The sequence below is a fragment of the Panicum hallii genome, chromosome 4, assembly GCF_002211085.1.
Source record: "Panicum hallii strain FIL2 chromosome 4, PHallii_v3.1, whole genome shotgun sequence".
Lineage (NCBI taxonomy): Eukaryota > Viridiplantae > Streptophyta > Magnoliopsida > Poales > Poaceae > Panicum > Panicum hallii.
The window spans coordinates 46,045,213-46,116,742 of NC_038045.1; the positions used below are offsets into that span (position 1 = coordinate 46,045,213).

A 71,530-nucleotide genomic window follows, 5' to 3' on the forward strand; every position below is an offset into this window, starting at 1 on the left:
TGAGTGTTTGAACCTATTCTTAACTTGCCTAAATGACTGAGGACCACCACACATCCACAAAAACATGGCTAATGCTTCCTTCGTACACATTTTTTGACTTGATTTCAACCCAGAATTCTGTACCAATGTGTCATGGAGATGTAGAAAAACTGACCTTGACATTCTGAACATATTATAGCACTCAACTGGATCCGCTAGAGTTAGCTCAACCCATTGGATCCCAGTCATAACAGGAATATTATCAAGAATTGGTGCCTTCCTACCAGTTGATCTAGAACCCATGCACTCCAAAGCCAAATACGCCACCAGGAAATCATCATCTGAGTCACTCATCTATTACAAAAAAAGTAAATACATGAATCATATACCACACATACAACATATAATATTATTATGTCAACCATACAAAGGGAAATTATTGTCTCTCAAGCATACAACACAGGCAAGTTATTATGTCTCAAGCAAACAACAAATAGGAATAAAATGTCTCAAGCAAACAGCAAATAGAAATCAAATGTATCAAACAAACACACTGGTGCTTCTTACTATCTTCCCATGCCCTCCTTAGCCAATTTAACCTCCCATTTGATGTCTTTAAAGTAATGAACACATCACGGTACTCTTTCTTTATAAGAAGTTGTGTGGCGTAGTAATTTTCATCACTGCCTTCTTCAACCCCATCCTTGATCACTTGATCCAACATATTACCAATTTCCTCCCTAACACTGTCAACAACATTTGAGGTGGCTGAATTATTGCTACTTTCAGCTTTCTTCTCATATACATCCACTAAACGCTTCATACACAGATCCTTAAAGGTCTTCTTCTTCTTTCCCTTGGGGGATAATGGAGCTGGCCTCTTGCCTAAAGTTGGAGTGACATTTGGGGGAGTAGGGACCTGCCCTTCCCTCTCTAACTCACTGTTATTCTGACCACCATCATCTTCTTGGCCACCACCTTCTCCATTCAAAGGAACAAACGATGTTTCATTTGTAACACTAACAGCTTCAAACATAATCTGCATTTGCTCCTCATGCTCAAGTGGTGCATCCCTAAAGCATATACAACCGGGCATAGCTTGAAAAGGAAAGGTAATAACCTTGTAAATTCAAATAGGTAACTTTTTTTATTTCAAAAACTGAAAATCTGCAATGTATATTCACTCATTTTGATCTTTCCACCATTTTTCATCCGCCACGATACACTCTGTCATAGGATCCCTACCCAAGCTGGTAGCTCTCGTGTTCAATGTGTTCCATTGGGTATACCTTCTTTTAAGTGCATCCCACCTATTCTTCATTTGCCCTTCATTGTAAGGTCTCTTGGTACGTTCAAAAAACTTACGTACAAGATTCGCATATCCAGTGCTGTTCAAACAATGTTGGGGCCTATTGTAGGCGAGAACTTCTTCCACATAAATATCATTAAAAGTTTTGGCAGCAAATGAATCCCATTTCGCCACAACCTTCGCTCCTTTCTCCATCTACTCAAAATATAGGGTTAACATTATCACAATTTCTTGATTGTAGGACTAAATTTTTGACAGACATGTATACATTATCGACCCCAAGATCTACATGCAGAGCATTCAAATCTTAATGATGAGCAGCGATTCTGAAACATTGCTATCACCTATTGTGAACGGTTGCTTATCATCCGGGGTGAAAATTGTGTACACGGTGTACATTCACAGACCAAAATCAAATCAAATGTGTGCACTCATATATGAGGAGGAAGAAAAATCACCTTTAAGCACCTGCAGCAAGTTCAATCCGGCTGGATTTGAGGAGGAACACCTTTGAGGACGAATCTCGCGACTGGGGACGAGGTCTCAATGGTGTGCCCCTATTCGGCGGCGACCCTAGGGAGGAGGGGCGACGACCAGGCGATGGGGAGGGGCGGCGGCCGGTGCAGAGAAGGCCGCTGGCCTGGTGTCGAGCTAGGGGAAGAGAGGCGCCACGCCTGGAGATGGTGAGGGGCGGCGGCCGGTGCAGAGAGGGCGCTGGCCGGCGTCGAGCCAGGGGAAGAGGGGCGACACGCCTGGAGATGGGGAGGGGTAGCGGGTGATGGGGAGGGGCGGCGGCCGGTGCAAAGAAGGCCGCTGGCCGGGCGTCGAGCAAAGGGAAGAGAGGCGCCGCACCTGGAGATGGGAAGGGGCGCCGGCCGGTGCAGAGAGGGGCGCTGGCCGGGCGTCGAGCTAGGGGAAGAGGGGCGACGCGCCTGGAGATGGGGAGGAGCGCAGAGGGGGCGGCAGCCGGTGCAGAGGGGCCGACGGTAGGGAGAGGCACTGGCCGGGCCTCGGCCTGGAGGAACGACCGCCGGCGTCAGCGCAAGAGGTGGGAGGAGAGCGAGGGGTCGGGAGGACCGAGGGAGAGGTTGAGGCGCACGGGGTGGGGAGGTGAGGGAGGGGTATGCGGAGGAAAATGCGTTCGCTTTCCTGGGAATCGAGGGAAAGGATCCTGACCAGAAAAAGCGCTCCCCTAGTGTATTTCGGGATTTCCAGAGAAGCAACGGTGGAAAAAATCGCTTTTTTCCACCGAGAATCCGATTTTATTCGGAACCAAACAGGGCCCTTGTGTAACTATCCTTACCTTATTTCTTTGTGACGACACCATGCTCATCTTGTTTGTTTCAAAATACCCACTTGGTGCAAATCACATTTTGCTTGAGTCTTTCAACCAACTCTCATACTTTATTTCTTGAGAAGTTGTTCAACTCCTCTCGCATGGCAATTACCCAATCCAGATCATCAAGTGCTTCATCTACCTTGAGAGGTTCCAAAGAGAAAACAAACGAGTAATGTCCACAAAAAGTTGCTAAACGTGAACTAGTAGTTACCCCTCTTTGAATACTTCAAAGGACATTGTCAACGGGGTGATCGCGTTGAATGCTTTGATGAACTCTTGGATGAGGCACTTGTGATTGAGGTTGAATGGTCCATCATCATCATCCTCAAGTTGTGGAGCATCTCCTTGAGCTTCCCCACCTTGTTCTCCCCCTTGATCAATGCCATGAACTTGATCGTCACCATGAACTTGACTTTGATCTTGAGGTTATTGAAATCTTGGTGGTTCAACTCTTGTGGATGATGATGGGTCATTGTTTCTTTCTCCAGCCGGAGCTTGAGTTTCAAATTCATGAGGCCGGACTTCACCCAAGCCCATCCTCATGATTGATAGACTTGGGGGTTCCTCCTCATCTAAAGGTTTTTATCAACGCTCTACTTGAGAGCCGTTGGATTCATCAAAAGTTAAGTCTATCTTGACCTCAACACAACCGGTGGTTTTGTTGAAAACACAATAGGCGTGTTCGTTAGTGCCATAACCAAGTAGAAAGCCTTCATAAACCTCTGGTGCAAACTTTGAGCTTTTGGTTTTCTTGTTTAAGTATGAAACACTTACTCCCAAAAACCCTAAAGTAGTGCACTTTGAGTTTGTTACCGGTGATTATCTCGGAGGGTGTCTTTCCCAAGTATTTGTGGAGGTAGAGGCCGTTGATTGCATGGCAAGCTGTGTTGATTGCTTCGGCTCAAAAGATATCTGGAGCCTTGTACTCATCAAGCATGGTTCTTGGGGCTTCAATCAACATCCTGTTCTTTCTCTCCACAATGCCATTTTGTTGAGTAGTGTATGGTACGGAGAATTCATGCTTGATTCCTTCTTCATCAAGAAATTCTTCAACATTGGTGTTTTGGAATTCCGAGCCTTTGTCACTCCTTACATTCTTGATCTTCAATTCATTTTCATTTTGAGCTTTTCTAATAAATTTCTTGACTATTCCTTGAGCTTCACTCTTATCTTACAAAAAGAATACCCAAGTGAAATGAGAAAAATCATCGATAACGACAAGACCATATTTATTACCGCCAATGCTCATGTAAGCAATGGGTCCAAACAAATCCATGTGTAGAAGCTTCAAAGGTCTTGTTGACGTCATGATGTTCTTGGCTGGATGTGGAACACGAACTTGTTTACTGGCTTGGCATGCGCTACACAATCTATCTTTCTCAAAAATAACATTGGTTAGTCCAAGGATGTGCTTGCCTTTTTTATGTTTGGCCAAGTTCATCATCCCAACATGGGCTAGTCGGCGATGCCAAAACCAACCCAAGTGGAATTTTGCCACTAACCAAGTCTCGGGCTCAACCTTCTCTTTTGAGAAATCAACAAGGTAGAGTTTTCCCTTCAAACAACCCGTAAAAGCTATAGAGGAATCCTCCTTTAAAAGACGGTCAAACCCTCATTAGAAAAGAAACAATTGAAGCCTTTCTCACAAAGTTGTGAGACCGATAACAAATTGTACCCCAAAGATTCAACCAAATAAACATTTGTAATTGAAGTGTCATGAGAGATAGCAACTTTAGCCAAACCAATCATATCCCCTTTGCTATTGTCTCCAAAGACAATAGTTTCTTTAGGTACACCATGAAGCTCTAGAGATGTGAACAAGTACCTCTCCCCGGTCATATGATTTGAGCATCCACTATCAAGCAACCATACGGTGTCACCGAAGGAGTAGGCCTACAAAACAAGTTAAGCTTGGAATTTAGGTACCCAAAAAGATCTGGGTCCTTGAGGGTTAGATGGATACACTTTTGGAACCCACACACTTCTAAGAATGACCTTCTTGGTATAAGCTCCAACATACTTGACCACTATTTTACCATTATGGTCTATTGTCACCATGTAATCGGTAGTGTAGCTCGTGGATGGCTCATGCTTCGCAACCTTATCCTTGATGGGAGCCTTAACACTTTTCTTGACAGGATGGAATTATGGTGGCCACACCATGAGCAATGTTAATCAAGTCCTCAATATTTGCTCCTTTTGTGAACATGACACATTCCTTACCTTTGACCACCTTCCTGTCATTTACCTTTTTTTCCTTATAATGTCCAAGCCATCCTTTTTGTTAGGATATCTTCAATTGATGTAGTTAACCTTAGGCTTGGGCTTGACATCACCTTCATATCCATGCTTCACTAGCATGTTCAACCTCTCAAGTTGAGCATCCTTGTCTTTGATTAACTTCTCTTGTTTAGCCAAGTTAGTGATACAAGCTTGTACATCAATTTTAGATCATCTCAATCAACCTTCACATGTGGAGGCTTTGGAGTCAAGAGTTACTTTAGAATCGGTTTTGGTGCTTTTCCAAAGAGCACTATAGTTAACTTCAAAGTCTTTGTATTTGATCGTCAAGTGTGAGAGGCTTTCTTGAAGTTCACTATGAGTGTTCTTTAGAGAAGCTAGAGATTCATTTATCAAGGATTTCTCCTTTGACATCCTCACACTTGAATCATTAGCTAGACATAGATCAATAGCTAACTTTTCAACCTTTGCCTTTTCTTCGGCAACAACTTTCTCTAAGGCAAGGTTTCTCTACTTCTTAAGGATGAGCAAGTCTTTTTGCCTATCGAGACACTCTTTCTTTTTCTCCAATTTCTTCATAAGATTTTTAATTTCTTTGAAACCTTTCTTATCGAATTCTTTTACCATGTAAATTCTATGTCGTTCTTTCTCATCTTCCAAATCATTTTGTGCATTATTAGATGTGGAGGAAGGATGAGAAGAAGAAGTTAATGATTCTTGTACCTTAGCCTCTCTTGCCATGAGAAAAAAAGGAGCGTCATCTTCATCATCGAAAATGTTGTTGAAGAGCTTCCTTGAAGACTTGGGTATGGCTAGAATTGCCATACCTTCATGATCGGAGTCTTCATTTCTAGACTTCTATTCTTGACCAACATGAGCATTACCTTGATATTTCTTCTTGTAGTCCTTACTCTTCTCCTTGTACCTCTTCTCTTCCTTTTCTTTGTTCTTCAATTGTGGGCAATCGGCAATGTAATGGCCACTTTATTTGCACTCATAGTACCTTCTTTGTGATGGCTTTTTCTTGTCATCACCATCTTTCTTATAATACTTCTTCTTCATGAACTTTTTAAAGTTTCTTAAGACCAAGACCATTTCTTCATCGGTGGAACCTTCATCACTTAAATCTTCCTTATTTGACTTGAGTGCCTTGAGACTTGATTCAACCTCATCACTTGAGCTAGCATTAAGTGCAACATTCTTGTTAATCTTGTGGCTAAGTGACTTGGATACATCTCTCTCAACCAACTCTTGATGGAGAATTTCACCAAAAAGTTGATTGAGTGTCTTGGTCTTCAATTTTGGATCTCTTCTAATCTTTGTTGCACGAGTAGGTTTCCTTAGTGTGAAAGCTCTAAGCAACTTCTTTGTCATTTTGTGATCATCCCATTCCGTGCTTCCAAGAGATCTAATATCCGATACAAGGATTATTAGTCTATCATACATTTGCCTCACGGTTCCTTCATCATGCATGAAAAAGTGCTCTAATGCTCCTTGAAACAAGTCCATCTTGCCCTCTCTAACTTCATCGGTTCCTTCATGAGCATCTCTCAACATGTCCCAAATTTGCTTGGCTATTTCAACATTGCGGATCTTGTTGAATTTTTGGGCACAAAGAGAGCTTGTGATGACCCTCACGGCTTGCGCATTGCGGAATTAGTCTTGAGCTTGTTCGGCCGTGGGTACACCATTTGTTGGAGGAGTCACACCTGCAACAACAACGTCCCAAATAGAGGGGTGAAGCCCGTAGCGGTGTATTTTCATGTCACAAGACCACTTGGGATAATCCATCCCATCAAAGAAAGAAGGTTTTCCCAAGTGAACCGATTGAAATTGAGAAGAAGGATATTGAGATGATGCATAGTTATCAGGTGCTTAATGTAACCCGAAGAAAGGATGCTTGTCGCTTTTTTTCCCTTGATGCTTTTCCTCATCAACTTCTTGGCCTTCTTCTCAATTTGGGCCTTCATCTTCTCTTTTCTCCTTCTTCTTGCTTCTGAGGTCTCACCATCACTTTCTTCACTTGAGCTTGAGTCATTATCATGAATGGAGGGTGGACGGCTTGTATGATCAACGGGTTTTTCGGAACCTCCTTCAAGTCCAAAGCCCACTGGCTTGAGCGGAACGATCTTCAGGTGGAGTGGTGCCATCCCCGTCTTGAGACATTGTGATATCCCTTAGCGATAAAGCCTTAATCAAGAGATTAGGCTATGATACCAATTGAAAGGATCTTGGTGATGCCTAGAGAGGGGGGTGAATAGGCGTATCTAAAAAAATCTGAAAAATTCTTCACAATAATTAAATCTGTCGAAACTTCCGACACTATGTAGAAAGTTCTGATGGACCAGAACTTCCGACACCGGATCGGAACTTCTGAAGAAATGAAGTTCTTTTTGCAAAATTGAAAATTAACTCGAAATTGCAGAACCAAGCTGAATCAAAGTCACGTAGTGATGCTAGGAGCCTTCTGCAGGTGATTGTTGCAAGCACCACAACTCGAGTACATAGATCAGCATAAAACAAACTCTAGGTCAACAAGAACCAAATAAATGCAATAAGCACAAGACACAAGAGATTTATTCATCGAAGTTCACTACCACAAAGAATCGGATCTTCCACTAACCCTTTACCTCACTCAATCGAGCACAAAGAGCATTGAGTCACTTGCTATGAAATCCACAAAGGATGGGCAATACAATCATCCCAGGGTGCACACACAAACGAGAGGATGCTCAACCGGGCAACGCCGAACCATCTAGAAGCAAGCTTCAAGAGTAACAAAGGTGAATCGATTGATGAAGATACTTTAAGTACTCTTGAGATGAACTTGGCTGCCTTCTCACTCAAATGTTCAAGTCTCACACCTCAATCTTGCTCTCACCCAAGCCCTAGCTCAAATCAACTCAAGGATTTGCTCAAAGGAAGGATTGGGAAGTGGAGTAGAAGCTTGTGGAGGTGTTTTTCTCGGGGAAGAACAACATCAAGTGAGGAGGGGGTGGAGGGGTATAAATATCCGACGCCAAAAACTAGTTGTTAGTCTGTTGGTTAAGTGATTGTCGGAACTTCCAACCCGGGTCGAAACTTCTGAACTTATTAAAAATAGCCAGCTGAAGACACCTTACCGGAACTATCAAGCAACTTCTGGCACGAGTCGGAACTTCAGACGCACACCGAGTTAGTGAGAAAACTAAGTGCACCGGTGTGTGATTTTATGTCTCCCTTAGATAGTTTGCATCTCAATTAAGCACTTTGACATCTTCAAGCTATCCATCTGCATCCCTCTTAACATGAGCTCCTTAATTATGCATGTCATCAACACTAAACCCTACTCAAATTCAAAATAGAAAAATAAATAAAGATCTTCTTTTGAGCTCCATCACCATCTATCAAGTAGATTGGCATCTTCTCACGCAAATATTTCATATCATTGAACTTTAACCTACCCATAGCTCGATAAACATGAGCTCCTTAATTATGCATGTCATCAACACTAAACCCTACTTAGAGGGCCAAAAGCACTTTCAGTGTATGAGCCGCAAAGCCTGATGAGGACAAGGCCCGATCTTTCGAGAGGTAGGACAAGTTTGATTGGTGGAGGACTCGACATTGATGATCCGGCTTCAAATCAGCAAGATTCGAACTCTGCAACCGCTACACCACTGCTCCATTGGTTATCAACCAAGCACAACTTGATTGATCTCGCCGAGAAGGTTTTTCCTGCAAGCGAATCGAAGGACACAAGCAAGAAGGTATAAACACGCAATCTGACAATTGCAAATATAGTTGGAGAAAATCACATGAGGGGTTCAAGCACTCGGTTCGAAAGGACTAATCGCCATAGTCGAGGAGAACAAGAACAGGGGCCCTGGATCACAATAAAAGGACTTGTCGCCATAGTTACAATGATCAATCTTAGTTTCTTGATAGAAAACTAGAACTAAACAAAACCCAACCCTAAACGGCAGCGGCTACTGAGTTCTTATGCAAACAGGGTCATCCTAGGGTTGGGGCGACCAGGGGGCGCCCAAAACTTGGGCTTAAGACCCGACACGATACAAGGCCTGAAAAGGCCAAAACTGGTGATGCATTTATCCTGGTCACACAGAATGATCCACGAGGTTTCTGCAGCTAGGACCAGAACCAAAAGAAGCGTCTCATCATCAGCTTTCCAAGGCATCTAAGAACACCTTATTTGGACGACGTATGAGGGAGATATCGCCATTTTGGTGCAGCGTGGTCAGCTGAATCCGAACCGAACTCGCAGTCCAAGTTGGCGACGACTTGTAGCTTGATGATGAGGCCAGCTCGTGCATGTCCGGCGTGGTGATGTCCTCATCAAAGCCTAAGTACACAAGTGATAAAAATTAACTATGAGCCTGCTGCAAGCTAGCTGAAAGGCAACTGAATCTCGGAGCCTTAAGGATCAAATTAGGTGTTTTATTTTCAATCCCTAATCTCCTAATTGTTCAATCGACCTTCTTCGCCGCAGTAGTAGGCATCATCTTCATATATTCATCTCTAAATATATTACCAGATACAATTGTTATAAACAACATCACCGCCATTCCAAGAACAATAATCTATTATCAAATATAAGAACATTAGGTGCTATGAGTATACTTTAAAAGATCTAGTTGTCCCTTCCTCTTAATTTTTTTTTTTTTGACATTGTCTATGATAGGACCCATTTGGCATTGTTTTTCCCAGCTCTATCTCCACCTTCCAATGCACACCGTAGAGCTACTAAAGCATGAAGCCGTTCCTTTTTCTACCCAATAAATGAAACGAACTGGATTCCAAATCGAGAATCCGACCACCTGTATCATTATGATAGTCCCTGGATCGAGCGCTATCACATACAGAACTAATTTGAGGCATAATATCATAGACATACTTTGCATAAGGTCAAATAAGGGTTTAATTATTACATAAATCCATAGGATTTGCAATACGAGGTCCATTACAAGCCCCTTGGGCTAAAGCGAACACACAAAAAACGGAAAACGGTAGCTAGGCTTCTGGCCCATCCTTCATCTTCTGGAATTTCCTCCATAGGCAAACTCGATCATAACACGGGCTTCAATCGTACCAACTGTCATCGTTGGGGTCGAACTCCAGATCCGATCCTTCATCGAACCAGGCTATCCCCAAGGAATGGGATAGGTCCACATCACTATCCGTATGCAAGCTTTAAAGTGAACTATACTAAGGTATAACAAAAGTTCACGGATATAAGCTGGGGTTTCCTATGCATGCATAAGAACAAGCATGTCATCTTCCAAACTCCGAACTCGGGCCATTCCGGCATCCCGGACTCCCGGTCCAACACATACCTTCCAAAACCACCAAGTCGGTGCGAGGACTCCCGCTCCTCGCATCTCAACTGCCCCAGGCAGGAAGTCATCACTAGAGGGAGGTAGAAAATATGAGTAATACTACCTAATAAGAGCAATAGAAGAGTAGGGTTGTCCATGACCGAGGATGCGGCTATACGTATAGTTTTCATCCTGCAGGGGTTGTACACCTACACCCACTCGAATTGAAGCCAGTCGGGGATCAGCCAACTGGACGATGAGACACCGGTCTACTGAAACAAAACATAGTAGCCTCGGTACCATCCGACTTTCCCGGATCTTGGGCGCATCCTACCACAAGAGGTAGCCCCGGGACTGTGAAGCCTCCCTTGCGTCTCGGGAGACATAAGGTCAGTACCTCCTCCCCCTGCACCGATACCCAATCCTCCTACCGGCTTGGTACCGTACTTGCTAGCCCCGAACCGGGCCCAACCTCATAATAGGTAAGTGGTGTGCAAGCTTAATATAGTCCCACAAAGCATAGTTACCCTCAACTGGTCCTCAATTTTCGAAGTGAGCATCTTCGTCACATGCATCTCCATCGTAATGGTCCGCAACTGCATCCATTACAGGTGCCCCCAACTACTCAACCAAGTAACCACAAGGTTGTACCCACCACAGGTACTCCGTAGGGTGTGCCAAGATACACACCCTAAACCCTCGATAAAAGATCGAGTTAAGTTCGCTCGCTCCCGGCTAAAAAGCCCTATGCACCAACTCCTCAGAGGTGTAACTCCACTCATGCCAAGACTATTCATCCATTCTCACACATACACATGCAAAGCATATCAAGGCATTTCATAAATATATCAAATGTATGGGATAGCAAGGAATTCAGGAAAATAAATAGGCTATGCAAGTTCATTTCATCGCCACACATCAGGGAGCAATAGCATATCTAGAGAGCAATGCCTAATACGTATTTAAATCAGAGATGGGCGTGAACCTGGCAGCACTTCATAGCCCTCCAGGGCCTCCGGGCGGTCCTGGCCGTCGGTCCGCTCCTCGTAGTCGGATCCTATTCGTAAATACAAGTAAGGGCAATGATATAAGTGCAAAAGTGCACAAAAGTTTCCAAATAAGATCCAAATCACAACAAGACCTACTCTAACGGATAGTTCATGATTCTAGAAGAATTATGAAAATAGTTTCATAATTTTTGGAGATCCGGTTGATTTATTATGAATTTTCTAAGGAAAAACCTATTTTTGAAATTAATAAAAGTATTTTGGAAAAGAAAAACACTCCGTAGTGACACATGGCGGCACCAGGGCGTGCCACGTGGCATGCTAATGTTAGCATAACATCACTAGGGTCGGTCCTAGCTGACGTCAGCAGTGGACCCTGCTGACGTCAGCGTTGACCGGTCAACACTGACCGGTCAATGGTCAACGGAGTCAGCGGGTCCGCGTGTCAGTGGGACCCACTGGTCAGCCTCACCCTGAGGCTGATAGGTGGGGCCCTCGGTCAGGCCGGGTAACAGAAAAGAAAAGAGAAAGGATCACGGCTCGGTTTTTGGCTCGGTTCGTGTTGGATCGGCTCAGCCGGCCTAACCTGACTCGGCTCGGCTCAGGGGCTAGCTTGGCAGGCTGGCTTCGGCTTCGGCTCTACAGGCCGGCTCCTTGGCTCGTCTCATTTTTGGCTCTCCCTCTACCTCCCTTCTCTCTCTGTCATGGCTGGCCCACAGGTCAGCGCCTCCCGCTGCCCCCTAGCAAGCAGGGCCTACAGGTCAGCCATTGCACCGGATCTGGTGTGGCATCGCCGGATCCAGTGTGATGAATGCGTGTGCATGCGTGTGTTGGTTAGGAGGGGGGTGCTCGGCTGAGGGCGCACTACAAGTGTTCGACGGAAGGCCGCAAAGGCTTGGGCGCGTTGCGTACGACGTCGCGACACCCGGGTAGGTGGTGATCGCGCACGGCGAGGCCATGGTGCGGCAGGCTTGGCTCGACCAGGGGAAAAAAGGCAAGGCCTTTCGGCCTAGGTTTAGCGCGTGCGCATGCGCTCGTGGCGGTCTGGAGTTCCAGGGCTGCGGCATGGCACCGGCGAGGTCTAGGCGGTGCTGGTGGAGGTCCCTGCACAAGAACATGGCTGTGACGCCCTGAAAATCCACCAAATTAAGTCACGCACTAGAGTGCTTTGTTTAAAAGCCGTTCGACGTCGAAACCCTAACCCTAACCCTTTCTGACCGACACCGAAGCTGACCGCTGTCCCATCCCGCACCGCTCGGCGGCCGACGACCACGCGCGACCGCTTTTCCGCGATCGGCGCCGGCGCGATTCTTTTCATCTCGCGCAGCGCGCGGGTGACGCACGCGCGTGGCCGACCGACCGCGGTCGCCGCCGCGATCGGCGCCGACGCGACCCCCCCTTCCCTTTCTTTTCTCTCTTTCTCTCTCCTTTTTCCTTTCCCTTTTTCTCTCTCCCATTTCTTCTCCCTTCTTTCTTTCCTTTTTCCTCTCTCTCTTTTTCTCCTCTCTTCTCCTCCCTTCCCTTCTCCCCTCCTCTGCTCCTGAGCGCCGCTCAGCCCGCGCCACCCCCCCTCTGCTTGGCTCCCGCACGCACGCCGCCTGGCCGCGCCTCGCCGCGACAGGCACCGGCCGCCTTCCCCCCCCCCTCGCACGCACCGCGCCCCCGCGCTCGGCCACGCCCACGCGCACGCCCCGCGCCTGCACCACGCGCCGCACCGCCCGCCGTGCCACCCGCGCACGACCGGGCCGCGACGCCGCGCCGTCTGCCGCTGGCGCCCGGCCCAGCCACTGCTCCCACGTGCGCGCGCCGCGGTGTGCGCCGTCCCGCCCCCTGGCCCGCGCCTCACCGTGACGTGCGCGCACGCGCGCGTGGCCGTGCCGCCGCCACTGCCGCACCCTCCCTCGCCGCTCGCGCCATCACCTGTGCTTGCACAGCCCCCTTCCCCACGTGCTTGACGACGCCTCGATGACCCCGCCGCCCGCACGCCGCTCCGCGACGGCCGCAAGCGGCCGAAGCGCCATTAATGGCGCTCCGCACCGGCCACCGTCGCGGCCGCCTCCCCACCGCCTCATTCGCCTATAAATAGGCCCCCACCCCGCCTTCCCTTTCCCCACGGCCTCCACCGCCACCCCCAGCTTGCCCTCGAGCCCGCAGCGCCGCCGCCGCCCGCAGCTCCACCGCCGCCCGCTGCCCACCGTGGGCGCGCCTCCTCGCTCCGCCCCGGCCCGAGGTGAGGCCGGGAACCGGTTCCCCTCGCGCTCCCCTCCCTTTTCCCCCACCCTCGGGGCCGCCGGGGACGGCCGGCGCCGGAGCTCCCCTCCCCTCTCCTCTGTTTTCCGTGAGGGGAGGAGGAAGAAGGTGGCCCTTTGACGCAAAATCCCTTGGCCTTCCCCTTTTTCCCAAAAGAATCCCCTCCCTTGTGCCACTTTTAGCTGCAGGAACCCCTGCTCTTAGTTAATTAGAAAAATAACCCCCGCCGTGTAAACCTAATATCAAATAAACCCCTACACCTTCCTAACATACCCCAAAAATAGTTCGGGAAATTATAATCAAGTCCTTTCTATAGCACAACTGTTTACGAACGAGTCCCTGAACCCTGTTTAACCCCTGAAACCCCCTTCACCTCGTCATTTTATGCGCCAAACGACCTCCGATCGACCCGAAACTTTACCACGCCCTTTCTAGTACAGTTCCAACCATGCCATTACGAAACCACCCGAAAATATTAACCCTATCTCCGTAACTAAAGTATTTCCGATACAAGCTCAACGATAAAAGCTTTTAGTTCTTCCGATTGATTGTGTGCTTGCTTGTTTGCGCCGTAGGACCCGGAGTAAACGAGGAAGGTCCCGACTGTGACCAAGCGAGCGAGGACCAGCTCTGCGACCCCGAACCCGAGGGACGGTGCTTCGATCAGGACCTCCCGCAAGGCTTTGATGATGGCAAGTTTAATCCCGCCCTTTGATGCATGTTTTTGTCCTAGTTTTTATAAACACAACCCAGTGGCCTGTTTTATAAAATTGCATGGTTTTGCTTGCTGAAAACATGGTAGGATAGCCACCCTTGTTTGTGATAACCATACCTTGACCACCTGGTTTTATAAAGAAATGTGTACGTGTGGGAAGGGATAAAACGTGGTTTTGAAAGACGAGTTAGACGGGATGGATGGCATTTCTATGTGAATTGCCATTGGTGTGCTCGTATCTGTGTGGTTGAGCGAGGAAGGGAGATATCCATCTTGTCACCCCTAAGGACCGAGTTGATGTGTCGTCTCATCTAGCTTCCTGTCGTGCAAACCACTTGACCGTTGTATGGGCAACGGCTTAGCCTAACCCCACTAGTTAATCTGATAGCCATCAGGAGAGCTGGGAGCAACGGGTGATCAAGGAGACGGGATAAGCTCTGTGTGACTTATGCTCCGGTTAAACCTCGGTGGTAGGTCGAATGACCCCTTGATAGATCCCGCTGTGGCTAGCCAGGTCTAGCTAAGGTGGGTAAGGGCTTTGATGGGATCTGCACCGGCACTAAGGTGTTCGTGCTGTGGTACCCCACCTGTGGGTAAAGTTGCACACCTCTGCAGAGTTAAAATGTATTCGAATAGCCGTGCCCACGGTATTGGGCAAGTTACGGTGTGGTCACATAACTAGTGTTTCTCTCTGGGAATGGTTGGACTGGTGTGGGTTGTTTGGGAAGTGTCCGGCAGTTGTGCCGTGTGCTATGGCGGACGGGGAGTCCGGTAGCAGTTTAAAACCTGGATCCTGTGTGGATCAACACCATGTGCTCCTTGATGCTTAACAACTTATTTTGAGAATGTTTTAAACGAACCTTTGCATAAAATCGAGTTTTTCCACAAATAAAACCATAACCTTATCCTTGGAATAACTTGTGCATTTATTTCTGTTATACCCCCCTCCCCGCCCCCCCCCCCCCCCCCCCGCGGGTGTGATTGGACTTGCTGAGTACGTTCGTACTCACCCCATTCTTACTTTTACAGTGGAAGATCCAGACTACATCCCCGAAGACGTCGAGTAGGGTTCCGTCCTGCACCCAGTCTTGCCTGTGGTTGAGGCCACCGTTGGAATCCCGCATGGCGCAAGACTCTGATGATCCTCTTTTCGTGGCTAGCGTAGTAGTGTGGGTTTTAGTTGTAATCCTCGCGATAGTGGCGCTTCACTGCCCATTACCGTGAAGAGTTGTACGGTGATGTACCATCTGATGTAATAAAAGTGTTATCAGCCTCCTGGGACTGATAAAGTAACACTTTTAAGTCTTCCCTGATGGGGGGACGCTTCAATGGCATAGGGTGGTCCTAGGCTTGCTAGAAGAGGGCTCATCAGCAGCGTGAAGCTCACGCCGGCAGCAGAGAGAGTGACGGGGAGCGGGCGGCGACACTCACCGGTTGGGATCGGGGAAGACGGAGCTCGGGGCGGTGGTGAGCCCTGACTATAATGAGGCAGAGCAGTGCCATGTAGCGCTGCAATGGCAACGTAGACGATCGGGGTGCAGGCTCGTGAAGAGGCTCCGATGGCGACGGCGGCGGAGTGCTCTCAGCAGCGGTCCTCCTCGTGCTCCTCATCCCTGACTTCTCCTCTTCTTCCTCCCTTTTCTAATAGTGTCGGCGGGCGAGGGGAAATCATAGAAGGCTGCTAGGGTTGAGGTGCGGTCGATTGAGGGGTCTTATAGGTGGCGGCCGGGCTCGATCGGGGCACGGACGCCGAGGATTGGCCGGTGGGGCTCGGCGGCCCGCGGGGTGTACGTGGCGGCCATCCAGTGACTGCGCGCGAGGGTCTAGGGTTTCGAGGTGCGGGGGCGGTCATGGATAAGGTTAGTAGGGCGTGGGCGCGGCCATTTTGCTAACCTGTCGTGACGCGGGCGGGGGCGGAGGCGAGGTAGAGAGCGGCGAGGGAGCAGCGCTGGTGCGGGAGCAGGTGGGAGGTTGGGGGTAAAGCTAATGTGTGGGGTCCACTCGTTAGTGGCTCGCATGAGGGAGAGGGGGTGCGGGGGTGAGGTGGCGCTGGGTTGGGCTGCATCTGCTGGGCCGGTTCGCGGGCCGTGCGGTGAGGTGTGGTGGTGTGGCTCTTGGACTGGTGTTGTGTGTGGGTTTAGCAGGACGGGTTGGCCAGCTGGTGTTGGTACGGGCTGGGCTGAGGTAGGGCCGGTTTTGGGTAGGGTAGGTTAGGGCTATGAGCTAGGCTAGGTCAAGGTGGTTAACAGGCTGAGTTAAGGTTGGTTAGTATTTAAATTTAAATTGGAAGGGCACACTTCGAATTGAATTCCACTTAATTTCACTTGAACAAATAAATCCAATAAAACAAATTCAAATAAGACTCCAATTAACTCCGATTATTTCACACTAACAAATAGTCTCCTTATTTTAACTAGGTTATTTGCATTGCTAGGAGTTTTTGAGGGAGATTAGAGGTTAACCTTAGGTGATTCTATCCTATTAGCACCGGCACACAAAATGTTTTTAAAATTCATGATTTTTCAACTTATAACATTCCGGAAAAAGAGCTGAACTAGAAGAAGCCATCCCAAACACGTGTGTAGACCTATTTGTGGAGTAGTTTTGTTGGCTATGCTATATTGGAATCATACATAATTCTAATATTCTAAAATTATCCTTATGAGATCTTTCGTACTCAACGCCTTGGCCCCTTCTACAGTTAAATTCTGGCTCCACCCCTACTACTAAAGGAGTGTTTGGTTCGAGAAGTGAGATGATCCATCATCTTCTTATTTGTTACTTTTTTATTTGGTATCGGTCGTTTACCTTTCCTCTTATTAGAAAAAGTTCGGGACTGTGGAAAGTTGATGGCACGAACTTATCAGACATCATAGCACTCTGGTGAAGTAAATCAATACTTTAGCCTCTCTCTCCGTTTTAGATGTACCTGTTCCATTTGCTTCTGAATTAATATGTCGTCAGCGCTATCCCTCTTCCACTAATCGTCCACTTGTCAGCCGAAGAACAAGACCAGCCGCAAAATTTGACAAATCGCGGCCACGTATGTCGCGAGATCACAAAACAATATCCTTCATCTTGAAGCGCAAGAAGCTAGCTTAGCTACTACTAATAGATGACTAATTAAGCAGAAGACGCCTCACAGTCACATACCATACCATCACACAGCAGCTCACAGCACAGCACTAATGGCGGCCGCGGCCATGGAGCCCAGGGAGGTGAAGCTGTACGGCGCCTGGGGCAGCGCCCACGCCGCCATGGCCCGGAACGCGCTGGCGCTCAAGGGCGTGCGGTACGAGTACGTGGAGGAGGACCTGGACAACAAGAGCGAGACTCTGCTGCGCCTGAACCCCGTCCACGGCAAGGTGCCCGTCCTCGTCGTCGACGGCCGGCCGCTCGCGGAGTCGCTCGTCATCATCGAATACGCCGACGAGGCGTGGCCCGAGGGCCGCGGGTACCCGCCGGCGCTGCTCCCGGGTGCCCCGCGCGCGCGCGCCGCGGCCAGGTTCTGGGCGCGGTTCTTCCACGACGAGGTGTCGCCGCTGTCGCGCGCGGTGGTGCTCGCGGACGCGAGGGCGGAGCGGGAGGAGCTGGCGAGGGAGGTGAAGGAGCGGATGGCCGTGATGGAGGCCGGAATAGCGGAGGACTTCCCGTGCGGCCGCGAGGAGGGCCCGTTCGTGCACGGGCGGAGCCCCGGGCTGCTCGACGTCATACTGGGCTCCTGCAGCTCGGGGACCCGGGTGCTGTCCGCCGTCTCCGGGGTCGATATCGTGGAGCCCGGCGCGACGCCGCGCGTGCACGCCAGCGTGGCCGCGTTCGACGAGCTCGCCGCCGGGTTCGGTACCACCGTCCCGCACGAGCTCCTCCTCGCGCGGCTCCTCGAGAGGAAGGCCAGGTCTCGCGCCGCGGCCGCGTGACGCGTGCATGCTCGATCTCTGCCCGTGCCCGTAACTGTTCTTCGGTGGACCTCGGGGCTTGTTTGGTGCGTGCCTTGTTGGATAAGTCTGTTACCGACTAGTGTACAGTTACGCGTTCCTATCTTTCAGCTTAGCTAAGATTAGCTAGGGTGCATGCAGCCGCTCGCCGTGCTCGCCGTGCTCGCTTTATCCGTGGCATGTCCCAGCGATGTGGGATGGCGCGTCGTTTGCACGAACGTGCCGTGTTTAGCTTTGTAATTAGGCTTTATATTCTGCAATCAAGGGAAAAAACACTGCCGCTTCGCCGCACCAAAACGCCTGTGTCTTCCACCGTGATCGCGTGTGTCCTCTCTCTCGTTCTCGTCGGCGTGATTCTGACATGCTTGGCTTCTGAAATAGCAAGGACACTTGCACCTTGCTTGCTCTTGCTCAGTTGCTCTCTCCATTGTCCACAGAGACTGATTTTTTTGAGGGAAATATAGAGTGATTGATCCAGTTATGAGTTATCTTGTGAGATAATCCATGAGTTTTGTTTTGTTTTGACCAGTAGGGTCAGATGTACTTTGCTTAGCCATTAAGTTATAGGCAGCTGTTGACAGCTGTTAGTAGTAGAAAATTTGGATCTTGCTTTAGCTGTAAAGCGCAGGCCAACATAATGTCGGTTATTGTAGTGGTACTATAGCACAAACCTAAAATTCCTATAAAAGGATATGTACCCCTCCTGTGTATCTAAGCTTGTGTAATATAGAAATATACATTGTTAGCTTCATTGCACAAAACCACTCCTCTCATGTCTCTCTCCTGTTCTTAACAGAACAGAAGTGATCCTAAACTAAAGAATCTAACAATTAGTACCAGAGCCTTGTTAGAGCAGGAATCATGTCTGCAACCGGTCGGGGTGCTTGAGGTGATGAGGATCAGCCTCGCACCTATCGCCGGCAATCTCCATCAGCAACTCGCCGCGGTGGAAGAATCCGTGAGGTGCGGGTGATCAAGGAGGTCAGCAACACATCTTTCCCGTTGGTGACTAAAGGCAACTATGAGGAGTGGAGCTTGGTGATGAAGGTGAAGCTCCAGGCGTGTAGTCTGTGGGAAGCTGTTGAAGAAGACGATGTCGACTACCAAGAGGACCTTATGGCACTTGAAGCGCTGCTCAGCGCTGTGCCACCAGAGATGTTCCGGCCTCTGGCAGTGAAGAAAACAGCGAAGGAGGCATGAGCTGCCATCCGCTCCCTCCACGTTGGCGACGACCGCGTTCGCAAGTCGACGTTGCAGAAGATGCGCCGTGAGTGGGAGCTGCTTGGCTTCCAGGAGGGTGAGGCGGTGGATGATTTTGCACTACGCCTCTCCGGCCTGATGAGCTCCCTCGCCATCTATGGTGAACCCATTGATGAGCAGCGAGCAGTGGAAAAGCTGCTGCGCGTCATGCCGTCCAAGTACTCCCAAATTGCACTGTCAATCGAAAACTCTGCTCGATACAGCGACTCTCTCGGTGGAGGAAGTGACGGGCAGGCTCAAGACCGTCGACGAGCGCAGTGATGCTACGCTTGCACTAGAGCAGCCGCTGCTGTTCGGTGGCAAACTCTACTTCACTGAGGAGCAGTGGCTCACTCGGATGAAGGAGAAGGGCAGTGGTGAGACCAGCAACAGGCCACCTCAACAAGGCGGCGGTGGCAGCAACCGGCAGCGGCAACGCAGGCCGCGCAAGAAGAACAACCGACAACTTGATGGCAGAGATGATCGGGACAGGTGCCGCAACTACGGCAAACTTGGGCATTGGGCGAAGGACTGCCGCCAACCACGTCGTGCGCAGGCCAACCTTGCCCAGGCTGAGCAGGTGGATGAGCTAGCGCTACTTATGGCGCAGCTTACGTCCCTTTCCTCTGCTCCAATCAGCAAGAAGCCCATTTACCTCGACGAGTGCAATGCTCATGCACTCCTTGGTGCCGCTGGAGAATCTGAAGAGGTAGTGGATGATGGCTGGTACTTCGACACCGGAGCAACGAACCACATGACGGGCAGAGCCAATGTCTTCGCCAACTTGGACACGAGCGTGCAAGGCACGGTCAAGTTCGGTGATGACTCTTTTGTCGAGATCTGCGGTGTCGGCACTGTCATCCTCTCCGGCACGAACGATGAGCACCATGCACTTGCTGGTGTCTTCTTCATCCCCAAGCTGCGCAACTCCATCATCAGCATCGGGCAGCTCAACGAAACAAGCTCGCATGTGCTGATTGAAGAAGGCGTGCTCCGGGTTTGGGACCAACAGCATCGCCTTCTCGCAAGAGTTGAGCATGGTGCCAACCGCCTCTACGTGTTGAAGGCAAAAGTGGCAAGACCAATCTGCCTAGCCGTGCGACATGGAGACATGGCATGGCGGTGGCATGAGAGGTTCGGACACCTCAACTTTGAGGCGCTGAACAGGATGGGCCACGATAACATGGTGCGCGGTATGCCAAGGCTCAAGCATGCTGAGCAGTTGTGCGAGATGTGCGTCGTCACCAAGCACCGGCGTGCCCCATTCCCATCGCAGGCAAAGTATCGTGCTGAGAAGCCGCTCGAGCTTGTCCATGGGGACATTTGTGGACCGATCACGCCGGTGACTCCTGGAGGCCGGTGCTACTTCTTGCTGCTTGTTGACGACGCTACCCGCTACATGTGTGTGGTACTCCTAGCAAGCAAGTCTGGTGCATCAGAGGCTATTAAGCGGATACAAGCAGCAGTGGAGAAGCAAAGCGGGCTAACGCTGAAGGTGATCCGCACCGACAACGGCGGTGAGTTCACCTCGTTGGACTTTGCCAGCTACTGTGTCGATGAAGGGATCGGGCGCCACTTCTCTGCACCATACACTCCGCAGTAGAATGGTGTGGTGGAGCGATGGAATCAGACCGTCGTTGCCATGGCACGTGCCCTGCTGAGGCAAAGGAGCATGCCGGCTGAGTTTTGGGGGGAGGCAGTGAGCACCGCGGTGTTCTTGCTCAACCGCGCCCCCACAAAGGCACTCGCCGGCAAGACACTGTTCGAAGCTTGGCATGGCTGCAAGCCGGCTGTCCACTTCCTGCACACCTTTGGCTGCCTCACCTACATGAAGAAACAGGGGCACCTGCGCAAGCTCGATGACCGCAGCACGCCCGTCGTATTCATCGGCTATGAGGACGGTGTGAAGGCATACCGGTTCCTTGATCCGGTGACGCGCCGGGTCAGCATTGTGCGTGATGTCATCTTCGACGAGGATAGGAGTTGGAGCTGGACGTCGACCATGGACAGCAATACCGCCGACAGCGGCTCAAGCGAGTTCCAAGTCAAGTATAACTACACGGCACCATTCCCTGCTCCAACACCATCACCAACATCATCCCCTGTCCCTGCAACAGCAAGCCCAGCAACTCCTGCACCAAGCAGTATCGTGTCCTCTGACGGAGAGGATAGCCCATTCGAGCAGGAGCACGTCACTCCATTGGAGAATGATGAAGAGCGCTTTGATGCAGCGCACCGTGGTGACTCGCCTGTCCGCTACTGCACCATTGAGGGTGTGATTGGAGCAGGACAGCCAGTGCCTGGGCTTGCGCAGCGTAATCTCGAGGGGGAGTTGAACATGATTAGCGCCAGCGAGCCACGCACATTTGCAGAAGCAGAACAGGAGGAGGCATGGCGTGCGGCAATGAGAAATGAGGTCGACTCCATCAAGCAGAACCAAACTTGGGAGCTCATCGACCTGCCTCAAGGACAACGCCCAATCACCCTTAAATGGGTGTTCAAATTGAAGAAAGGTGAAACAGGGGAGGTGGTTAAGCATAAGGCAAGATTGGTGGCACATGGCTTTATCCAGCAAGCCGGCGTCGACTTCGATGAGGTCTTTGCGCCCGTTGCGCGCATGGAGTCTGTCAGATTATTGCTTGCTCTAGCAGTAGAAGCTGGCTGGAACGTCCATCATATGGATGTAAAGTCTGCCTTCCTCAACGGTGACCTGAAAGAGGAAGTCTATGTCTGCTAGCCACCCGGGTTCGTTGTTCTCGGCCAAGAACACAAGGTGTTGCGGCTGCGCAAGGCACTCTATGGGCTGCGGCAAGCACCTCGAGCATGGAACGAGAAGCTGGACGCGACCTTGAAGAGGATTAGCTTCCACCAAAGCTAACATGAGCATGCCATGTACCGTCGTGGTGACAGCAGCTCTGTTCTGCTTGTTGACGTGTACGTGGACGACCTCATCATCACTGGTGCTTCGTCGGAAGGGATTGAAGCGTTCAAGGCTGAGATGAAGACGTTGTTCCAGATGAGTGATCTCGGCCTCCTCTCCCTTTACTTGGGCATCGAGGTGCACCAAGATGATGATGCCATCACCCTGCGCCAAGCTCACTACGCTGAGAGCATATTGGAGCTGGCCGGGATGGCAGGCTGCAATGCAGTCCAAACGCCAATGGAGGAGCGGCTCAAGCTCAGCCGCAAGAGCACTACACCGGAGGTGGATGCAACACACTATCGACGGCTGGTTGGCAGCCTTCGCTACCTTATCCACACACGACCAGACTTGGCCTTTGCCGTTGGGTTCGTGAGTCGATTCATGGAGCACCCAACAGAAGAGCACTTGCAGGCAGTGAAAAGAATCCTACGCTATGTCGCTGGCACTCTCAACTTTGGTCTGTGCTACAAGCGACGAACAGGAGCAGCACGGTTGGTCGGCTACAGCGATAGCGACCTCGCTGGCGACATCGACATAAGGAAGAGCACCGGTGGCACTCTCTTCTTCCTTGGCAATTGCTTGATCTGCTGGCAATCCATCAAGCAACGTGTGGTGGCACTCTCTTCATATGAAGCAGAGTATGTTGCTGCCACCACGGCCGCCACTCAGGCCATTTGGTTGACTCAGCTGTTAAGCGAACTCACCGGAGAGGAAGCTCAGACAGTAGAGCTTAAGGTGGACAGCAAGTCTGCCTTGGCACTGGCCAAGAACCCATCTTCCATGAGCGCAGCAAGCACATCGAGCTCCGCTATCACTTCATCAGGGGCTGCTTGGATAATGGAAGAATTAGCACCACATACATCTCCACTGCAGACCAACTCGCTGACATCCTCACCAAAGCACTTGGGCGAGTCAAATTCCAAGAGCTAACATCAAGGATTGTCCAGACTCATTAGATAGAAACACAAGGATTAGGGGAAGAATTGTGAGATAATCTATAAGTTTTATTTTGTCTTGACCCAGTAGGGTCAGATGTATTTTGCTTAGTCATTAAATTATAAGCAGCTGTTGACAGCTGTTAGCAGTAGTAAATACCCTCTTGTGTATCTAACCTTGTGTAATATTTGTTAGCTTAACTGCCCAAAACCACTCCTCTCGTATCTCTCACCTATTCTTAACAGAACATATGATCCTAGCCTAAAGAATCTAACATATCTTGTATTCCTGTTGGGTTCCCTTCATGGTTTCATTCGCTTTTCTTGTATTCTTGATCTGAATGGCTATGCGTTTTTCCCCATGCGGGCTGAAATCTGAGGTAGTGAGCTTACCCGTCACCGTCGAGCTTGAAGCAACCGTGAGTGCTAGCATCACCGCCCATCGATGGGCATCGCTGCGGAGCCTAATGCGCTTGCTTTGATCCGGTTAACTCAGATTAGTTCGCCGCCAAAATTGGTCTAATTAGAAACGAATTGTGACACTGTATCACTCAGATTGGTTAACTCCGCTCATTGTCGTCGTCAAGTTCTCCATGGAAGATGCTCTGAAACAAAGATTGGTTAGCGATTCCAGTTTGGCAGTGGTTAGCTACTTCAGCACGGCGACGATGTATTCCTGACCGCCCGTGTGGCCGTTGCAGTAGCACAGGAGGCCGGCATTGCTGCCGTTGAAGACATGAGGGGGCCGCGGGAGGTGCGTGAGCGATGGCCCCTCCGGGACCCGCCCGCCCGGTAGACGTACTAGTCGAAGTTCTCGAAGTAGTCCCCCTCGCGGCCGACCGAGACGCGGAGCAGGACGAGGTCGCCCTCCGCGGCGAGGACGACCGGCTCCACGCTGATCTCCGCGGCGTCCGGGCTGTGGACGCACACGTAGGAGACGCGCGGCGGGCGGCGAACGAAGAATGTGGCCTGGATCCGTTTCCCGTCGCAGGGTATCCGAGAGGGCGGTGGTGGCGTTGCGGCGCGCGGCGACGGGGCCTCCCGCTCGAGGAGCTCCCACGGGAGGGAGCTTCTCGCGCGCCGCGGCGGCGTCGGCGGCGGGGAGAGCGGGCGGGTGGAGCGAGGGGTGGAGGCCTGGGATTGTATATGTAGAGAGGCCCAACGCACAACGCACAGCTCGTCCGAAACTCCACGGGCTCTGGACTGCGAGTGCGCCAGGGGCAGATTCTTCGGCGCCGTGGGACGTGGCCCTCTCCGTTGCGTCAATGGGCCACTGATCTGTTCGAACAGCAAATTCGGGCCGAAATCTGGTGTCTGAGAGCATAATCCTGCTGGGCCACACGATTTGACGAATCAAGGCTGGGGTTGGCCCAAACATGCTGCAGCGGATCGAATCGTCTTACAGCATCTTCAGCATATTACTTTCTTGTCTTCTCACCAAAAAACTGTTCTTTTAGTGACAGAAGATGCTTCAGCAAATTACCAATTTCATAGCTAATATCAAAAAAAAATTATGATCGTTAAAACACACATCTCTCTTGCTCAAATATAGGGTAATCTGCTATGGCACTCACCGTTAAAAATACAAAAATTGCTATTGGCAATGGAGACAGAAAATATATAAAATATGATAGATGAGTAATTTGCTGAACATGTTCTTGCGGGTGAACGTGAACAGTACTGAAACTCCTAAAAAAAAAGGTTGAACACTGAAGTGCGTGTGCTAGTGGCAGCAGAAATATGCTCGTCGACACCGTGGGGGCCACATGTAACTTCAGAATGGGATGGCAGTCATTCTGACGTGAACGAAGTGCGTGGTTTCCGGAGCTTTCGATGTGATTTGGTGAATTCATTGCTTGGCTCAGCTTGCAAGACGATGGTGTGCGATGATCGGCCTATTCTCGCGTATAAAGATGATGGAATCATGCACTGATCCTTCCGGGCGATTTGTTTTGTTCACGTGTCGTCGCTTTATCTAAAGTTCCATTGCTTTCGTGACGGGAAAAAAGCTGGATTTGTGGACTGTTACCACCCTACAAATAGTTGAGTCAAGGTAGCCACTACTAGGCGTACCAACGTACTGTCAAGTATTAACCGTACACTTTCATGAAGTTCATCCTACACCTTGTGTTCTACTCATCACACAGCAGGCACAGATGACTTGGAGGGAAGAGTCCCTTCAAAGTCATGTTATTTTTTGAAGCAAAGTGGTTGAACCAAACATTATGTAAATTTGAAGACATACGACAACTATATAATTTGATGTGTCAATGTATCACACGAACAAAGTTGTAAAGAGTTTTAAATGTATCACACGAACATCAAACTATATATAATTAGATGTGCCATATGTAAAAAGTTTGTCCATGTGTCCATGGTCCAATGTACTCCCTCCATCCCAAATTATTACTCATTACATAATTTTTACTATGCATCTACATATATATTTATATATAGATGCATAGCAAAGTCTATGAATCTAAAAAAGTTAAAATAATTAATAATTTAGGACGGAGTAAGTAGATCCTAGTACACACATCCTGCTATATCTCGGTGGGATACGGCTTTATATTTTTGCTGGAAGCTTCAGAGAGTAAAAGGGTGTTTGGTTCTAGAGGATTAAATTTTAGCTCCATCACATCAAAAAGAATCTTATCATTTAAGAGTGTTAAATAAAGTCTAATTTTAAAACTAATTCGCGAGACGAATCTAATGGTGTATATTAATCATCATTAGTGGATGGTTATTGTAGTATCACTGTAACAAATTATGGATTAATTAGGTTCATTAAATTCATCTCGCGAATTAGTACATATTTGTAAAAAAAAAGTTTTATAACTAGATTTTATTTAATACTCTAAATAGTAATATTCTTATTTGATGCTACGGGCATTTTAGTCGCAGGAACCAAACAGGGCCAAAGGAGCCAGGCCACGCATGAATTTGCACATTCTATACACACTACACGTACGCTCTGTCGCTCACACGTGCGTGCCGACATGCCGTTTCATTACACCGTCTAGCGGTCTAGGATATTTTTTTTTTCAGGGACCGCCAAGTGGCATTCGATTTCAGAGTGTCCCAATCCAGGTGGCGACCAAAGAATGTAGTCCTTTCTGTGACAATGCCGTTTTTACAATGCCCAGCCAAAACTTTACCAGCAAATCTTTTTTGAGCCTCGTCTAAAAACACAAAACGACTACCTAATAATCCCTAGAAAGTGGAGTACCTAAATTATTCCATGGTGCTTCCAAAAAGCTGGCGCAGGAATAATTCGCTCTGATGATGATTTTTTTCCCCAAGAGCCGTGAGCAAGACAAGATGGCAAAAGGAGAGGCTGGCACACTCCTCCGTATCTCTCGGCGAAGCAACATGAGGCCTAGACTCCTCCAAGCTTTTTCACCAATCACGCACGAAAGCTCGACGCACTAGCGGCTAGCCCAACCCAACACCTAGTTTGCTTCGCTCTCAGATCGTGCAGGATCATCGCCCCGGGCCTGCCGACCCCTTTCTAACTTGGTTCCCTCATGCACTCTGGCAGGGTGACAGTTACCTTGCACGAGTTCAACTCGGCCACATTTCTATCCACGGATGAACCCCTGCTGCGTCTCCAGGGAGGTCCACCGGCGAGGTGAAAGAAACTGACGCGAGGGCACCGCGCGCCCCCTGCTTTTCGATCCACCACTCGCCAGCCAGCACCCCGTACGGCGACCCGCCATGGAAATTCCAAAGATTCCAGACACCACCTTCCAAGCTCTATCACCGGTTCCTGTCAGCAAAAACACCCACTTCGTTCCACTAAAAGCTTGCAATAACACCTCACAAAGGCGCTTTTCTGAGTAAACAAGCATTAAACGAATCCAATTTAGTATGACCGACCTAAGCTTGCATTCCTTTTGGGAATAAAATAGTAATAAAAGGACACAAGCTTTGAGCCTAATCAGTGCTTTTGTGATCCTTAGCTTGCGTCGATCATTGTGTACTTTCCATTAGGAGAGGTTCGTCGATCGGAAAGCTTAGGATCAAAGCAGCAGCGTTGCTACTTATACCTAGGGTCGACAGAGCCGTCGTCTCAATGACGTATGGGGTCCAATCGACAATAATCTTGAGCGAGCGGCGGCTCGCCCGACCGACCTGCCTGTCAGTGACTGTTCGTTGACAGTTTCGTGAGCAATGGCGCGTGTGCCAGGAGCACTAAGGGCGACTGCGGGAAGCATAGACCATCCTAAAATGGTGTGCATTGGGGGGCCAGTGATGATCTACCTCTACCCGTGCACCTCCCTCTCGTCGTGCAGATGCACACCTGAATAATGGAGCTCAAGAGACCCCCCCAAAACTCCAACGCTATTGTCCCCTGATCGCTACGCGCATTAGCAGCGGGGTTCGGTGCGCCGGGACACATGTCACCTCCGTTGTGACGGGCCGGCGGGCGGCGGGTGTATGATGCTCGAAGGATCGTCGTCGTCGCCGCCGATCGTGTGCAGCAGCCTTGTTGTGTGACAGCTACCGTTAACGTTTCCCATCATCCCATGTGTATCTGGGACAGTGCTTGCTTGCTTTGGGTCAGTCTTCGGACTGACGGGGAGAAGAAAATCGGGCTGTACGTGTGGCCAATGGCTGCTTGCTGTGCCGCCGTGGTGGCCTGTACCTCTCGCCGCGGACGGCGCTCGTGGGGTGGCGCCGGCCGGCGAGGAAATGCGTGGGTATATATCTTCTTTTATTTGGATGGGAAAAATCTGTACCTTTCAAGCACAAGTAATCTTGTGCTTTGCTAGTTGCTACTAGAGGGGAGTTTGCATGATTTGAACTAGTAGACATCACCACAATATTTCAGATGTAGTGCAATTCAACAGAAATGTTACTTGTGACCTGCAAGCTGTTAACTTGTCAAGCATGAAGGCAATGGAGACAGGTTCAGTTGACATATTTCACAGGACGGGACAACCTGCAAGGCAAGACTGGACTTGGAAGCTACGGCGTCTATTGAATTCCTGCTGTGAGACAGATAAATAGCTCAACTTGGTTTGGTGGCATGAGATTGGTCTTGTGTCTTCTCAAAAACCAGCTTGCAGGTTAGGATAAATCGGTCACCAAGACGTTTGCGAGAGAGCATCATGGGTCGCATTTAAACCCGTTTAATTAAATCAAATATGATCTTGTACGAGCTCTGAAGGACGAACAATGGATCCAAACCATGCAGGTTGCTCGATCTGGACATCGTTGCCTGTAAGCAACGGGTTTCCTCAATGCCACCCAGAAAAGGTGCAACCTCCATTTACTTCAGGTGCAGGACAGAGATAAGAACTTTTATAAAGATTGCTGGAACAATGTGATAACTGCTGGGTCTTGGATTTCCCTCAACACAAGACAATGTTCATGATCTTTTGCATAAATTTGAATTCTACTCTCTCCATTCCAAAATATAAGTCGTTCCTTTAATTTTTATAAATTAATAATATTTACTATGTATGTAGATATAATGCATACCTAGATTTATAGCTAAAACTGTGAACTAAAAAAATTAAAATGACTTACATTTTGGAACTGAGAGTACAAAATAGAACTAACCGACATAAGAAATAGATATATATTGAACTACAAGTTCTCCGATATGACAACAATCTCTTGAAGGGATTTTCCATTAAGATTTATTTTTCAGATAAAACGCATGCATCAAGTTCGAAATCACCCTAATTAGCAAGTAATTATATGTAGTAGCACTCTTCAGTGAAACTGGAGATGCCTGGTCCCGTCATCATTGCCATCATGTCCCCCACATGTCATGGGTCATGGTGGCACGTCACATTGGCAAGGTTATGCTAGTTAAGAAGATCTATACCTTGAGCGTCGCACTTAACAAGTTTGGGTCGAGTTATCAATCTTACAGGCTTATTTTGAAGGCTCTATATGAAACCACCTAGGATCTTAGATGGACACTAAAAGGTAGAAAAATCCTAAAAATTCTTACAAAAATCAGAAACATCGGGCCATCAATTCGACAATTCTAATCATAATAGTCATTGGATCTGTTATCTTTCCTAATAAATTACCTACCTCTACTACTATGAAACTAGACTAAAATAACCCCCTAAACATGTATCTAAATTACTCACCTCTGACGTTATAAAAAATCTAAAAAATCTAAAGTAACCCTCTAATCTTCGTGTAAATTACCCACCTATGCCATTATAAAAATAATACAAATAACCCCCTAAATTTACATATAAATTATCCAATTATATTATTATTAAAAGGTTCATGTAACCCCTAAATATTAATCTAAATTATATACTTATAGTAAAATAGTGAACCAATATAAAATTTTAAATTACTATTTCTATCGTTATTAATATATTATTTATATTATTGTTTATATAAAAATACTACCCATGATATGTGTCACCATGTATCCATATATGATGGAAGAGATAAGACTATAAATTCACAAATAAATAGTTCAATTATATATAGATATATATATATCAAATACACATGGAGGTGTGATGCAAAATGAAATCTATTGTAACTAGATAATAATAAATATATATTTTAGAGTAAGTATTAGAATATTTAATAGATGAAAGGGGACGTGAGATAGATAATTATAATTATTAGTTATAAATCTTATTTTTATATTAGTTCTAATTATGGGTTTGATAGGCTCGTTATCACACGAGTCTAAGACACCACGACACCCGTTTACAAACCTCCAGTGCACTATTTTAATCTCTCTTTTTCACAACAAATTTGTCGCAAGTACATGGAAACGTCACCTATTTTGACCGCACAGGGACAGTTACACTCTCAAACACCCCAGAAAATGGTAAAGGAAACACGTACGTGGTTGATCAAGAACGCATTCGTTACACACATCATAGCTTTCCCACACCATACCCCAAGCACGACCGTAACCACACGTACAAGCACTACGAGGCGATCAGGATCAGGAGCACTGCTGATTATTCCAAGTCCAAAGTATACTTGACTACAAGCTAATGGACATCACATTGCCAGGTCAAAAGAAAAAAAAACAATGTGGACATTGCATTCATACGCCCTGCCCTACCCTTGCTCTTGGCATACACGACCCGATCCTCTCGCTATCGCGGCTGCTGTTGGCGGTTGATCCGCAGGTCACGCGGGGGCCCGGGGGGCCACATGGTCGTGGTGGCGCCCCTTTGCCCTAGCTGCTGCAGCACTGACCTGAAATGATCCGAGGGCGACTCCGACGAAATCTGAGGTCAGGTCAGTACGCCCTGGTCTGGGGTTGGTTCGGCAGCCTTTGGTGGACAGGCATGACCGTCGATCCCCATGAGCGTGCACGTCCATCAACCCGTCCTTCTTTTTTTTTTCCTTCTCTTCCTTTTTGGAAATGTGCAGCAGCTATGTGTGGTCATCAGGTTTCACGGTCGTCTTAGCTTGGCCTCTGCCTGTAATGGCGCATGTGTTTCGCTGTGCCCTAGTGGGGTGTGATGATCTGAAAGTAAGCAAGCCGCGCGGCACGAATCTCCAGCGTCGCTTGCACGATCTGGACCCAAGCCTGATGGAGGCATGCATCGGGCATGGAGCGATCGATTCGCTCGTCGCCGGCGACGTGACCGGTGACGCTGCGGGCCGGCCGGCCGGCCGGCTCGTCCGATCCGCTCGTGCGTGCGTGATTGACCGACCTGCGGCGTCGGCGTGGGGACGCGATCGAGAGCGAGGGTTCGGGGGAGGGCACCTCGGCGCGCGTGCCCCTGTGACGTTGCGGCGCATTGCTCGGGCGGGGGACACGGGTGGCGATGCATGGGGCAGGCAGGTGTACCGTGGGTCGGGTCGGGTCGGGTCCGCCGGGGTGGCATCAGTGGAGGGAAGGTTTGCTGGTCCTGTAATGTGCAGTGCAGTGCAGGGGGCTAAGGCTAGTCGCACCGCGGACCACCACACGCGACTGAACTGCAAATCCACCGATAAAAATCGCGTATCTGGCACTGGATACTTCCGTTCGCTACAGTAAATCGGCAAACCCAGTGTTGGCGGAGACGAACGCAATCCTCTCCACCGCAGCAGCCTCTCCTCTCGCGCGCGGCCTTGCGGAGTGTCCGCGCAGCACCGTCTCCTCTCCAGCCCTGTGAAGTGGCCACGTTCTTCCCCAACAGCCCTGTTCGTTGGTTTTGTTGACATGCAGATCGAAATACAGGGGTGCGGCCGCAGCGTTCCATGGAAGGAACCTGGAAAGGTCGATGGGCCATGTGGGTCGTACCCTGTTTACAGACTCATTTAGCACTGGAGCGGTGCGACTAGCCTAAAGCGTAGTAGCTTCAGGTGGTCCTGTGTTGGCACGCTGATGTTGTGCATCGGCGCTGGTCAACTCGATCAGGAACAGAGCTGTGACCTCACTCTGACCTGATTCACCCGCCTGATGCCCATCCGTTGTTTTACACCTTTCCTTTCTTGAAGAAATTCCTAGCCTCGATCGGACGCTAGGTGGCTCAGGAGGTCTCCCGGGCCCTAGACGGAGCAATAGGTAGAGGTAGTGATTTTGTGCCTTTAAGCTAAGGATCCTATTTTTTCAAGCAATTGAAGTGAATATTGTTAGTGGAGATTCATATTAGGACACCAATTCACACTCCTCAGGAACCGGGGTGGCGGCTTAATGACTAACGATCCCAATCGATATGGTGTCGTGGGGCTCCTGTGCCATGAACAATGGTAGGATTCGGTAGACGATACCGGCTAGAGGGGGTAATGGGAGGAGGGGGAAAGCATGGTGGAGGGGCTAAGTTGGAGGGCGGTAACCCTAGAAAAATTTGCTTGCTTTTGTTGTGTAGTCGTTAAGAGCTTAAAGAAAGGAGGACTTAAAGCCCTCGATCATGATTGAATGGACAATATTTATTGATCATAAACCAATTTATTTTTATTCATTTGTGCAATAGCATCTCCCTTTTATTTTTATGTTTCGTGTAACATGCTTCCTGTTGCTCACAAGCTAGCGACTAAAGTTTCAGAAAATTCCAGTTCATTTTCAAATTCTGCTGACAAGGAGAGGTTAGAGTTCTAGGCTTCCACCACCTAGCTTTTCGGCGAGACCATCAACTGGGATTTCATTCGTTGATCCAAGAATATCATCACCACCCTTTAGATAAGGCCTTATTGGTCGCTCCTAGTTGACATACGTATGCCATGTCTTGCAAAGTTGCTGTCAACACGAATTTCTTGGAGGCCTTCAAAGGAGGACTCTTGCCCTTCTTTTTTTGATGCCATCTCGCTGCAGTCAACAACACTGACACAAGCATGCTATGTTAATCCATGCTTAGTGCGTGATGGTATCATCATTCACGCACCACCGACTCAGGACACTGCCCTGGCCTACTCTGGCTAGCTACTACATAAGCAAAAGGCCATCCGATCAAAAAGTACAGTAAAAAAAGAACTCAAACCAAAAAAGAAAAGATAAAATAAATCAGTAGACAAAAAGGTAGTAAATCCATGCATACACTTCTTCCAAACACTCGTGCATCTTTTGCAAATAAACAAGCCCATCAGCTGCATCGATTAACCTTTTGCAACTCTGACGCAATACAAAGCCGAAGACAACATAAAGCATACACTGCTCCGAGATCCCCGCTGCTCGATCTCAACGACGCGTACGTACACGTACATGTATACGTACGTATAGGCGACGCGGAAAAATACAAACACGTACGTAGGTACGTACACCGAGTATGTACCGGTACACACACGCAGGAGCTCTAGCTCTCTCCCACCTGAGGTCTTGAACAGAGCGAGCACACAGTACACACGTGTGGTGGCACGTGCTCACACGCACGGTGGTGGTGATGTGTGCGAGCTAGTGGTGCACACCTGCCGGCCGGTCCCGGGTCGGTCCGCCGCCGTGTTAGACGGTGTCGAACTCGTCGGCGGCGAGGGACTGGCTCTGCATGCGGCGGAGCTTGAAGGAGGAGAGCCGCTGGGGCCCGTCCTTGGCGGGGTTCTCCTCGAAGCGGATGTAGGTGTAGACCCAGGCGCCGGAGAGCGTGCCGATGACGGGGCCGAGGAAGTAGATCCAGAGGCCCGTGTAGACGTTGCTGGCCACCGCCGGCGCCAGCGTCCTCGCCGGGTTCATCGATCCGCCGGACACAGGCCTGCAAATGCCACTCGTAATTTCCCCGCGCCTTGATTAGCTTACATGCATGTGTATGTGCGTGCGTGCGTCATCAGTGTCTTTATTTTCATCAGATCAGTGTGTGCATTTTATTTTAATAATCTGCCTACAGCTAATCAGTGTGTCTCAATTCCTAGTAGTGTTTCACATGTTTCTTGACTAAGAGTTCATGAATGTACAATTCCAAAGTCAATCGTTTGCTAGAAGTCAGTGAGAAGGCAGGTTTCTAGTGTCACGCCCTGTCCCAACCAGAGTGTCAGCTTGTACAACGACACGGCGCCAATTTGGATGAGAAAAAAACAATGTGGGGGCCGGCTTAGTGGCAACGAACGTCAACAGCTTGAAAAGTCGCATGCTAGTTTCCTAAGGACCTAGGCGGTTTCTTCAGTGTCACTGCTGCTAGCTCTTTTGTCGAAAGTCTACCGTGTTTTAATTCCTCGTGAGAGTACTACAGCCAAGTACTACGTCCTTGTTGCTAATAAGTTTAGCTAGTGTGGTCAGTGCTCATCAGTGACAAATTATTCATCGTTCCATTTCATATTTACCCTGCGAAGATTGACGTAATGCAAACCGCGGAACCGACTGCTAACCCGGCCAACTCACCCACCTGCAAACCAAAACCAAAGGGCGTCGACGTCAGGGCAAGCAACGAGCCAGCAGGGAGAAGAACAACAGGGAGAAGAAAGGCAAGACCGAGCAAGAGCAGGGAAGGGTACTGACCGCCCTGGAGTCGGTGGCGACGGCGCAGGTGACGAACATCATGTTGAAGGTGACGACGATCTCGATGACGAGCGCGTGCCAGTGCGGCCCCGTCGGCGTGGTGGTGCCGATCACGGTGATGGGGTGGAGCACCGCCTTGAGCACGAACGCCGCGCACATCGCCCCCGTGAACTGCGCCGCCCAGTAGAACGGCACCTGCAAGCACCAAGCCACACCACAGAGCCATGAGCACAGGCAAGCGATCGATGCACAGCGCCTGCGACGTGATGGGGCACCCAGGACACGACGCCTCCGAATATTCGGCCGCCCAAAGGCTGTGGCTCTCGGCGAGCCCGGGCCGAGCGGTAGCACCCCGTCCTGCCGCGGCTGGCCGGCGCACGCGCGAGCGGGGTACGATACGGCGCGCGCGCGCGCGACGCGGACTTTGCAAGCACGCCACGCGAGCCGCTAATTCCTCGGCTATCTCAGATTATATTCCTCCGATCCCCACGCCCTTTTCTATCTCGCACGGCCGGCGCACGCACCGTCTTGGGCTCCCACGGCCACGCCGCCGGTCCACCTCTCGGCGAGCCAGCAGCCCAACACGTGGATCAAGCAGGCTTCCTCTTCGCCGAGTGCCATCGCCATCCCGGCCACCATATCTTCTTGATGGCCACCAAGAGCCATGGCGGCCAACGCTTGGCTCTCATCAAAGAAAGGAGCCGCGAGAATGTCAACGCCGGCCCCGCCCCCGGCCAGTACGCGGTGGTTAGTTGCCATTAGCGGAAGCTAATCATCGGAGCTTTCCCTGTAAGCTTGTACCATTATGAGAGAGCTCCCTAGTCATCATGGGCCAATCGGTAGTTCTATCTCTACGCCAAGTTGCCCAATCATCATCCGTCTCACTCTCACCTGCTCCTTGTTTTTTTTTAAAAAAAAAGATATTCTTTCTGTATTCGATGGAGTCTCTCTACTGTCTGAGCCTCTGAGGTTGTTTTTATCGGTTCACATGCTCGATCGATCAGCTTGTTGCCAATAATGCATGCAATGTTTTTGTTTTGGATGCTGCTGCTGCTAGCTGCATGCTACCGACCTGACACCATGACTAGGAAATTAGAACAGATAAGCTGCTTGCAAAATACGGGCTGGACTTCTTTAAGCAGTCGTGTACTGGATGTACGTGTCAACTTGTGCTATACTAAAGTACAGGGGTGATGGCTGCTTATTGGCTGCTTCTTGTATCCAGTTGGCAGATAATTGGTCGGTATCCATTTGCATGTGTTTTTAAAAAATATATATGAGAGTTTAAAATTGCCTGCGCCTTGTGATCGACATGCAAACTATCTAAAGTCTGTCTCTTTGTATATAAGTTACCCTCTGGTTTAGTTTTTTTCATACAGTGCAGTAATTTTTGCTTTGTCTAATCCCATACCTGCGAAGTGGTTGGAAATTTTTGGAAACTTTTTTATTTTTAAAAATATGAAGCTCTACCGCGTGTTCTCGACAAAAAGTTAAATTGTAGGTATCTTGGCATGGTTAGTAGCCAGGTACACGGCCATGACAACATGTTGACAATTTTTCTTGGGAAGAAGACAACATGTTGACAAGTAAGTCCTACTGAACTCCTATATCAATGGATTGAAAATAGCGGAACCAACCAATGAGCTGCCGCGAAAAGAAATATGATGCCAGCACGCTAGGAGCAGCTCTTCCGGCAGCAGGACGAACACGAAAATAAAATTCGGAGCAGAGTAAAAGAACCGGCAGAGCAGAAGGGACACGGATAGATCGATGGAGATGCAGTTGGTACTCGTACACACATACCTGAATCCAGGGGAAATGCCGGAAGCACGCAAAGGAGAGCGTGACGGCGGGGTTCATGTGCGCGCCGGAGATGTGGCCGGTGGCGTAGATCATGACGGTGACGATGAGCCCGCCGGCCACCGACTGCCCCAGCTGCGAGATGCGCTTGAGGTCCTCGCCGTAGATGGACGCCGCGCCGCATGTCACGAACACCAGCAGGAACGTCGCCACCACCTCCGAGATCACCTGCCACGTGTGTGCACGCACGCGCGCGCGCATCGATCAGTCGCGAGCCATGGCCGGTCGGTTGCCTTGCTCTCCTCGGCCTGCCGGTTGGAGGCCGGTAGGGCAGGCGGCTGGACTCTGGAGCAGTTAGTGAGGAGTTACCTTCTTGAGGAGGTGGGGCGGGAAGATGTCGGCGAGGGACTTCTCCGGGTAGTACATGGTGGGGACGGCGGAGCCGCTCTGCACGGTGGAGAGGTCGTGGATCTCGTTCGAGTAGTTCACCCGCGAGTTGGCCCTCGACGCGGTGGAGGGGGCGGCCATGGCCGGTCGATCGCCTAGCTAGCAAACTAAAGCTAGCTGCTCAGCCCGATAGATCGGTCTGCCGGGGAGCAGCAGGCAGCTCGCTCGATCACGCTGCGGAGGACGGGGAGAGCGAGGCTGCTCGATCGATCGGCGGCGCTGGCTACTGGCTGCTGCTTGCGTCCTGCTCTCAGCTCCGCAGCGGGCGGGCGGGTATTTATAGATGGGTGGCGAGGGGGAGCCGGGCCAGGCCGAGGCCACGAGCGAGCTGGGGGGGACGGACGGGCGGACGGGGACGGCAGGTGGTGGGCGCTGGGTCCGGCCGGGATCGGAGCGCTGCCTTTGCGCTTGTGGCTGCGGGGCGAGCGAGCGCGAGACCGTGGGGGAGGGGGAGCTCCGGAGCTGGGAGGTTGACGGGAACCGGCACGGCCGGGGATGGAGCGAGCGACGTGGGCGGGCCGGGAGGGCTCGCGTGCGCGGCGAGGTGAAAACAAACAGAGCCTGACAGGACGCGGTGAACTGGTGGTGGATGCCTAGATGGTACCACTGGCTGGAGGCTTACGTTACTGCTGTGCCGTGCTAACTGCTCCTGAGTCCTGAGGAGTCGCAGTCGTGCCGAGGAAACTTCGGACTTGGGGCCCGGGAGTTACCACGGCTGACGGCCTACTGGCCTACTGCTGTGCAGGATTAATGACTGACCACGGCGGTTTTACTTTTGACGGGCTTCACGGGGTTGTTGGGCAGGAAGCAGTTCCTCTGCTGTTATTGCAGGGGACTCGGGTGGCTAACAGGTGGGACTAATGGCTCATGGAACCACCTGTCAGTGACACAGAGTAGACTTGTCCGTAGGACGCAGGGTGTGGATCTGCCATTGTTGTGGGTGGTGATTTTTGAGTTCCTGCATGAGGGTGTCCTACGGCTAGGAAATATACGGCGAACGTCTAGATTAAAACAAAGATTGATCCTAATTACTATCCTTATCATAAAAAAATACTGATTTATTACCACATCTCTTTTTTCCCAAAGAAAATGGAGTGTCCCAGTACTCAGCCCAAGTGTCAAATAAGTAGGACTCCCTAAATTTCACACTTTCCTTGATCACCGTTGTCCCTTGATCCAGTGGCAGGGGCATGGCTTACGGCAGCAGATTCTTCGGGGCGCACACGTTTGGTGAAACTCACGTATTTTTTAATCCCAGCCGGCCTTGTTGTCGGACGGCCATTGGATCCCGTGAAACGGGGCCCTTCTGATTGGCCAAGATCATCGTTAAAAAACCTTTGCTCTCGTTATCAAAAAAAAAACTTTGCTCTCAGCAGGGGAGTGAGTAGCTAACCAGCAGTAGCGCGTCCGAGTGCGTCGCATGAGCATCGCGCCACCCGTGCAACCTGCCAAGCAGACGGCGTGGCTTCCCAAACCATATACCACAAAACAGCACGATGGGTTCCACTCCAATCCAATTCAGCTATACAAAACTATGCAGAATTTGGAGCGGTTCATCGACATGGACATTGGTCAGTGCGAACACCGATATAGTACAGCTCTTTTTTTTGGGCAACCTTTTCATGCTTCTCTCAGGACGAAACGAACAGTCGTCTCAGATGCAGCTCTGTCCTCTCCCGGAGACCAAAACAATAGTAGTAGCTCTGTCCACACTGTCCTGGAGATAAAAACAATGGAGACCGGCCAGTTGCAGCTTCGCTCGTCATGGAGGAGGCGATAAAGCGCGCGCTCGACCGGCCGCGGCCGACGACGTCGACTCTCGTGACGCCGGCGGTACGGCGCCGCCGAGGACGAGGACGAAGCAAGTGCCTTTTCAAACTTCCGATATTTTCGACCGGATCTGGGCATCGTCGTCTGACGGCGACCTCGACGTAGACGACGATGTTTCCAGCAGTTAGCACTTCGTACGTACGGGAAGGAGGTACATACGGTGTACGTCCTCCGCAGCACACGGCGCGTACGGCTCTGCGAGACTGCGCATGGCGCTGCCGGAAGAAGGGTGTGAACTAACGAGGGCCAGATCAATGTGGCAGAAGAGGAGAGAACCGGAAATGTGAAACCGATGCGTTTGTCATCTCGAGCAATTACTCGGGGGCTCCGTCGTCCATCGCCGGCCGGCCCGCCGGGAGGGCGCAATGAGTGGCTTGCAGCGACGCAAGCAAGCCAAGCAAGCGTGTTCGATCGATTCCGCGCAACCTTCAATTCCAGAAAGGGATCGCGGGGGTGGATCGATTAGGCTCGTGACCCCGGTGCTAATCGTGGTAAAGCAAAGCACGGATGCCGCCGCTAACCACTCCACGTCTCCCGTAATTGGCTTCGCCGTCGGGGATATCATCAACCACCGGCCGGGGCGGCCGCCACGTCACGCCATTGACGAACGCCGCCGCGCGCATCCACCGTGGTAGCCTGCGAGGTTGGGTTGGGTAGCCACGGAGCGCTGAAGCAACCCGGTAAACCGTCGCCGGGCGCGGCCAGGGTTTTCTCCACCCCCGTTCCGTAGCACTGTAGCAGAGCTGCAGGTACAGGGCCACTGTCTGTGGCACGCAGCGAGCAAGGCTGGCTCTGGCCCGGTCGCCCGGAGAAAAAGCGAAAGAGAGAGACGGACATGGCGATGAAATCAAGCTGCGCCGGCTGACCGAAGTATCTTCAGAGCTGAGTAAAGTCGCCCTGTTTCTTGCGTGTTCAATTTACTTCAGCTCAGCAGCTGCTGCCTCTCTGACTCTGGGAGAAGGCCAGAGGCAGGCTGCCAGACTCAGGATGACCTCTTCAATGCAGCAAGTAGCCTTTTATGGCTCCAATAGTTCGTACTGCAGTACCAGTATGTCCTTTTGGTTTTCTGCTCGATACCAAGATCCAACTTGCATTGCGTTCAGCACTTCAGCTCCACGTTGTACATACAGGGAGTGCTGTGGCAGTTGGATAGGACTTGGAAGAAGGTATAATAAAATTCTTCAGCCTAGAGCTGTAGGGCCTGTGCCGGAACGCAATGAGATGTTCAGGTTCATGCATCCCATTCCTGAGCAGCAGCTCGGTAAGTCCGAAACGATCGGCCCACTTGGGGTGGCCGGTGGCCATGCCCCTCTTGGCGACGGCAGGCAAAGGGGGGCAGGGACCTAAGCTGCCTCTCGGGGCGTTACTGTGGTGTACTCCTCCATAAAGGTCCAATGCTGCAGCTTCTGCGAGCCTACAACAAGCACTAGTACTAGGCTATACTAGCTAGAGTGTACGGAGTGTGCTATATACTGTTGCTTGACCTGTGTTTGCATTCTCCATATTGATTGCTTGGAATGGATGCGAGACGAACGAACCCTAGCTGGAACACAGCGTCTGTTTACCGGTTCCAGTGCCAGCCTGGTGATCTGTTCTTCCTACGGGACGACGGATCTGCTGCCGCTGTCTTCAATGGCCGTGCCGGATCTTATCTAGTGGTTGGAGGAGGAAAAGAGCAGAGAAGCAGCCCTTTTGGTCAAGGGGAACTTGGAATTTTACTTGGATAATTGATAAACTTGCAAGTTTCTTGCTGGAATTTCAAACGTACTCATATTCTCTTGATCCGTGGGCAGCATCTTTATGTTTAATTAGTCATGATTTTTCCTTTTCCGATCGGCTTTCCAGTCACCGATCGGTTTCCTTTTCTGGCTGGCTGAAGGATCCATGCCCATGTTGCTGTTGTTGTTGGGGTAGGGACTGCATGCCGTGGATCTGTCTTAGTTTGTTGCTTGATGTCATATGGCAACCAACTAGCAGCAAGTGAATCAAATACGTACATTAAGCAACGTGTATCACCGACCAAGTGATTGGAAAGGCATATGGGTAATCTAGACAGATGTGATGGTGGACAAGTAGGTTTCATCACCACCACTTCTATCTATAACCCAGTGATGACATGATATTTTTACCCTGGAAGTTGCTGATGCAAAAATGTTGCTGACTTCATCTAGGTGCAATAAGGTGAAAGCATCAAAAACATTTTCTTGTGGAGGTTGGAGGAACAAGTGGCAATTGTAATGAGTTTTTCCCTTTGTCCAGAAGCAAAGTATGGGTGCAAGTCGCAATCGACAAATAAACACGCACTCAGATTTTGGAAACCACATGTTTATATCGAGTAGTTTGAATTCTTCACATTTTCCCTTGAAAAGGAAAAGACACTTCCTCCTAAGATGTAAGAGGGGGGCATTATGGCATGACACCACCACAGAAGAGGTGTCTCTTTCTTTCTTTCTCTTCTATTATTGATTGTTGACACATAGGAAGGACGAGCACAAGAGAGATGACGCTGCACATAGATGGATCTAGATGGCTTCACTTGAGTTATTGCAATTCCTTAATTTAGTTTCTTGTTATATATGTTGTTATACCAAATTGTCTCTTATACAAAACTAAGCCATAAAGTAGTGGTGATTGTCTAGTCGATTAGCGTAAGGCCATAATTGCCTAAAAAGGAATGCTGATAAGGACCTATTATCAGTTTTCTTTAGCAGCCCCATTAAACTGAAAGATTGATTTGAAAAGGAATTGTGATGAGCCAGGTTTCAAGGTGAAAACATAAGAATGATATGACTGATGACAAGCATAACAATTTTCTCGTTATTCTTCCACACTATTATGATTAACAATTGTAAACACATAGCAGAATAACCAACGATTTTCATTATTTTAGCACCATAGTATATGTTATTCCCTTTTCTGGTTCGAATCCATACCTTTTGAAATGTGTTGGTTAAATTATTTAGGATAGCTTCTCTGCATGATAGAAGAAAAGAAAAATTGTTAAGGAAACCCTAGAGGCAGTGGCGAATCTAGAAAATACATGAAGAGGGGGCTCATTTCCTCTCTCTTCTTCTTCCTCCTCCTTTCTTCTTCGTTCTTTCTTTTAAAAAATGGAGAGGAGCTTAGATGGGTATCTATTGATCTTGGGGAGGTAGAGGGGCTTGATCCCCCCTACCAGATCCGCCCTGCCTAGAGGTTAAATAGTTGTTCTAAGGCCATGTGCACTTAAGAAAAATATATAGTACACTGACGTCAATTGCTTTAATTTGTTGTAATGTTTGCCAATAATCCGTCATGGCAATTAGCATGCATGGTTATGTCTGCTACCTCTAGCTCTTCAATTTTGCTCCTTACTTACCTTAATGAGGATGCACATCACCTAATTTTGCCATGATATATCTTTTTTTTAAAGTACCAACAATCCCTATATGCATGTGAAATGTGAAGTACAAAAAACAATTACATATATACCTAGCTACAATTTGATTGTTTTTGTTAGAGTAAACCGCAAGAGCTTAATTTACTGATGTAAATGTAATTAAAGCTTGTCCACAAACACCTTATTACTAACGGTACATTCCATCCAACAACCAACCAGGAAAGGAATCCAACCTAACTGGATGACACCTGAGTGAACCAGACCACAGTTCAAATCAAACCGAACTCTGAAAACACTTGAGGAAGTCACCTGACAACGAGGCTACGCCCCGGCCGGCCTCCTACCGGCATTCGCCGGCCACAGATCCATCCCACGCTGCTCTTGGCACCACACGCCAACCGCCATGTCTTACTTTGTCTGCCTCCAAATGCATTGGCACTGCACGGCATGCTCCTCTACAGTGGCCATTATCGACACCGCACAGTGCAGCTAGCCGTCGACTTTGCTTTCCTGCCACTGCCTGTAAAAGTAGAGATCATCCTCCGGTGGTAGGAGCAGGTCGTGCGTGCGTGCTCTCGTCCACGGCTGTCCGGAGTTGCGCCCTCGGGCACGCAATTTACCGCCGCTGTAGAAAACAGAGGCAGAACTTTCAGAGCACTAAGCAGCCGCCACGTGCCTACTATACGTTTACCTCCGGAAATACTCTGTCCGTTCCAAGTGCTGCTGATCCCGTATCCATGTCTGGCCGATAGTGTGCACTGTGCGTGCGGAGACCTAATCAGCAATGTCGACATGCCTAATGAAGCGGATGGGACGACGACGTCGGCGTACGCCCAGTCGATCGATCGGCGAGGAAAGCTGTTAGGCATCGCTGACCTATTAGCTACTCTCGCCAGCTGCTGTCAAAACAACTTTGCGACGCACCATCGATATGCAGGGTTAGCTGTGACAAGCAGTGAGTTTGAAAAGCCTGGACGAAAGAGACGATCGTGTGCGAGGGCATCCGTACACGGTGAAAAGATAGATCGCCGGAGCTAGCCCGGCCGGCCGGGTCCGGGTGAAGTGCCCGCTCTCGCCGCAGTCGCCGTCGGCGAGCACGCACGCGGACGGGCCGCGGAAGGTCCGGCCGGCGAATCGGAGCCGGCGTGGCCGATCGTCACCATTCATCAGGTGCTCCGGTGGGGGCGCGCGCGCGCGTGTTTTCCGGCAGATGGCAGTATCGCGACACAACGGAGCATTATTCACCTGTTTTCTTTTCTCCTCTGCTGGGGAGAGGAAAACAGCGACGGGTCGACGGGCGTCCTTTCGCCGGAGCGCCGCCTTTCCTCGGTCTGATTGCTGTCGTCTGGACCTTTGGGGACGGAGGAGAAAGTGGTACAAGGCCGACAAGTACGTAGGAGTGCCCAGTGCTTTCCTCTTCGATCTACTTTACCCCACGGACGGGTGGCTCGAATGCGGCTGGCCTGTTGGTCTCAGATGGGATCAGACCGTCACAGATGATCCATGTGCATGTGCCCTGGGCTTTCTAGAATGATCGTGAGAATCTCGATCATAATTTTCTTTTTTTCCTTAATTTTTTTAATAATACTTTTTTTTTCCGATTATGCGAATGCGAGCTCGTTTCTCTAATATTTGACAGGAGAATTTTCGATTAGACATTGGCTATCTCAATTTTGAGTTGACCAACAGCAAATATTAAACGGATGGAAGGATACGATCTGACTGATTTTTTACTTTATGGTTAGTGGATTATTATATGCTTTTCGTGATTGTATTTATTGTGGCCCTACGAACGAAGGAGACTTACGATCCGATTCAGAATATGTCATCTTTCTCTGTTGCGTCAACGTGGTTTTTCCCGGATTTCACGCGCGTGTTCATGAAGATGTACGTTCATTTCCTTTTGATTTGTCCTGGATACGCCATGGAAGAACGAAGCTGCTAATGGAGGAGGACAACTAGCTCGATCGTTCGTCAAAGGAGTTCAGATGATTATCCTAAAATCATTGTTGGCTGATTACTTTATCCTAACCATAAAAAGAACGGTTGCACCCAATGCCCAACCGAAATCAGATAGTCAACGCACACAGCCACATGTGTGCAGCACATGTTTGCTGGCTCCAACTTCATCTCCAAAGTCTGAAGAGACCCAGCTCTTTGCACTTTCCCAAATGAGCCTGAACCTGCATGGAATGCACCCCCGGCAGCATGAGTAGCTTCGCACTACGCATGGCGAAGCGTGATGGTTGCCGTTCGTCTCCAGAGAGAAAAGATCGATTAATGATATCGAAAAAAGAGATAATGATAAATTTATTGTTCTTTTTTTATCTTTTCTTTTCTTTTCTCATCGCGGCAAGACGAGCGAGGAGGAGGCGCCACGCGAGCCGCACGGCCGGCGCGCGCGAGCCGGGGGTTGGAAGTGGGAGCAGCGGCAAGTGGGGAGGCGGCGCGGGCGCCCACGGGCAGCACGGCTCCCCTCTCCCTCTCCGAGAATATTTGGGTCGGGGCACGGCGCGAGTGCGGGGTCGAGAGCGACGGGAGATGCACGCACGGCCCCAGTGCCCCGCCCCGGGAAATGGCCTCGCCGGAGACCTCGCCATCGTCGCGCGCACCGCTGGCGCGGCAGTGCCAGTGCGCGCGGGCGTACCGTCGCGAGCTGCGCCTTCGGGTCCGATCGGCTTTGACCCGGCAGCGGCCGAGACGACGTCCGTGTCGCGACGGGATCATCCATCCGTGGGGGGATTGGGGGATGGGTCAACGAGGAGCGGGAAGCTCGCGGCCACGATCGAGTGGCACGAGGATCATCGCGCGCGCGCGCTCGGTCGCTGCGGCACTGTGAATGCTCTCTGCACAGGGGCCCTGACGACGACACGGTAAAGGAAGGGAGGAGTTGAACGGAAGGGGAAAACTGAATGAGGTTGGAATTGTGACTGTACCAGGTCGCAGCACGGAGCACGCGCTGTTTCGACGACCCACTGTTTGCGAAGCACTGATCGCGATCGAGGTCGTGTTTGGATCGATAGTTCAGGATCCAACAGCTGCTTGGATTACGAGCTGCTCGTTCGTGCCTTCGAATAAACAGACCTGTCAATGCGTTCCTTTTCCACTCTGACTCTGAATTATGCGTTCCTGTTTTTCACCGTGGCAGCCGTTGTCGTCGTTCTCGACTCCCGTAAGGGCCTGTGCGCAGGTCTGCAAACGCTGAGCCGCGCCAGGCCGCCAAGAAGACGGAAGCATCAGACAGTTTCGCCAACCCCAGTTTCGCCAGGCCCTTCCGCCTTACCCTTTATCAGAAAGAAGGGAAACGTCACAGGCCCCGGATCAATGGATCATCATCAAACCGATAAAGAAGGAACAGTATCTTTCAGACCTTCACGCACTGCTCCGCGCGATAATGCGTCACATGGCACACTCCCCTGCAAGTAGCAGTAGCAGCGTCGGTTGACCTGCTACAGCCTCCAGGGTTGCGCCGCGCCTGTCTCCTCAGTTTTTGCAGCGTTTCTCCGCGCACAATGCCGCGCGCTGTGCAGGAGATGCCAGATCGTAAGCATGTCTGAACTCTGAACAATCCAGCAGCCTGTGCGCACGGCGCCGTGCCCGGTGCCCCCCCCCCCCCCCAATCTCCTCTGAACAGTGTCAGCCACATACCAACACATACAGTAGAGCATGCGACGCATCATGTGTGCCTCGCTGGTACCACACACTGCCATCTATGGTGCGCTTATGCGCGCATTATTGGGCTAAAAAATTGGGATCTGCGGAGACGGTTCACTCTGTCCCGTTCCCATCATGTCTGATGTCTCGACGGGGGAAGGCTGCATCCATCCATTGCCTAAAGAAAAGGTGGGAGGGTTGGCGTTGCATCCGTGCATGGCATGGGCACTTCTTTCGGCGTCGTCAGCAGCGGCCGGCCGTCAGGCGTCCACTGTGCGCTGTTCTCCGCGATCGGCATGGCTCCGCGCTGCTGGATAAGAAAAGATCAGGGATGGGGTGTGGGGGAGGCTGTTCTCTCGGCATCAGCCGCCGGCCGGGAATCAGCTCCACTGTCTGCGCGTGCTTCTCCTGCAGTCGCCGGCATGGCTTTTGTGCTGGTAGGTTAGATTAGAAGATGAGCATGGGCGGGCAGCAGAATCACAAGTGTGTTTTTCTCTCTCCCTCTGATGAGTGGTGACAAGACAAGCCCGTCTCGCGGGATTTCGAATCAGCCCGTGAAGGTCGTGGGCTAGGAGAAGTCCCGACTCCCTAACAACAACACACACGAGGCCTGAGTAGGTCGTGGACCGAGACGTTGTCGATCGCTTCGCGTTGGCCCGTGGGCTCAGCATCCAAGAGTAAAGGCCGCCTCCAAATCTATCGTTGTTTTGTTGGGCTCCTGCTTCGACATCATCCTCCTCCTCGCCTCGCGCCTGCCTTCTCATGGATGGGTTGCGCGACGTTGTTGCTACGCTCGAAGTAACAGCCATGTGGCCCACGGGTTCTCGAACGCGGGCCCATCGCTGCGTCGTGTGGCCAACAGCAGGTTCTCAAACGCGGGCCGCCCGCGATATAGGCTTGGCGGACTTTTTTAAAAAAGATAAAAAAATAAAATTCGGAAAAGGGGAGCCGGATGGGAGAAATTAGGAAAATGGGTACTCCTGTACATTGAACGGGCGGATGGGCGGGAGGTTCCAAAAAAATTTCCAAGGGCCTCTTCGTGAAGTTTCTTATTCGCGAAGAGGTCCCTGAAGCAGGCCTCCCACCCGGCCAGTGGGCGGGAGGCCTCCCGACCAGTGGGCGGGATGCTTCCCGCCCGGGCAGCGGGCGGGAGGTCCCTGGTTATGATTTTTGTTATATTTTTTTAAAATTTATATTTCACAAACTATTTGAAATTCAGACTTTTTTCAAATACAAGATTTATTCGCAATACTCTTATGTATGCATATAAAATTCTAATTCAATTTTACGAAGAAGATTACGGTATCTAAAACTTGTACGAAGATAGTTAAACGATAACGTTTTGCAACGTAGAATCTAAATATTACGATAGTACAATACATGAAGCCATAAAAAATAAAACAATATGATAACAAATATTACAAACATTACAAATATTACAAATATTATAAATACATGAATCCAAATATTCTGTCTTCAGTCAATGCGGCAAATATTACAAATACGCATTCAGGTCTGATACAATCTCAACGCGGCAAATATTATATATGAGCAAACAACGTTCAAATAAAATTACAACTAAATGATGCCTGATGACGTACTAGCACTCGATCGGCGACGTCTCCCACTCATTGATGCAACCGGAGGTCTTTCATCTGTAGCATCACCTGTAGGGCCAGCTTCAGCAGAACTGGGGCCAGCATCATTGGTTGGACAACGTTTATACGTGTGTCCAATCTGATTACATGCACTGCAGCGTTGTATCCTCGGACGGAGCTCTGACTCATCCATATCATTACGAATACGCCGTGACTGACGGCGCCCTCTCTTAACCCGTGATGATCTTGGGTCTGGAATATATATAACAGGATTCGCTGTCTCAGTGAACGATCCAACCAAACGGAACCCATAGATCTCATACTGCCAGGTGCTGGCAATTGTCTCCTTTCTAAAGTAATGTGAAACATATATATCGACAAGATGTCGAATATCCGCACAAGCAGCCATTACATGAGAACAAGGTAAGTGCAGCAACTTGGGCCTCATGCATGAGCAACAACAAGTTCCATCAAACTTAAGAATGCACTCCTTTACACGAGTTTGACGTCTCATACCATGTCGCGCCTTGTCTTTAGGAGATACCTCAAACTTGAGCTCCTGTGTTCCACATTGCCGTACGTGGTGTAGCCGGGCGCTTTCTGCCTTCTTAGTCATATATTGTGTTACCATGAATCCAAAATTTCTGTCAGGATCTCGTACGAATACTTGATTTTTAGTGAACCGCTCCCTAAAGTAATCGGTACACCCCCGAACGATGAATTCCACAATTGCAACCAGTGGAAGCCCACGAACACCTCGCAGCACCCAATTGTAAACCTCAGCAAAGTTGGTGATCATTATACCGTACCTTGCACCATCGGTATCATAAAGTAACGCTCACTTCTCCTTGGGTTCATTCTCAATCCATTCAGACAAGTTTTTCACCACTGACCCAGACCTTCTGCGAGTCGTGCAGTATCTGTTGGCAAAGGGCACAAAGCATCTGCTTCATCCTGTGCAGTTATGTTTTTTGATGCGTTCTCGGCTCTTTTCTTCCCGGTCAGTTCATCAAGTTTCTGCCACTGCTTGTTAAACTTTTGCTGATTCGTTTCTTTGCATAGCCTCTTGAACATATCCATAAGATGCTTGTTCTTGAATTGCCTGAAAAAGTTTGCACTGATATATCTCATGCACCACCTACTGCGAACATCACGCCACTTGGGCGGCTCTCCGGTCTCCACACACCCCTGCTGCAAATCTAGTATTGCCCTTAGTATGCCGGCGTGACGATTATGAATCAGGCAGACATCTTCCCTATCCCGAACGACTGCAAGCTTAACCCGTTCCAGGAACCAGTACCAACTGTCCGTGTTCTCACTCTCAACAAAAGCAAAAGCAACAGACAGCAATTGATTGTTTCCATCTACTCCAATAGCCGTCAGCATTTGCAATCTATACTTTCCTGTGAGAAAGGTCCCGTCGATGCACAGGAGAGGCCGGCAGTGATGGAATGCGTTAATGCATGGACTCAAGTTGAAAAAGACCCGCTGCAATGTGTAGAGCGGACCTTCTCCTTTGTCTAGAGTTTTCAGGTCATAATACCTTTCAGGATTTCTCTGACATAGGACGGCCAGCAATCGAGGAACATTATCATATGCAGCCTCGAACGTACCAAACCTCATCTCCAACACCTTTTGTTTTGCACTCCACGCCTTACTGTACGAGATGGTATACTTGTACTTTTCCTGAATGTACCTGATAATAGACTTTGGTTCATATGACAAGTTGTCTACTATCGTTCCGTACATCTCATTTGCGATGTATTGCGATGTGAGGTTGCGATGGGTCTTCTGCACCCCAGGCAAATGACAAGTGTGCTGAGTGACAATGGAGCATTCCCAATAATCTTTCCATTTACCCTTATAGGCATGCACCCGCCATGGACAACCCTCCTTCACACATACCATATCGTACTTACGAGATTTGCACTCGACTGTTTTAAACTCTCGCATAAGAGATAGTGACCAGCACTTAACAACTTTCTTCACCTCTTCAATTGAGTGGTACCTCGCACCCTGGATAATTTCGTTCTCCCTGCAATCCGAAGGCCAGCTAGATCCGTCATCTACGACAAGATGACTGAAGTCGCTGCTTACCCAATCTTCAGGCACATCATCGTCATCATCAGTCGAATCAGCATTCATTGTTTCGTCCAATTCACGTTTTTCGTCTTGCAGCTCTTCAACAATGAAGGGTATGTTCTCCCCTCATCAGCCACGCATTAAGGTGCTGCGGTCCCACCTGCCTCAATGTTTGCCCCCTCAACTTTTTCATCAATATTTTCATCCCCCGGAGCAGCTTTAATGTTTATCAAAGGGTTCTGGTGCACACTGACAAGGAGTACCAGTGGCTATTGCCAATGACTTGCATTTTGCAGATAATTTAACCAGTTCTCGTTGCTTGCAAGTGGCATCAGCTCCCAGATCAAAGCGTGAGTGGTACGATTAATGACGCATTGAACACTCACAGTGTGTGTCTCCTGATTAATCCTTAATCCCCTCATTAACCAGTTGCATAGGGAATCAAATATCCTCTCGTGCGGTCTGGTAATTTCTCTGACCGCATAGTTGAATTCACTTAAATCTACCCCATTTGGCCCATAAATCACATTTCCTTCTCCGTAATATATACTGAAAATACCCTTCTCGGAAGACATATCTGAAAATACCGCACAGTTGAATAAACTAGCTACACTACATACTAATACACAACGACGATCCTAAGTTTCAGCGATTCTCAGATTATATTTTACAAATTCTGAACTATTCAGAACATCAATTATACTAAAAACAAATGAAAATACTAAAAACTATTCAAAACATAATTACTTAAGAAATATTTCCTAGATTATAATTATTTTCAAGTAATTATACGGGTAGAATAAGAATATACCTCCAAATCGACGTGTGAACAGGGCTTCGCCGCTTCCTCTTCTCTCTTCCTCGCCTCTCTTTTTTTTTCTTCTGATTTTTTCTGAATAAAATAAAATTTTTGGGGCTGGTTCGGGCTTATATAGCCGGGGGGGACGTCCCGCCCGACCAAACGGCGGGATGCCCCTCAGGACAACATCCCGCCCTTTGGATGGGCGGGATGCCCCCGCCTGCCCCGTGAGGGACCTCTTCGCAAATAAAAAATTTGCGAAGAGGCCCTTGGGGAACCTCCCGCCCACTGGATGAGCGGGAGGTCCCCGGCCCCACGCCTCCCGCCCAATCAGCGGGCGGGAGGTACCCATTTTTTAAAATTTTTCCCACCGGCACCCCTTTTTCTAATTTTATTTTTTTATCCTTTTTTTAAAAAAACTCTAGGCTTGGCTACGTCATGTGGCCCATCACTACGTCATGTGGGCCGCTCTACCCTTTTTGTGCCGATGTGGCGGGGTTCTCAAACGTGGGCCGCTCTTTCCTTTTTGTGCAGCGCTTGGCAGGCCTTTCAGTGGAGTCTCGGCGGCATTTCGTACGGGCTCTTCAGCTATCACCACATTGCAGCCCAAATCGGCCCACGCCCGCCCGCCCGCACCAGCCGGCGGCGGATTCGCTTTCCCACGTGGCCACATTTTTGGCGTGGAAAAGAAGGCCGGAGCCGCCGATGTCCGAGGCGCCGGCGCCGCCCCAACGCCACCGGCGGCGGCGGCGAGGTGGTGGGCCCTTGGGAAGCGACCATTTCCTAGTTGCTTTGGCTGTTACCATTCGGGCAAGGCGAGCTGCGCTCCACAGCGCCAGGTTCCCCCACGGACACCGCGCTGTTGAGTCGATGTTTCATGATTGCTGTTCCGCCTGCCTGCAGGTTTCGGGAGGGAATGCCGCTCCGGGGCACAGGCGAGCGGCCGCTGGCCCGGCTAGTGCTGGTGGCCGGTGATGATTGCGCTGTACCAGCGCGGCTGTATTTGTCGGCGCAATTCCTTGCTGAATCGTAGTGGTGATGCACAATGTGGGTGGGCGTGCGTGCAGCGAGTGCTGGTAATGGAGGCCTTTGGTCTGGCTCCAAACACGTTCGTATCCACGCCCGGTTCGTGTTTCTCATGCTTTCTTTAATCCTCGTTTCCTTGCCGGTTTGCTGGCACGCGCAACTTTTGGTCCAATCTTTTCATGCCCAAGTCCAACAACCCCATTTGGTGTCTCCTCCATCATTGCGCGAATCACAAGAGTAAACTAGACAGTGCTAGGCTACTAGGAGCTGGTACCAATTCAAGAAAAACACACAACTCCAACGTGGGCTTTCGGATATCCTATTGATGCCTTTTATTGCCTTTTTTTGAGGAAACCGGGGGGGGGGGGTGGGGGGTGTTGGTGGTGATGAGCTCCTACTGGTTATATATTAAAAGACAAAAAGAGGTAGAGTTTGTACACTGCCTTTTTATTGCCTTATTGGAGTCCCCTGCACCATTGTCACTTTAATCTTCTGATGTCTGGACTTTTGGATCTTTAGGTTGATTGAAGTTTAGTGAGTGAAAAGATTGGCTATGACAGCTGTGTAATCGATATTTATCGTCATCCTGGATTCTGTTCTATGGAAAAGGCACGGTGCTCAGTTTTCGTCATTCTGGAATTCTGCTGCAGTTAAATTCGGGGTTGACCACCCAGCAAGAATCTTGGGTGTCGATTCAAGAATGATGAGGCCTGGTGAATGATTTAGTGGATGCCATAGCTCACCCTACCTACCAATGCTTGCTGAGTATGTTAGCACTTAGCACCAATGGATCTGTTCACTTTGACTTTTCCTCATGAAGTTTCCTGCCAATTATATTGGACTTTGGTGGGTCAGTCATTTTCAGGATAAATCCGGATTCCTCAGTTCAAGTTAAATTGCATAGCTTGATTAACCTTCTTGTACAAATTCAGCAAAGAGAACTATGATTGGGCTGTTATTCGACATCCACCTGCCACCAGAAACATTCTGGACCAGAATGACAGAAGGACAGCAACTTCAAGTGAAATATGATGAAGTTATAATCCTTTTGCTATCACTCAGACTTCTGACTTCCTCAGTTCCAACTTGTGGCTTTCCTTTTGCACTCTTATGCATGCTATACAATTTCATGAAGCACAAAGTATTTAATGTTAGCCACATTGTATTTTATGGTAACTAGTTATGCATGCAATTTTTTAGTTTTAGATATTCTGTAAGTTTCTGTTTATGATTTTCTTTGATCCATCCACTGGACATTGAGAATTTGAGATTGACTTTGTTGTCCTATGTTTGCTACTCCATGTTGCTTCCCCCAATAAAAATTACTTCATGTCTTGGACATGACGGGGACAATGTGTACCTTTGAACGCTATTTTCTATTAGAATATATTTATAAAGTAAAATAAATTTATGAGGATATGGAAGTGTTTATGAAGGCAATCTACACAAAAGATTTTGTGTTTCAAAACAAATATTTTAAAATTTTCTGATAGTCGAACTTTCAAAAGTTTGACATGACCTTGTGAGAAACAAAGTATCTGTGACTAGAGGGAGTAGAATTATAAGGATGAAAGAAGTGAGGTTATCAGGGAGAGGAGGAATATCATACAGTTTGTCCTCAGCGACTCAGGTTTCTTGGTTAGTGATTTTATTTTGTTGGTAAAAATTTCTGTTGATTGAAGTTACTAAACCATATCACATTCCTTGCTGCTAGGCTATATAGCCTGCTCCTAACATGTGCTGGACTTCTGATCTTCACTTTTCACACTTTATGTGTGTAATTTTTTTTTTGCATAACTAATTTGTGAAATTGGTCATGTATTCACACATCACTTTCTGTTTCATCTGCAGGATGCACTTTTTTCTCCTTTCAATTCCCTTGCTACAGTTAACAAAAAAGCTTATTCTTGTTTACAGTTAACTGAATTTGTGTTTACAGTTAACTGAATTTGATTTGGTAGTGATTCTGGTTATAGAAATTCTCCTATTGGGAAATGGAAATTACCTCATATTTGACTAGTTTCTACATGGTTCATCTTCGCCAGACAGTGACTTATATGCTCTAGAAAAACAAGAATGAAATGAAAGTAAGATTTTTACATAAGTCTCTGCTTACCAGCGCATGTTGTGATTCAAGATTCAGCGCCACTTATTTGTTAGATTTGTGTGCTGAAGCAAATGCTTGCTTTAGGTGAAATGATACAAAGAAGAAAGGATTGAAAACATCGTGTTTAGTGGACTGGGGTATAAATGGAAGTTGTAGGTGTTGCTGTTTCTTGTTTCTTGGATAATATTGTGGGCCACTCCAGGTATCTCTTGTGGATAGACAAGAAGATACCCTCAAGGGGCCACTACGTGTGTGTTGTGTTACCTCATTGAAGTGCTTTAGATCTATCAACTTCAGACATCAGTGTAAAGTTGTACATGGTTATCTGACACTGCACTCTTTCTTTCTGTGGTCACTGTATCTATTCAAAATTTTATGACAGGGCTGCTGTGATGGAACGTAGACCGTGATTTCTTTTTTCTATTTGAGACTGCATGTAGGATAGCACGTCTTTTTTTCCTATGCTTTTTTTTCTGGGGTCATGAATCTTCCAACTTTTGTTAAAGAAACTACATGGTGTAATTATTTAAAGTGCTTCCGTTTTGAATCTTCCAATGTTGTGCTTTGCATAGTCTTTGGAGATAATACTTGTGTGGCTTCTGCTCTATAGAAAAAAAGTGGTTCCATTTTCATTTTCTTTTACCTGAATAATGCACTTACTCCTAATTACTCGGTATGATGCCACTAATTCACTAAATGTGCGATATGAATAGTTTAATAGAAACTGGTAATATTCTTTAGTCTGCAGTTGTGATTTACTCATATATAATAGGGCACCGGTGAGCTTTAAGCCTTTATTGTTTTCATTTGTACTTTGTGCAACACACTTTTCTTCATTTGTCACAAAAAAGGAGGCATCACATAGTGGGAAGTCTCCTCATTCAAATATTTATATATCAAAAGTTTGTGGTCATTTATCTTCTGCTATGATGGTTAGAATGTGAAGCTGTGCCTTCATGACTCAGCATGTGTAGCTAAATATTTTGATTGTTCATAACTATGATAAATGTTTATTCTTTCTAATTTGTCCACTTGTTAATCATTACCACTGCTTTTTCACTACAGCTAGGTTTGAATTTTCCCTGAAGTTTACATTTGACAGTGCTAGAGATTGCAACCCTTTTCTTAGTTGCTTCCGCGCAAGGGGTCTAGATTCTGGCTACCTAGTTCTGTAAACCTGATTCTGGTAAACTGCACATATGGATATATTCTGCAGTATGGTGCGCCATGATATCACATTTATATGGTGCCTGCAATTAAGAAGATTACTTTTGACGGTCTTTGTGCTGTACAAAGTTTTACTATAATCTATAATCTTTTCCAACAAAAATGGAAACACTACACAAAAACATATGTTCATTTGGGTCCTAGTTATTTATGTAACCTGGATCTATGAAGGTGCAGGAACCGCATGCAACTTTATTTGCGTTCCTGCTTTTTTATAGCTGCCGCATGCATTTTGCATGGGCTTCCATCTTCCCTTCCCTCTGGCTGTGGGATATGTTTCATTAGGTCCTCAAGCAACGACATCAATCTGTCTGACAAAAAATGTGTATTTCATGAATCTACTTTGCCGATCTGTGTAATTCCACTCAATGCCTTCTCCATTTTGCTTTATTTTCATCTCTTTTCTGGGAATAGACATCCACTTATTGTCACACGGCACTACCACAGTGGTGATAATGTGATATGCAGTGGGCCTGCATGTCCCAACCTCATGCACCACACTTCTTTAAAACCCAGGGCTGATGTGCATCCTCTTGTCGAAGGCCACTAGGAGTTTCTGATGGAGAACAACACTCCTCCAAAGTCTGGGACAGGCTTCTTCAAAACTTGCTTCAATGGAGTTAATGCTCTCTCAGGTTTCTAGTTTCTTCTGTTCTGCCTATCTTTTGCAAGCTTGAGATGCGAAGAAATGATGCTATAGCAGTTTCACATATGGTTGCCCATGTTTACTTATTGAGCTAGCTATTTCTCTGAATATATTTTCTTTGTTTGCAGGGGTTGGAATATTATCCATTCCATATGCATTGTCTCAAGGAGGATGGCTGAGCTTACTCATTTTCATGACCATAGCAATCATCTGTTTCTATACTGGTATTCTCCTGCAGAGATGCATAGACTCAAGCTCGCTTGTTAAGACCTATCCTGATATTGGTGAGCTAGCTTTTGGCCGGAAAGGAAAAATCATAGTAGCAATATTCTTGTACCTGGAGCTGTATCTTGTTGCCATTGATTTCTTGATATTAGAAGGTGACAACTTGGAGAAATTATTTCCAAATGCCAACTTCCATGTTGCTAGTCTCAAGATTGGAAGCAAGCAAGGGTTTGTGTTGATCTTCAGCCTGCTGGTTTTACCAACAACATGGCTTCGGAGCTTGAACATGCTTGCATATGTTGCTCTCGGCGGAGTCATGGCATCTGTCATTCTAATCGCCTCTGTTATGTGGGTTGGAGTGTTTGATGGTGTCGGTTTTCATGAGAAAGGTGTGACTGCCAACTGGTCTGGTATGCCAACTGCTATGAGCTTATATGCGTTCTGTTTCAGCGGCCATGCTGTTTTTCCCATGATATACACTGGCATGAGAAACAGAAAAACGTTCCCCACAGTAAGTAAAATAGAAGTCCTTACACCAATATCTTTTGTTAATTTTATCTGAATCCAGATAAATAATACTATAAAGTACTGTTTCATAGAAATACTAATCATCTTTCTGCCCCCAACAATTAAGTAAAATGAAATTGGAATCTCTACACTGAGGCAGAAAAAGACATCTTACATGTAGATTGTAAATCCAAGTTCTGGCAAGCTGCAATTTTGTCAAACTTCCTGTTACATAAAGCTACTATAGTGACAATCATTACCTCTTACAATTACAGGTGTTGCTCATCTGCTTCATTATCTGCACTCTTAGCTATGGGCTGACAGGCACCATTGGATACTTGATGTACGGGGAATCATTAAGTTCCCAGGTGACGCTCAACCTTCCATCAAAACGTTTTGCCTCCAATGTCGCGATCTACACGACGCTGATCAACCCTTTCACCAAGTTCGCGCTGCTAATCACTCCAATAGCAGAGGCTATCGAGGATAGCCTTCATGTTGGCAAAAACAGGACAGTCAGCATCTTGATCAGGACCACTCTGGTCGTCAGCACCACCATTGTAGCACTTATCGTGCCGTTCTTCGCCTATGTTGTCGCGCTTACCGGCTCGTTCCTCAGCAGCACGGTCACAATGTTGCTGCCCTGTGTCTGCTACCTGAAGATCAGCTCAAGGACCTCCAGGAATCTGAGGTTGGAGCTGGTAGCTTGCCTGGGTATTATCATGATTGGGGCGGGAGTGATTGTGGTTGGCACATATTACTCACTGAAGCAGATTGTTCATAGCTTTTGAGTCATGAGCACACTGGGCTCTGTATATATGAATGAACTATATTGTAACCTACCCTAGTAGCAGCAGATCTGTAGCCTTGTACTCTCACCCTGATAAGATAGCACATGAAGTTAGTTGCATATGAAACCAAAAATAAACTGCCGATAAGAGGATCTGTGATGTGGGATTAGATTCGTATAGTTTGTCAAGAGACAGCGCGTATCAGCTACAATGTTCAAAGATATTATTTGGCCATTTTACGATCGTCAGTTCAACATTAGAATGCTTCAACTCCGGTGGTTCCCTCGATTCGAATTTTAAAAAAAAAACTCTGGTGTTTCCCGGCAATGGACCGAGGAAAGGCGCGGCCGTTGGGCCCTTCTCCGCTGGTTAACGCGGGTCCGCCGGTTGCTTTGTGCGTGCGCGAATTTTTTTTAAAAAAAGTTAAAAAATTAAATTTGAAAAAGGTGCCGATTTGAAAATTTTTCAAAAAGGCGTACCTCCCGCCGGACACTTCCCGCCCATCCAATGGGCGGGAGGTGCCAAATCATTTTCTAGGCCCCTCCCGAGGGCCTCTTCGCGAATAAGAAACTTTTTTTATTCGCGAAGAGACCCCTGACGCTGCCGCGGGGGCATCCCGCCCGCCCAACGGGCGGGAGGTGCGGGGCCCCTACAGTGCGGAGGGGCATCCCGCCCGCTGGGCGGGCAGGAGGTTCCCCTACCCCTATATAAGCCTCCACTTGCTCCCTAAATTTCTAATTCCACCTACCCCCTAAAGTCCTAATTTATTCAGCAAAAATTAGGAAAAAAAGAAAGGGAGGAGAGGAAGAGAGGAGAGAAAGCGGCGAAGCCCTGTTCACACGTCGGTTTGGAGGTATATTCTCGTTCTAGTCGTATAATTACTTGAAAATAACTATAATCTAGGAAATATTTGTTAGGGTAGTTATATTTTGAATAGTATTTAGTATTTTCAATTATTTTTAGTATAATTTATATTCTGAATAGTTTAGAATCTGGAAAATATAATCTAGGAATCGCTGAAACTTAGGTTCGTTGTGTATTAATATGTAGTATAACTAGTTTATTAATAATTGACAGATATATTTTCCGAGAAGGGTACTTTTAGTATATATTACGGAGAAGGAAATGTGATTTATGGGCCGAATGGGGTAGATTTAAGTGAATTCAACTGTGCGGTCAGAGGAATTATCAGACCGCAGGAGAGGACATTTGAATCTCTATGCAACTGGTTAATAAGCGGATTAAGGATTAATCAGGAGACACACACTAAGTGTTCAGTGCGTCATAAATCGTACCACTCACGCTTTAATCTGGGAGCTGATGCCACTTGCAAACAACGATGACTGGTTAAGTTATCTGCAAAATGCAAGTCATTGGCAATAGCCACTGGTACTCCTTGTCAGTGTGTACTAGAAGCCTTTGATAAACATCAAAACTGCTGCGGGGGATGAAGATGTTGATAAAGAAGTTGAGGAGTCAAACATTGAGGCAGGTGGCACCGCAGCACCTCAATGCGTGGCTAAAGATGGAAACGGGTACGAAATACCCGCGTACCCGCGGATACCATACCCGGTGGGCGCGGATACGGGTTTGGATCGGTGCCCGCGGGTACGGACGCGGGTACAACTCTAAACCCAATGGATATTTTCTAACGGGTATGAAAAAATGATACCCGAACCCGCAAACCCGCAAGACCTGCTGACATGTGGGCCCGAGTACCCTTATATATATATATATATACAAATTTAGGGTTTCACAGTTTCACTTCCCACTTCCCAGCGCCCAACCGCCCAAGCTCCCAGCCGCAAGCCCCCGACCCCGGCCCCTGTCACCAAGCCATCCGCCGGTCGCCGCCCATCCGCCGGCCCCTGTCACCAAGCTGTCCGCCGCCCATCCTCCGGCCGCCCCCGTCCGCTGCCCATCCACCGGTCGCCGCCCCTCCGCTGGCCCCTCTGCCTGCCGCCGCCCCTCTCCTCCTCCTCCGGCCTGTGCGCCGCCTCGCTCCCTTCCCCCTCCTACCTATGCCGCTCGGGCTTGGCGCCGCCGTTCGGCCGCGAACATCCTCCCTCCGGCCTGTGCGCCCACGCTGAGTGCCCTCTCCCCTTCCTACGAGCTGCCGCCCGCCGCCCCTCTCCTCCTCCTCCTGCCTGTGCGCCGCCTCACGCGACAGCGGCCCGCGCTGAGCGCCCTCTCCCCTTCTTGCGCGCCGCCGCCTGCCGCCCCTCTCCGTATTGGACAAATGGATATATCCGCGGATATCCGTTACCCGTGGGTAACGGATGTAGGTACGTTTTGCTATCCGCTGCGGATAATGGGTATGGGTTCGGGTATGGTTTCTAGGTCGTGGGTATGGATATCCAGAGTCGATATCCGCGGATAGTTTATCCGTTGCCATCCTTATGCATGGCTGATGAGGGGGAGAACATACCCCGTATTGTTGAACAGCTGCGAGACGAAGATCATGAGTTGGATGAAGCAATGAATGCGATTCGTCTGATGATGACGAGGATGTGCCTGAAGAATGGGTGAGCAGCGACTTCAGTTATCTTGTCATAGATGAGGGACCCAGCGTGCCTCGGGATTGCAGGGAGAACGAAGTTGTCCAGGGTGCGAGGTACCAGTCAATTGATGAGGTGAAAGAAGCTGTTAAGTGTGAGTCTCTCTCTTATGCGAGAGTTCAAAACAGTCGAGTTCAAGTCTCATAGTCTCATAAGTACGATATGGTATGTGTGAAGGAGGACTGTCCGTGGCGGGTGCATGCCTATAAGGGCAAATGGAAAGATTATTGGAAATGCTCAATTGTCACTCAGCACACTTGTCATTTGCCGGGCGTGCAGAAGTCCCATCGCAACCTTACATCGCAATACATTGCAAACGAGATGTATGGGATGATAGTAGCCAACCTGTCATTTGAACCAAAGTCTATTATCAGGTATATTTAGGAGAAGTACAAGTATACCATCTCATCATACGGGAAGACGTGGAGTGCAAAACAGAAGGTGTTAGAGATGAGGTTTGGCACGTTCGAGGCTGCATATGATAATATTTCTCGATTGTTGGCCGTTATTTGTCAGAGAAATCTTGGAAGTTATTATGACCTGAAAAGTCTAGACAGAGGACAAGGTCCGCCCTTCATATTGCAGCGGGTCTTTTTCAGCTTGGGTCCATGCATTAACGTATTCCAACACTGCTGGCCTATCCTGTGCATAGATGGGACCTTTCTCACAGGAAAGTATAGAGGACAAATGCTGACAACCATTGCAGTGGATGCAAACAATCAATTGCTTCCGGTTGCTTTTGCTTTTGTTGAGAGTGAGAATACAAACAGTTGGTACTGGTTCCTGAAACGGGTTAAGCTTGCAGTCGTTCAGGACAGGAAAGAGTATGGTGAATAAATCTTGTATTTGAAAAAAGTATAAATTTTAAATAGTTTGTAAAACATAAATTCGAACAAAAAATAAGAAATCCGTACTGTTGGGCACCTCCCGCCCAACGGCGGGATGCCTTTGCCGCCGCGGGAAAATTTTTTTATTCGCGAAGTGGCCCTCGGGAGGGACCTGTAAAAAGATTTGGCACCTCCCACCCGTTAGATGGTGGGAGGTGTACGGCCCCACGCTTCCCGCCCGTTGATCGGGCGAGAGGTACCCATTTTTAAAATTTTTCCAAATCGGCACCCTTTTTCTCGAATTTAATTCTTTTAACCCTTTTTTTTTTAAATTCGTGCCTGCGCTGCCATCGAGTGGGCCGGCTGGCCCGGTTGAGCTTGGAGTCGTGGCGTTTTGCCGGGGTCCCTATCTATCTTTTTGGAAGGTGATTAAGTTAACGGTAATGCTAGGACTTGTACGTCCGATGTCCAGTAAAAAAATCGGACGTGGATCCTACAACATCAGGCTTATCTATCTATCACTGTATCCCCTCCGATTCTATCCTGTCTACCACTTGTTCACATCTCCCTCCCTCCCCCAGCCATGGAGAACTGGAGGGCGGCGGCGCTCCAGCGAGCTGCCGGGAGGCACGCAGCTCGCTCCAGCGAGCTCGGAGGCACGCGGAGGCAACGCGGCGACGGCGGTGCTCCGGTGACTGCTTGGAGGGTGGCGAGCTCGGAGGCGGTGCGAGGTAGGCGGCGCTCCCCCGTGCAGCACCCACCTCACTGCTGCTGCAGGCAGCTCTCTCCGTCGCTTCTCCCTATGCTCGTCTACCTGTCCATGTTGTCCTCGATCCCGCCTAGCTAGTGTCGCCCCTCCGAGCTCTTTTCGGACGAGTCCCGCGCGACGCGTCAGCCCGAGGCCGGCGGCGGCAAGCTAGGCATAGGGCGGCGCGCGGCGGTCAGGCAGCGGGGGCGCGGGGGACTGCAGGAAGGAGCTCCGTGGAGGCGGTGGGAGCTTGGGGGAGGCGTTGCGCGAGAACCACCGCGGTCTCAAGTTGGAAGAAAGACTCACTGTACTTCTCGACGTCCATGTTGCATTTGATAGTGTTGCAGCATATTTTTTTTGGATGTTGCAAAACACTATAGATGTGTGCGAATGTTGCAACAGTTCCCTTTTGGTGTTTCATCTGTTAATTTTGATGTTGCAGCATTTGTGTTTTAATGTTTCACCGTGCTCAATTTTAACCTATCGTACGGTGATTTTATTTGGGAATGTTCATGAAATATGTGTTCGATGTTGCGGCGGAAATTTTTTCCTCAGGATACGATGTTTGCATTGAATTATATTTTTATATTTTTTCAATGTTGCAATTTTATATTTTTTGTGTTTTAAAGCAGCTCCGGACTAAGTTATTTTTAAGACCCAATAAGCCTACCACCGCCGTCCTAAGCCCCCGCCCTCGTCCTCCTCCCGGGCCGGCGGCTGCCTCGCCGTCACGCTGCCCGCCCACCCACTGAGCGCCGTTTGCCCTCGCCACTGCCACCGCCCTGCCCGTCTCCGACGGCTCCACCACCGGAGATGCCGTCACCGTCTAGACCGCGCCCTCCGTCCACCCGCCGCTGGCACATCCCCGCCCTCCCTAACCTCTCCGACACCACGCCCCCACCGGGGACTTGGCCCAGCCGCCGGCAACCACCACCCCGGCCGGCGGCGCTCCGCCACCTCGCCGCCCGCCCACACACCACCACCCACCGCTTGTTGATTTCTCCCCCCATCTTTTCTAACGCCGGCGACCATTGGAGCTCCCGTGGCCCGGCAACCCCGGAGCCCTAACCTCACCGCCGACCTTGACCACCACCCCGGCCGGCGGCGACTTTGCCGCCAGCAGCTCCCCTAACCTCCCGTCTGCCCCTGTGCACCTCCAATCCGGAACCCTAACCTTGTGACCAAAGCGGCCGGCGGCGCGCTTAGAGGAGAGGGAGAAGAAGGAGGAAGAAGGAGAACGTACAGCCCACGGAATCTCAAATATTGGAATTATTTGAAAGATGGGTGAGCTTCCCACCTTTTGGACTTTTGGAAGATGTATAGAATTGGCGTATTTTGCCCGGCCGCACAAGATGGCCGTAAGGGAGTCTGGCGCCGACCGCGGAGACGCCGACTGCCCCACCGACGGCGGCGGGAGAAGTGGACGGCCAACGGGTTAGCAATATGGCATGGCGCCAGGATGCCCCCGCCAAAGAGCCTGCATCTGCAAGTCTGCATTACTTGTTACTGCGCAGGTGCAGGCCTTTCAGTTCTAACTTCCGGCTCGCCGCGCGGTCATAGGTTTCGAACGGAGAGGCGCCGCGCGCCGGCTGGCCGGGCGGCGCTGGTGGCCGGTAATGAGGGCGCTGTACGGCCGTACCAGTGAGCTATTTATTGGCGCGACTCCTCGCTCAGTGACTCGTCGTAGTGGCAAGCGCATTGCGGGTGGGCGTGCAGTGGAGCGCGCTCTAGTAGTGGAGGCCTTTTCGTCAATCCAACAAGACACGGTCGTATCTCTATGCCTTGGTTTGTGCTTTTCTTGCTTTGTTGTATCATGGTTCGCTTAATTCCTTGCTGATTTGATCCGTTGATCGCACGCTCAACTTTTGGTTTATATTATTTTCTCTTGTTGCAAAGTTTTTTTAATCATTGCGACCTGATGAGTTAATTAGTCAGCACTCAGCATCAGCCAGTAGGCTAGTAGCTACTCCGGCACCAATCTTTTTCCTGCCTAGAGTAGTTTTCGCATCTAGAACATCCCTGAAATGTGGGAATAAGATGCTTTTGGTTGGAAATATCTTGCAAACTTCGAATATTACAGCGAATAAAATAACAGGCTTGTTGGTACTACTAGATTATGTTGTCTTTACATAGGCTTCATCCAAGATTATGTTCCCTTTGATTTGTCAAAAAAAGAGAGTGTTCTCTTCAAAAAAAAAAAGGTAAGAAAAGAGAAGTTGGTGTTAGGATTATTGTGCAGTGAAATTCTTGAATGACCTAGCAAGAATCCCAATACAGTAAATCGCGAGTGGTGGAACTGTTGTAAGAGTATGTTGGATTTTTAAGTATTCCTTTTTTTCCCCTGAGCAACTCATCTTGGTCAGTACATATTTCATCAAAGAATCCAGTAAAGTTTGGTTCATTGAAGGTTATAAATCATCCACATTCCGTGTAGCTAGGATACTATTAGCCTTCCTTTGATACACGCGATCTTTGTACTCTCTTATGTCTATTAATTTGTAGAGTTGGACATCTTTCTCTTATCATTTTCTGTTTCATGGTTGCAATAATCCCAGGACAGTAAATCAAGAGTGGTGGAAGTGGAACTGGGTCAAACATTCCATGGATAACACAACGTGGGTCTTCCTGCATATGCTTGCTGAGTATGTGTGCATCAATGGTTCTGTTCACATTGAATTTTGCTCTTGAAGTGCCCCCTGAATTATGTTGGACTTTTGGTGGGTCAGTCATGTTCAGGGTAAATCTGAATTCCACTGTTCAGCTTAAATTTCATAACCTGCTGTTTTTCAGATCCATCTAGGAGAACTATGACTGAGAATATTTTTCAATAACTGATCCGTTGCCACAGCGACTGAAAGATAGCAATTTCAAATGCATCATGAAGATTGATACTTTCCAAGCTGTCATGTTTGCTCCAGGATCCCACTGCCACCAAGCCTAAATCTGCATTATTGCCTCTCCTGGTTCATGTGTGATAATGTCATTTCTATATGTTAAAGCTCCGACGCTCCGCGGCTTGTCAGGTGGTCCACGTCTGCCAAATTGATTTGCTCCGTCCGATGCGCATCCTGCGGTGGTTGTTGCTTGCGGCCTCCAGGGACACGTCCTGCCATGGCACTGGATGGAAGGTTCTGCTACCTGCTCGAGAGCCCGTGAGCCTTATCTGTTGAGCGCACGCTGCTTCCTCCTCCTCCTCTCCCACTTCCGTTCTCCATTTCCATCCCCCCTCGCTTCCTCTTGTCGATCACCTCCGCCGGAGGCCATGGTCAATCTCGCGCTGGTAAGATATCGAGCACACCGTGGAGGTCGATGCGGCGGCACAGGCGACCCGGTGCCCGTTGCCGGCACAGACGCTCGCCGCCGCCACCTCCGCCTACATCTTCTCGAGCACCTCCGCCGGCGGCAACCTCGCACTGGCACTCATCTTGCTCCTGGCCGTGGCGGCTTCGGTGTCGGCCGTGACGTCCATCGATTTGCAGATGCCGGTGAGCAGCACGCCATCACCGGCAGCCGCGTTAGCGACCTCGACGCCATCGAGGACGAGCCTTCCGACGCCTGCAGGAGCCGGCACGCTACAGGCTGCCGTGACGGAGTCTCCCGCTCGCCCTCTTCATTTAAGACTCCGGCCAGCCTCCCCAAACCCTAGCCCCTTTCATTTTTCCCCTTCTCCTCCATTTCCGCCGCCACTGCCTCCTTTCCCGACGCTGGCCGCTCTCACATATACTGTATTTCCTTCCTCTAGCTCCTCTTTGCTTCGAGCATGTCTCTCTGCTCTGGACTACACAGTAGACAGCGACTGCCTCCATGTCCATCCATCAGCACCGCGTTGTCGCAAGTGCATCCCCTGCAAGAAGAGGTTCCACTTTGCATATCTATCCACCTTAGCTTGCGGCCAGCCAGATGCTGCCCCATCACTCTGACCAGCAACTCGATCGCAAGCAGGAATTTGGAGGAAAAATTAAGGCTGTAATCGCTAAGCCTACAGTTTTTTTCCTAAGCATGCCTGCCTATGTATTGCATTGTGCGTGGAAGATCATCCAATCTATGTCTTTCCTTGATCAATTCCTTTGTTTTTTTCATCTGTGTATGAAATCTCATATTGCATCTCCATGTGAACTATATTAGTTGCATATCATATGTTTGATGGAATGCCCATGTAACATGTGTCCGGAGTCAGTTGCTATTTTTTAAAAACTTGGATTTCATCTGCAAAGTTGGCTGCAGGCCACTCCAGCAAACATGTCTAATCTTTACTTTAATGTTGCAAATATGCACTTGAATTTTTTGGGAATTATTTATTTTCCTAAAATCATCTTCTACCTTCCTCCTTGCACCTTGACGATAAATCATTGGTTAGGCTTCCTCAATATTTGTTCCTTTAATGGCCTCTTTGCCTTGTGTTGCAGCTTGCATTAACAACATATATCCATTTTATGTTATTGGATCTTACTAATGAGTAATGGCTATTGACTAGCTAATAACCTGCAGAACAACATGAAGCTTTGCCCTAGGTGCGCAATGTTTGAGCTAATGCAGCAAGCAACTTCTTGACTCTAGATGCAGGAAATGTACTATTTATTGGTAATTGTTTTAGATTTTTATGTACTTAGAGAGTAACCAATTTAGTATATGGTCCTTAACATACCTTCTGTGGCTACCTTACACGTAGCGGTATTGTAGTACCACTCTTGACTAGCATTTCTATTGCTGGAGGGCCTGCAATGCAAGCTGTGAGCTGCTGTTACAGATTCTACATTCTAAACTTCAAGCAATCTTTTTGTTCATGTGGTTTCCTATAACATCCTTTGATTAAAATTAACTTCACCATGACAGAGAAAAGCCACGTAAGCGAATCTCTACTGCACTATTAGGTGTATCATTTTTTCCCTAATCTACAATGTTTGATGTTTAATTACAAAATAACTTGGATCCATGGGTGGATCAAATGATCTAAGTATTACCCAGCAAATTTTGCAACTTAGTTTTGCATATGTTTATTTGCCATTTAAGTTTCAGCATCAAATTTTACTGGACTCTTATTTTTAATTTGGCGACTAAAATGAAAAGGTGCTTTTCCTTTTACTTTGTTTACCATGAAGATGAATTAGGCTCTTCTTTTGCTCTCATTTCTGCGTAAATTGCTAAGGGCTATTGGGGTATAATAAAAACCTATCCAGGTTTCTTACATAGAGGTGTCATCTTGCTCTGAATCTAAAATCCCAATATCAAAAGTTGCAGAGGAGGAATCAATCTTACAAGAATGTTTTGAGGCGATCATCTTTTGTCAATTTTATTGATGGAACATGCGACAACATCTCTAATTTCAGAACCACCTATTTGTCCCTTGCCCAAATCTTATTGATCTTAATTCTATGCTGCAGGTTTTGTGCTGCCGGTACAGCGTAACCTTCTTTAAACCCACTGCGGCACTGTAGACCTGTACTGTTTTCTGGAAACTGGCAAGGTGATGCACTGTTTGTTTTGCCTAAGATATATCTCGTTCTTTGACTGTACCTATGGTAGATTAATGCATTGCTTAATACAATTATTTTCATGTAGTAGTGCTTAGTTCTACTAAGTTTGTGATTATTTCTTCCAATTGTTGTTTAATTTGGGCAGATGGAAAGGAAAGCGTTGCTTTCACTTTGGTTGCCATAAACTGATTTATCCTTATTGTACTTATGGTGCTTCCGTTATGCCAGATTGCATCTTATATTAGTTTGGTGACTAAAATGAAAAAGTATCTTTCCTTTTACTTTGTTTACCATGAAGATGAATTAGGCTCTTCGTTTGCTTTCATTTCTGCGCAGATTGTTAAGGGCCATGGGGGTATAATGAAAACCTATGCAGGTTTCTTACATAGACGTGTTACCTTGTTCTGAATCTAAGTCCAGGTATCGAAAGTTGCAGAGGAGGAATCAATCTTGCAAGAATGTTTTGAGGTGATTATATTTTGTCAATTTTATTGACTGAATATGCGACAACATCTCTAATTTCAGAACCACCTATTTTTTCTTTGCCCAAATCTTATTGATTTTAGTCCTATGCTACAGGTTTCGTGCTGCGAGTATAGTTGTAGCCTTCTTTAAACCCACTGCGGTATTGTAGACCTGTGTTATTTTCCTGAAAACTGGCAGGATAATGCACTCTTTGTTTTGCCTAAGACATATCTCCTGATAGTAGCTATGTTATTGTTTAAGTTCTTTGATTGTATCTGTAGTTTTATTTTGAGCTATGCAAGGGCAATATGAGGGTTTATATATCTTTGTGGCTTATTTATTTCACTTTGTGGCTTGTTACTCTTTTTCACAGAGAATATACCCATGCAAATTAATTAGGTTGCCAGAAATCTGCTCAAATTGCTGATCTCTTCTAAAACAACTACCATCTATTTGGTGAGTTACTACTTCTACCTCAACGTATTATTAATTTGCCTTTCATTATATGTTTTACTAAGCAGTACTTCTTCCGTTCTAATACATATATGTTATATATAAGGCAGGTGCATGTTATATATGTTTAGAGATATGTACACATGTACATGACTATATGGTTACATAAAAAAATATATGCGTTTCCTCCATAGTGGATAGACATTGTAAATTAAGGATGGCTACTGGGCTAACATTGTCTGTTATTATCTATATTCTTTAGAAGAGTAGTTCCTTTCCTTTTCTAGGCTTAGTGATTTGATTTTCTTTTCCAATCCAACCTCAACTATTTCCCAACCAACCATCCCAAGAATCAATACCACTGCGAAAAAAATAAACAACTCATTCATATTTTCGCATTTCAGCTCCTTGGCATTCTCCTACTGCCAACAACAATATGGACGATCATACTGTGGATATGTGTGCCAAGTCTAAGAGGATCAGCTTCATAGCTCTGAACTCATTCTTACTTCAGCTTCTACTACCATTGGAGTGTTACCAAATTTTATGCAAAAACGATCTCATATTTTCAGTCCACTCCGGTCAAAGAAATCATCCCTACTTTTGCTCATCAAGAGCGGAATCAAAGGTATCTCCACCGACTAAGGTATGAATAAGTAAATTAATATTTCAATCAACTGTTATACTCACTTTAAAACTAAATCTAGCTCTATTTTACAATTCGTAACTTACATTTTTATATCAAATTTTTCCCTTGCAAGGAATAATAAGAAGAAACTATGTCGAAGAAGGAACTAAGATATCTAATAATGCAAGTACCTATGCATTACCACTAAGAATAAATATAACGGTTCACTCCAGGCAATGATGCTTTTACTGTCTTTGCCTATTAGCATCAGAAACAAGCATATTTCCACTGATTAAAGTAAAAAAGTAAGTTATTATCTGAAATATCTATTACAATTATTTCTAATTTAGTACCAATAGGCAACATAGGGGAGAAAAACACTACACCTCGAAATAGGAATCAGCAAGAGAAAAACTTTGTTAGAAATTAGCCCTTTCCTTAGTACCAGGGTTGGGAAGAGTAACTTTGTTAAGGCCTTTCCTGATTGGTATCAGGGTTAGGAAGAATGATTAGGATACCTTTCTGACCATATCTAACATTTTTCCATGACATTTGTTTATTCCTGCAGGTATCAATAAGAAAAACCTATATTGCAGAATAAGTAGAAATTACCATCAGACTCATCTTCATTTGTACCTTACAATCTTTTATGTACCTATACTATGAATCAATCTTTTATGTACCTATACTATGAATCAGGATTAAGTAATGACAGTTTTGTACCTACAACGCTTTGTAGACGCTGTAAATTAATAATATTGATATTTCATTCATTTAATTTTAGCCATCATCTTTTATATAAAAAAATATACCTTGATGTTGTAAAGTTAATATCAATATCACTATGTTAATAAAATAAATCTCATTACAGTAACTATGGGCGCGTAGGGGGGCGCGCAAAGTACTAGTAACTTCTAATTTCCAGTATGCCCACCCGCACATCTTATGTTTTGAGCTGGGAGTGTAGAGGGCCAGTCCGGGGCTCTGCCACGAGGAAGTGAGGCTCACGAATTTTTGTAGCTGGCGAGGGTGTTGTACCAGCGGATCTATTTGCTAGCACAACTCATTGCTGGATGTTGTGGCGATGCACAACCTGGGTGGGGGCTTTCAGCGTGCTTGTAATGGGTTCTCATCAGTACAGAACATGGTTATGTGCTTATGTTCTTCACTCAGTTTGTATTTCTCATGCTCTGTAGCACTTCCATTTCCTTTAATCTTCCTAATTTAGTGGTTGATACATAACTTTTGGTTTAGTCTTGTTTAACAAAGCTAATTCATTGTTTGTTCACAATTGTGCACCTTTAGAGTAACATATACAGTACTAGTCAGCACTGGCATCAACCTATTGCTTGCCTGGAATAGTTTTCATAACTACATATGAGAACGTGGAATGTATGTTTAGTACTTTGAGTTCCTTACATCATATATTGTGATGGCCCGGTGGGTCTTTAGACTTAAGATTGCTGAGTGAGATAGTTTTGTAATGGATTTAGGATATTGATGTTTATCCTGGATTCCAATCTCTTTATGTTCTATTCGGTTAGTTTTATAAGGAAAGAGACTACATTCCCTTCAAAGAAAGCAAATAAAAGATAATAACATGCTAGATTTTGTGATGTTGGAATCCTTGTGCAGTAAAATTCTTGACCTAGCAAGAAGCTTAGGGCAGTGAACCAATGAGTCAAGGGCAGTGGCACTAGGGTCTAGAAGAAATGCATGGATAACGTAGGTCCTCCAGATGCGTGCTTAGTATTTGCACATCAATGTTTGTGTTCACATGGACACTTGTATTCAGGATATCTCTGAATTCGGCTGTTTAATTCAAAATCCTGATTAATTGTGGTGTGTATAAAAATCATGCTAAGAGAGTTATTATGTTGGGTTATTCAACATCCTGCCTGCCACTAGAGCATACAAGAATAGCAACTTCAAATGCACTATGACAAATTTGTGCCTTCCTGCTATCATTCAGATTTCTGACTTCCTCAATTCTTACTTGTGACATGCTGTTTGCCGAATGCATGCTATGCAATTTCAAACTAGCAATAACAATGAAATGTAAGAAAAATTATATTTTCTGACTAATTGGGTATGCGAGCTATTGTTTGTTTTAGATATTCCACAGGTTACCATTTGTGCTTTGCTTTAATCCATCCAAAGGACCTTGAAGTAGTGATTGACTTCAATGATCTCTCTGCTCTGTACTTGATGTTGCATGTTGGACTTGTAAGGATTCCTTTTTTTCCTCAAACTCATCTTGGTCAGTACATATTTTTCATCAAACAATCAATTAAATTTGGTTCATTGAAGGGTATAAATCAATGAAATTAGGTGTAGCTAGGATAATATAGCCTTCCTTTGATACATGTTGGTCTTCATACTCTTATATCTATTAATTTGGGGAATTGGACATCTTTATCATATCATTTTCTGTTTCATGTGTCGGATGCACCTTTTCCTTCTACAATACCTCTTTGTTTCAGCTCACAGAATGACAAAGGAACTTTGATTTGTTTACAGTCAACTTAATAATTTGGTGGTTATTCTGGCGGTAGAATATCTCTTTTCAATGGCAATTATTGCACTATTAGTGTTCCTGGAAACGGAATGCTTCTATAATGTTAAGAAGCCAGTTTGATCGTCAAGTTAGATAGAGATTATACTGCCTAATCGTTCTGTCATATTTCATAGTTTATGCAGCCTAGCTATTGGTGATTATAACTACTGGCTAGAATGGTCTGCTCCTTGTATAAGCAACCAATTCTGCATATTTGCCAAACATCGAGCTACATATTCTATAAATATTGTTTAATACGCATGTTGCAATTGAATACTACTTATCTGTTAGCTTTTAATGCCAAAATAAAAGCTTGCTCTAAGTATGATTCAGAAGAAATGGAAGGATTGCAAATATCTATTGATACCAAATTCTTAAACAATATGGTGTGGACAGATGTATGTATCTCTAGTGCATAGAAAAAGGATACCTCATCTAGGGCTTTACATAGCCTTCTGAATGCCTGCATTACCTCACTGAAGTGTGCTGAAAGTTATATACATGGGTTTTCAAAGACTTCTTTTTTCATTCTGCATCATCACTGCATAGAAATGGAGGTTTTAGGGAGATTTGTTTTATAGCTTGTCAGTTATATTGGCATTTATGTCAGATTGGTAATGTATTACGTTATAGTACCAACTGCACCCAGTTACAATGATTTTCTTTTCTTTATTTGAGACATCATTTAGGATAGCGTGTCTATCATTTCTTCAATATTTCCTGGTGTGAAGCTTTCAAGTTTTGTTAAAGAAACTATGAGAAGAGTTCTTTGAATTGCTCCCATTGCTGTGCTTTCTATGTTTGGTTTTTGGAAGAGTAAATAGTTGCTAACCAGATTTTGTGTTTTCTGCATATGGACTGTTGGCATGTGGCTAATCGTTCAACCAGGTAAATTTTTATTTTCAAGTTACACCATACCCTTTTTCGCATCTGTTGCTCTTAGAAGTCAAAATTGGGGGCCATTACCTTTCAAAATATATATCATTTTATGATATCATTCAATAAAGCTCATCCACTTAATATATATCTCACATGCTAAGTGCAACATATGTCATGTGATATTAGGAAGCAAGCTAATTTTGGTTTGTAGTTTTGTGTGGCTTGGTACGGCCAAAGAACCAAAATGTTCAAGGTTGTAAAATTGACAGTTTTGAAAGTCAATTGTTGGAAACCGAATTGAGGCCAGAATTCAGGGTTGATGATGGACCTTTTCCTTCTAATACTATATACTCTGGTGGAACAGCTTGCAATGGGTACATCAGCTGTGCTTAACTACTACGGGCGCGCTATGTATTCCTCCTCGACCTAACTAAAGCTCAATACCAGTATATGTTTCCTTTGTTTGCAGGATTTGGAATACTGTCCATTCCATATGCATTGTCTCGAGGAGGATGGCTGAGCTTAATTATTTTCTTAACAATAGAGATCATCTGTTTCTACACTGGGATTCTCCTACAGCGGTACTACAGAGATGTATTAGAAGGTGGCAACTTGGAGAAATTGTTTCCGACTGCAAGAGAGGGTTTATGTTGGCGCTCAGTCTGCTAGTTTTGCCACCGACATGGCTTCGGAGCTTAGATATGCTCGCATACGTTGGTTTCAGTGGAGTCCTGGCTTGTGTCATTCTAATTGCTTCTGTTCTTGGTGTCGGGGC

At 47.9% G+C, this 71,530-nt stretch overlaps 4 protein-coding genes across 4 annotated transcripts; 3 read left to right on the forward strand and 1 right to left on the reverse strand.

Moving 5' to 3' along the window:
* Positions 1–17,280: 17,280 nt before the first annotated feature.
* On the forward strand, positions 17,281–18,387 carry LOC112890118 (glutathione S-transferase U10-like; the record flags this gene model as incomplete). Its single annotated transcript, XM_025956976.1, has 1 exon — positions 17,281–18,387. A coding segment is annotated over one exon (792 nt), but the record flags the coding sequence as incomplete, so codon positions are not given.
* A 3,832-nt stretch (positions 18,388–22,219) lies between these two features.
* LOC112890553 (uncharacterized mitochondrial protein AtMg00810-like) lies at positions 22,220–23,182 on the forward strand. The gene has a single exon (XM_025957427.1). The coding sequence runs from the start codon at positions 22,220–22,222 to the stop codon at positions 23,180–23,182; it is 963 nt and encodes a 320-aa protein (XP_025813212.1).
* A 9,502-nt stretch (positions 23,183–32,684) lies between these two features.
* On the reverse strand, positions 32,685–36,553 carry LOC112889473 (aquaporin NIP2-2). The gene is made up of 5 exons (XM_025956142.1): positions 36,218–36,553; positions 35,852–36,076; positions 34,049–34,243; positions 33,874–33,935; positions 32,685–33,308 (listed from the first exon to the last, which is right to left on the reverse strand). The coding sequence occupies exons 1-5, from the start codon at positions 36,374–36,376 to the stop codon at positions 33,062–33,064; spliced, it is 888 nt and encodes a 295-aa protein (XP_025811927.1). The 5' UTR covers positions 36,377–36,553; the 3' UTR covers positions 32,685–33,061.
* Positions 36,554–54,284: 17,731 nt separating this feature from the next.
* On the forward strand, positions 54,285–56,405 carry LOC112890697 (amino acid transporter AVT1I-like). Its single transcript, XM_025957550.1, has 3 exons — positions 54,285–54,632; positions 54,772–55,379; positions 55,651–56,405. Exons 1-3 carry the CDS (start codon positions 54,557–54,559, stop codon positions 56,164–56,166), a joined length of 1,200 nt encoding a protein of 399 aa, XP_025813335.1. The 5' UTR covers positions 54,285–54,556; the 3' UTR covers positions 56,167–56,405.
* Positions 56,406–71,530: the final 15,125 nt, after the last annotated feature.

Excerpts from the sequence above, each read along its gene's own strand:
- LOC112890697 (XM_025957550.1), top strand. The coding sequence starts at position 54,557 with ATGGAGAACAACACTCCTCCAAAGTCTGGGACAGGCTTCTTCAAAACT. Across the intron at positions 54,633-54,771 it reads TGGAGTTAATGCTCTCTCAG|GGGTTGGAATATTATCCATT; the intron begins GTTTCTAGTTTC and ends CTTTGTTTGCAG. Across the intron at positions 55,380-55,650 it reads ACAGAAAAACGTTCCCCACA|GTGTTGCTCATCTGCTTCAT; the intron begins GTAAGTAAAATA and ends TTACAATTACAG.
- LOC112890553 (XM_025957427.1), top strand. The coding sequence starts at position 22,220 with ATGTACCGTCGTGGTGACAGCAGCTCTGTTCTGCTTGTTGACGTGTAC.
- LOC112889473 (XM_025956142.1), bottom strand. The coding sequence starts at position 36,376 with ATGGCCGCCCCCTCCACCGCGTCGAGGGCCAACTCGCGGGTGAACTAC. Across the intron at positions 34,244-35,851 it reads GGCATTTCCCCTGGATTCAG|GTGCCGTTCTACTGGGCGGC; the intron begins GTATGTGTGTAC and ends TGGTGCTTGCAG. Across the intron at positions 33,309-33,873 it reads ATTACGTCAATCTTCGCAGG|GCCTGTGTCCGGCGGATCGA; the intron begins GTAAATATGAAA and ends TGGCATTTGCAG.